Raw genomic sequence first — 72,089 nt, 5'->3', positions numbered from 1 at the left:
GGGGCAAAATTGAAGGAGGGGGCGTGAGTTCTTTCATTGTTGAGAAAAACAAGAAAAGTGGTTTATTTTTTCTCCTGAGAAAAAGTTTAGGAGGTTTAAATTCTTCCTTTTCCCTTTCCTCATGATAGTCAATAGGATTTCTTGAATTGGTTGGATGACTTTGCACTTAAGCCAAGATTGATTGCAATCTAGGGCTTTGTTTTTTGATATCTTATCCCAACGGAGGCATGTATAAACAGAAAAAATGACTAAATTGGGCAGCAATCTGACCTTTTAGAAGAGAGGCAGTTCAAAAACTACATCAACTTTTCTTTGAAGAAACAAGAATACTGTCATTTAACAGAATCTTACAGCTTAGTTCTTTTTCTTCCACATGGCCAAACTGTACACTTAAACTACTAAGAAATAGGAGTTTCCAGGGCTTTGAGCCTCCTTCTCACCCTCACCCCCTCCCAAATCCCGTCACCCTGAGTTCAGAAAGAAAAAAAGTGTTGCTATTCATGTGATAATTGTCAAAACCATGACAAGTGCCAAACAAGACAGTGCCAAGAAATCATTAGTTCAGTATACATCTCAGATTTCTGTAATGTTCAGCTAATGGGCTAGGTTTCATCAGATCTTTTTTTCTTGTAAATTCTTCTTGGTTTGCTTTTAGCCATCTTTTAAAAGAATTGTGTACTCCAGGTTTATAGTAACTCTTTATCAGTTAAAATTAAATTTCAAAAAACTAAAATGTGGTTTTTGACAGATTCTTACATTCCATTTTCATTACATACATTTTGAAATGACTAATTCAGAAAACTAAAATGCTATACTGAAAATTTTATCAGCCCTGTAATAGAGCTAAACATTGTAACTCAAGCACATAAAACAGAGAAGGGAGATAAAATAATCAACCTATCTTTAAATTTTAAAAGTTCTGATTCATGTAGAAAGAAAGATAACATACAGAAAAATCTAAGAACATTATTTTAATCATCCTGGTAAATGTCGATGCAAGTCTGTCTTTTACACAAAGAAATTATATCTAATGTGTTAAATGTATATAGTGTTATTGTGTCTTTTTAAATATTTCATAAAAATGTCACCATTGAAAGAGTAAATATTATAACGATAGTAACCAACCAGGACTTTGAAAAGCAATGAAAAAGGAAAAGTACAAATTTTGTTTGTAAACCTATTGACATAAATAGTCTAACCTGTCAAATATTACCTATTAGCTACTGTATGTTATGTATAGAACAGTCAAAACTGATAACATTTTGCTTTCAACAGTTTTGTGTTAGAATTCTGAAAACCTGAAATGTGTACTGCGGTGGGATAATAAAATATATATACATAGCATCCATTCCCTGGATATGTTTACTCAGGTAAGAATTCAAAAATGGAAAACTGTTTGGACTAAAGAACAGGGTTATTGCTTCTAAAAGGAAGTTCATGGGTTGTTTAATAGTATTTTAAATGTCTGCTAATGAGAGTCACAAGAAAGCACAGAAGAGTAGAGAATTGATTCCAGGGGCAATCATACAGTAGTCAAGAAGATTAACATGCCACTAGGGGACAGCAGAAAGTCACAGAATGAGGTAGTGCCAGAGAGACCAGAACAAAAGGCTTTTCTTTGTCGAGCATGAGAGAGAGACACTAAGATGTATTTCCAAACCAAAATTATTTTACGAGTGATGTATTTGTAAGTACATTTTTAAAAAGCAGTAAAAAAATATTTTCAAAGATTTATTTTTAGATTCCTAAGCTCTGTGTACCAGAATGTTATAAAATATACATAACTTTTATCTTGGCAAAATAAATTCAAATATGGACTATTTTACTTTCTGCTTTTTAGAGTGAAGAAAAGTTTCAAACATCAGAAAAAAATAGTGCATTGCAAAACACATTAGACTGAATCTATCAGTGACAAAATACAGCTGTGAAATATTGAGAATTTGTTCAACAGAGCTAGACATAAGCAGGGTCCATTCCTTCCACTTTCAAATAGGTGGAGTGACTGAAGAAATAAAAGTAACTAGAAAATTGATACAACTAAGTAATGTAGGAATCAAGTTGCTTACGCAGGCCCACAATATAATATATTTGTAATCTTTAAGTACAATTCTGATTATTGGTTGGAGTTGCAATCGTAGTTCAAGGGGACTGGAAATTTTAACCACTTTAATTATTTTAAAAGCTAATGCACATCCTTTAACAATCCAGCTTGCTGAAATGGTCATTTATGCTTCTATACTTATGTACCTAAGCATCATTTTAAAGGCAATAGGTTTTTCAATCCCAGGCAATTTACCTATAGTGCAACTTTCTCATCTAATGATAACCAATCTTAGACTTCAAGTTCCTTAAATTCATGGATCACATTCCTTTGTTTGATCTGCATAATACCTAGATTACTAAATACTCAGTTAATATCTTTCATGATAAGGATGTCGATTACTTTTGCAATCATTTTTCTGAGTTATGCCTACCATTACAGTACTGCTTCTTGAATTCTATACATTCTTTATTCTTGTTTTGTGTGGTGTATATATACCATTTACTTACCACACAATCACAGTTTTCCCCAGTGTCATAAATTAAAAGGTTGGAAAAGATTTGAGAAGTTATTTACTTCATTTTCCCTTTTTTTGTTTTTGTTTTTGTTTTTGTTTTTGCAAAACTGGGCAAAAATATGGCAAATCTGTTTGTTGGTCCTATTTTTAATATTTAAGAATGACAATACCTCTGAATTTTTTTTAAATTACTAGTGGCTGGTATATATTGTTCACATGAATATTTAGAATTCTTCTCCCACCACCAAAACAAAATTTTGATTAAAATTGTATATTTTTTCTAAATACCTGTCATACCCTCAATATTTTAATTGTTTTATCTTTACCTGTTTAACCCCCCCTTCTTTTTCCTGTAATGTCTTTTCCCTTCTGGTCAAGAATTCTAACTCTTACAAACTTCTAGAATTTAGTATTTCTTTCATCCCAGATGGGTTTTATCCCTAGATCACAATTATTCATTCTTTGTTTCCTTCTTTCTTTTTATTCTGCAATTTGGACTAGCTGACTCTATAAAATAATAATAATAATAATAATTCAACACATTCTAAAACTTGAACATCCTCTCCCTGTATTTCCACTGATGTAAAGATCTTCTTAACATCTTGCCTAAATCCCATCTACTGCATTTAAGACGCTGCTGTCTTGTACTGTCCTCAGAGGAAACAGAGTCCAGCTGTTCACCTCTACCTGCAGAGGACTGTGTTCCTTCACGAACTTGAAGACTGCTATTAATTCCCTCCAAGTCTTTTCTTCTCCAGACTAAACAAGACCAGCACCTCTACCCTTGTTTCACTGGGACTATTTCCCAAAACTTCATTTTTTTTTTTTTATTTGCTTCCTCTAGACCTACTCCAATTCTGCACATTTGGCATAAGTATTAGGATCCTAAAGGAAACAATAGGATAACTACGAACAGATTAAGAATGTATATAATATGGCTGGTTATTTATATTTCCTAAATTCTTCAGCAGCTATCTGTCAGTATTTTGTATTTGAACAACAGGGTTATGTTTCTAATGCATAACTAGCTTGTGATCCACTGTGGCCTTCTGTATCTTTTTTCTTCCTTATAATTGAACAAAACTTTCCTTCTTTATAATTAAAGGTATTTTTTCTCTTCACCAGTTAATTGCTTTTGCTTTCTCCCAATAACCCTCACTCTAATTTTTTTTTTTAACTTGCCCCTCTAACTATTCCTTTTTATTCTGGTTGTTCTCTCTGGCTTAAATTCAGACTACAATATCTTGGACAGTTATCAAAATCTCAACAATTTCTTTAAATGAAAAAATAATTGAAATCATTTTAGATCTATTTAATTTCCTCAAGCAGACTCTTAATAAATAAGATTACTGAGTTTTGAAGAAGGAAAAAATTAATGTTACACTAAAAACTAGATAAGTTTTTCTTTCAAACAGGAAGACTTAGTGAACATGGCACGTGCGAGAGAAAGAGAAGAGAGGCTGTTGGTATGTAGATGTAAGCATAAGTTAACTTCTAAAAAACTGGAAGCATTTGGCTTTCACCCTTTTCTTACCTCAGAAAGGGCCTGAGATTTATTATTTTCCTCACAACTGCACCTTCTGTCATGTCTAATGCTTTATCCGTCTACATAGAGAGACAGAGAAGATAGATATGAATAAAATTATATTTAATCTCTCTCATCCCTAATTCCTCCAGATTACGGTACTCTTTCGCCACATTCACCTTGCAGAGTAGGTTATTCTGCTTAGAAAGTATATTAGGTTTCTAGTCTGGAGAGAAAAAGCTATGGAAAAATTCTACAAATTCTGAGGAGTTCCATTATGGGCCACTGATGACCAAAATGACCAGTAATAACAATGAACAAAGGAGAGAGAAAAGCAAAAGTCACTACGTAATTCTGTTATTGCCTAAACATTACACTGTGAAAACAAAGGGGAAAAATTGTATAAGTTTAATAAAAAATTATGATTTAATAAACTGATTTTTAATATCAATCATCTAATATAAAAGAATAGTACTACTTTGTGCAAAATGGTAATCATTTATTATTCGTGCTATATCACAAATGTTTTGCAAAAGAGATCACAAGAAATATTATGAAACTGCTTACACTGTATTATTCGTGTATGTCCAAACTCATTTTTACCAAAAAAAAAAAAAAAAAAAAAAGAGGGGAGGGGAAAGGAGAGATGAAATAAAAAAAATTAAACCTTCAAAATTCTATTCTCACCCAGACATTGGCCTATAAAGAGCAGACACTCTTGCAAAGACAGTTCAGGACTCTATTGTTTCCAGCATCTGCACCCAAGTTGCTGAAATCGCAAAGAAAAGTCACCTCTATTTAACACATGTTTAGTGCATATGAGCCCGTCTACTGTTTCTTAAACCCTTTAGTTAACTTCATGAAGAAAATACTACCTTCCATTTCTGTTTATATAAATTCAATTTACAAAAAATAAAAAGAAAAATAAATAAAACTTTGGGATAGTATTATAGCTGTCACTTGGCACATGGTGAATTTAGCCAGACTGTTTCCTTAGGTAGGAATCTTATCTGAGGTCAGAAATGCAATCAAAAACTAAATACAAACAGAAACCAGTGAAAAATGAAATAATCCAAACGTAAAATGCTCTACTTAAATCATTAAGAGTTTTTGTCTGAGTACTTTTAAAATTATTATTTCTCTGGAAACAATTACAGCCTTAGAAAAAATGAAATGTAAAAATCTCCATAATGAATTCTATAGCATATATAAAAGTAAAAGAAATGTACAAGAACACTGTAGATTCACTTCAATGAAAGATATGGCATTCAGCTTCTAAACAGGTCATTTACATGTGGCATATGCAGAGGAAAGGATGAAACTGAGCCTCTGACTTATTGTCCCTTGAATGGACTGATCCCTTGGCTAGAAAACATCAGGAACCCTTTGCTATTTCTGTTTCTTTCCCTCTAACACTTTCTCTTCTGATCAGCTTTCTGGTTAGGATCCTTTTCTCTCTCATTCTCTACACTCTACCTTTTCTCTCTCTCTCTTTCTCTGGGTTCAGTGTCTCACTTTTCCAATGTAACAAATATATTTATTATGTTAAATTATATTTATATTTATCTTCATTATGTCGCTTCTTTATTTTCCCCTCTCTAAATCATTTCTATCTTTCTTTCCATCTATTTTCTCCTCAGGCCCTCTCTGTCCCCTCCAGCCTTTTCTCTTATATTGTCACCTCAGGGTGCTGCTGAGTTTACTGCTCTTTTTCCTGTCACTCTGTACAATCTTCAATAGCAAATCTCTTTCCACCTCTCTTTCCATGTGGTCTGTGTGTGTGTTTGAGGAGGATGACTTATGCATTGGGTCAGGGTTAGGGAAGAAAGGTATAATACCCCCAAAATGCAGAATATCTCGGGAAGAGTAGATCTTCCAAAATATTTTATTTCAATGTAGAATACACCAACAGATGCAAAAATTAAAAAGTAATACCCATAAAATATGATCCCTCTATATTTCAAACATACTGCCTTTATATCCTGCAGGTGTTCTTCAAGACCAAGTACAAGCACGTTCATTTAAAAGATCTCCTGCAATTTTATTTCTAGTTTTCTTTTCCCAAAAGGTTTTAAATGATTTCTTTAGTAAAATTTGCTAAAAGGACGACAGATGCATTTTTCTACTGAATCTAAATCCTTCAGTTTGGCTCCAAGAAAATGTATTTTAACAAGTCTGTTCTTAGTGGAGACAATTTAAGTAACCTATTGTGCATTTCATTTGTAAATAATTTATTATTGAATACAAATGGCCATACCTTCTAACATGTCAAAATCAACAGGAGGCAAGACTTGATGTAAGAGTTCACCATTAACCCAACTAAATTTTTGTCCAGATTGTATGAAAGGCATGGTTAATATTTAATTTAGTTTATAACACCGAAAATCTCTGGCATCAACCTCATTGCAATGATATACAAGGCTGAATTATGTCTTCTATTTTGGTGAAAAGAAAAATGTTTAAATTTTCCACCAATGAAGCAATCTGAGAAACTGGATAACATTTAATGTTTTTAAATCCAGCCTATAAAAGACATAGTGAGCATTAATATACATATTCACGAATGACCACAATACCACCTTCCCCCTCCACCAAAAATTCTCTGATGGGTTTTCAGTCTCTAGTTAGAGCTCCCTATTACATTCTAGGAGATTGGGGAACAATAGGTGGGTTTCATATAGCACCTGATTGATATTCCCAGGGTGTGAAAGCCTCTACTGGCAGATTAGGCTGATATTGCATATTCAAACACATACAATGATATATTTGTCATTGCTATTGACCTTTATCTCTCCAGTTTCCTGACAACCTTCTACAGTTATTGACATTACAAATACCAGCAACAACGTGCAGGGCAAAGTATAACCTTTCATTTACCTGCATGTCCCTCAAATGACTTGTGTAGGTAGTTTCAACAAAAGCAGCAAACAATGATACTGTTGATTTTTTTTCCCTTAACTTGCTAAAATGTTTTCCATTTTCCTCTTGTTCTCAGAAAATCATGCCAATAACTCTCTACAAAGGAAACGATTTCAAATGAATACAGGTAATTAGAAGTGTCAAGAAATCAGCAAAGTAGGGTGTCTGCCATCATTTCTGTGGAAAGAGTGCCAGATTCTCTTTCAAAAAAGTCTTTGTCATTTTTTAATAGAAGGTAATTAATGTAGACTACAGTAAAATGTGCAGGATCCCAGTCGCTTGTCTTTCTTGCCATAGAAATGGGACCATAAAGGTGTTTTGATATCTAGAAACAATCTTCTGAGGTTATTTAAAAATGACTTTTAATTACAAAAGTAGTCCTTTTAGTCTTTTTATTCTAAGAGAAAAAGGAATTAGAAAGGGCATATTTATTAGAAGACAAAGGAAAGAAAGTTTTATACAGAAAATTATCTGGAAAGTGAAACAACAGGATTTTTACAGCTGACAAGAATTAAGGATGCTATAAATTAGACTATATCTCAAATGTTTCTAACAGTAAGAGAAATAACACATAATGTCCCATTGAAAGTATACACACATTTCTGACACTTTGATTTTATGTGAGGTTTTTTTTTTTTTTTCTCTAAAGCCAAAACTGAATTGACTATTTGACAATATTAAAGCCACCCCTCCAAGAGATTAGTAACAACAAATGGCTCGTACATCTGTATTAAATGAGAGAATCTTTAGGGTCGTTCCCATTCTTTGGAGGATGAGGGTAAAATTTAAGCCAACTTTGAGGTTATTTGAAGGTCATGATTTCCTACTATGTGCTATACAAATGGAATAATCCTTCCAAGATTAAATTTTACATATAGTTACATATGAAATTATTCTCATCTCCTGATTCTCAAGAAACAGTATACTTTCTCTTTTAAAGTTTTATTAACTTAAAAAAAGAATGAAAAAAGTCCCCATGATAACAAACACATCTTAAAACCTTGAAGTCTGAAATTAAAATTATGAGGTTATTGATGAGTGTATGAGTCAATATTATTGACTCTAACATTGAAATGTTGATTAATTTGTGATCATGCTAAAAGTACACTTAGCACTGTAACCAGAGGGTGACCAAAGTATACCTCGGTACCACCTTCCAAATGTGAGACAAGACATGTTTATATTTTTAAATACATATATGCATATAAGTGCTCAGTAAGTATGATCATTACTATCTATTATTGTAAATAAGATGGACTGGAAAAAAATAGCCAAACTCTTCCAATCTTTTTCAGTGCAACAAGTAGAATAATATCCTGCTTTTTTCTTAATCCTCTATCCTGAGATTATCCTTCTTCATGGAACCCACACCACTCATCAAACAAACGAAAGAAAAACACTAAACTACAATTGATGTGATAATCATATGTTATGCCACTTACCAATATATGCTTCTGGGAATTAGAATTCAGTGCATTTTTATTTATGAACCAGTCAAATCAAATTTTCAGAATGAATGAATCTGGCCATTTTGGAAAAGACTATAATTCAAACAAGCATAATCTTTAAAGTCGGCATTAAATTAATATTTAAAAGGTGATGCAAAATATTACAGAATCATTTATAAGAGATACTTCCCAAAGGTGGGAGAAGTAGCAAAGTAGTAATTAAGAGTCTAGGAAAAGTGGTTTGGTTGATAGGGTCAGACCGATCAGGGCACAGGCAGAGTTTGTAGTGATAGACACAGGCTTACACCGTCACATGGGCAAAATGATCAGAGACTGTTTTAATTAACAAAGAGAAATAAATTGCAGTTCAGAATCTGAGCTGAACCCACAAAATTATGTAAGAAACACAGTCAAGAATACAGAACATAGAAAAAAGGATGGAGTAGGTAGAAAGGGTGTGAGGTCTCAGAAGCACATCAGTATCAGGGAAGAGAAAGCTGGACTTTCTCACGTCCCTGAATCCAGCTGATGGTGTTTTCTCGATTATTTGACTCTTGTTCTTTCAGCCACAGGACAGTGGGTGGTCAGGAAAGTCAGCAGTCTATTGCAGGATCCTTTCAAGCTGTGCTGCCTTGTCCTCCAAGTCACATAATCTCAGCTACAATCCCTGACTTAATGCTTTCTCAGAGCCCGTACCATAAAACCCTACCCAGAATCAAAGGAGGTTCAAATAGTCATTTGGCAGATCATATTCCAATTACAATGATACACAACTGGTCTGTATTTTGCCCTTTCCCCTCTTTTCTTACTTGTAAATGAACCATTCCATTAGGATGCATGGCATTACCGTCCTCCTGCAAATGACAATGTAGGTGCGTCATTTCTTCCATTATTGATTACAAAATTTTATTATGTATGGGCTTAAAAAGCAGATGTACCTATTATCAAAAATAAGAGCAGAACATTAACCATGCTCAAATTAAAGATTACTGGTTTCATCTTTCCTTATTCAAATGTATAATTCTAGACAGGGCTGGTATTCAGCCAGTAGGTAACAGAATGGCCATATTGATTATTAAAACAATGAAATACCGCCCTTCATAATCATTAACCACTAACCAATAACCAATGCTCTTACTCCCATCCCAGCACTGTTCGTGCTCCTACCACCCTGGTTCCTTATTTCCAAAATATGCCCACCCAAGCTAATTCAAGTAATGCCTTTTATAGCAACAAGTATAAGGCACACCTTCAGCAATATGACTGATATCTTTTCTCATTGGTTTGTGCCCATACCATACCAATTGTTAAATATTTTTATAATTACCCCTGATTCGAGCTCCATCTCCACCCAGTGGATTAATTTATTCAACCTCTTCAGAGTATATTTTATACTGGGGAGACTTATTTTACAAGAGCCACATTTATATTTTCAAGGCTAATATAGTTAATTGATAAAATCTACACTTAAATTTCTTAGATTGTATCTTCCACACTGTGAATACGCAAACATGTATTTCTCCAGTTATTTGAGCAGAATCAAAGATATCCTAAAAATTAGCTTTAAGATAGTTCAGATGCACTCCTGTAGCCCTTCTCTGTATAGAAGTAGGATGACACTATATTTGACTGAGAAATATATTAGGCTCATTAATTTTTCATAACAGATTACCGGTTTTGCCACCTGAAAATCTGAAATCTAAAATATACACCCTCACTTCAGTAAACAGCAATCTAAGTAGTATTGTGGACGAGGCAATCGACAACATATAACACCCATGTTTAAGGCACATGGAATTCAAATTTTAAATGAGTTCCATCCAACTTCTGCCAAAGCAGGGTCAAGACAAGCAGTATTTGAGAAAGTGTTTAAAAACATGTTGACTATCCATTTCCCTCAGATTCTCTACACTTTATTCCAGAATCTAATTTAAGCAATAGAAAATAATGAAGTTGGACTATATTAATTTGGCATTCTAAAAAATGCTTTCATTAAATTAGCAAGTGTTATTGGAATTCCATACAAGAGACGGTATTATGAAAAATGTTTTTTCATCTTCCCTAAATTAATTATCCAATGTGTTATTTAATCTCATTCCCAAATTTATATCTCCAATCTAGCCCAGCCTGAATTCAGTTTTCTAACAATCTCTTTGATATCTTCACTGCCTCAAAAGCACATGAAATTCAACATGCCTAAGACCCACATAATTATTTTCTCTCCAGATCTGATTGTGAGGGATTCTCTATATCAGCAGTTTCATTCATTCAGAAGAGGCAAGTTTCAAATTTAGGAAAAATCCTTGACCTGTCACTCTACTTCACCAACGTGATAAATCCATTATCAAGGCCAATTCATTTAAATCTTTAAGTATCTCTCATATCTCTCTACTTCTGATTGTTTCCACACTATCATCTTTTACTATATCTACCAGAATAGCCACCTAAATGGTCCTCTGCTTCTATTCTGAATACTCTCTATATTTGGTCTACATACTGCAAGAGTGTTGTTTTCCAAATACAAATCCGATGATGTTCTTCCTCTGCTTAGAAATCCTCAAAGATCCTCATGTCTTTCAGGCCAAAGAGCCCTTCCTAATGGGCCCAGTGTGCAAAGATCTCCTTTATCCCTTCATGCCAATCCCCCTCCTCTTACTCAACTCCAGACACATTGCTCAAGCTGCAGTTCCTCACTACTCCTTCCTGCCACAGAGCCTTGAACACATGACTCCCTTTATTCCGTCTCACCCCTTCCCTTAGATCAGTGCCTCTCAAACTTCGATGCTCAAAGGAGTTACCTAAGGAGTTTGTTAAAATGCAGATTCTGATTTAGTGGGTCTGAACTGGAGCCTGAGACAAGTGTCTCTGAGAAGCTCCCGGCTGGTGCCAGTACTGCTGGTCTATGGACAGCAATTGGAAAGAAAAAACCTAGATAACTTCTGCTTATTCTTAAGACCAACTCTAACATCACATCTTTGGGGGAAGCTCTCCTAAACTTGAAGTTTAGGTCACATTCTTTTCTAATGTGGCCTCATAAACTGTGCTTCTTTCTACATAGCAATGATCTCAATTTGTAATTACAAACTAATAAAAGGATTAATGGCTATTTCCTCCACTACTGCACTGTCCATATGAGCAGAAAACTATTTTGCTCACCATTGAGTCCCCAGTGACTAGCACTATATGAGGGCCATAAAAGGCATTCAATAAATAGTTGTTGAATGAAGGAAGGAAGGAGAGAAGGACAGATTCATGTTATAAATTGTTGGATTTTAGTATTAAAACAAAGTTTAAAGTTTGTCCCTACTGAAGAACATCTAAATATTTCTCTTTATTTAATCAGAGCCATATAACCCATCTCCTTTTTCTTTTTTGCCTTGTCCGTGGGAAGCTTTCCTAAATTTACTATTCTTTTGCAATAATCAGCTTAGCATAGGTTTATTAGTTTTTAATTGTAGTCATCTCACCTCCATTTTTCAATGTTTATGACCCCTTGTTTCATCTTACTTTTAACTGACTTATATGTTGATGTTTTATGGTAAGCTGCATCAAATCCTTTTTGGAAATGAAGAATTATTTCAAAAATTGTAAATGAGTAGATATACTTGGTACATTAGTAGTTATAGACTATAGATAAGGAACTTGGACTCTGCAGTCCCATAGTTGGTACCTGAATTCTGATTTCATGACTTAATAGCAGTGTGGCCTTGGATAAGTTATTTGCATGTTCTATTTTACAGAGTTGCAAGACTTAGATGAGATGACATGTTTTTAAAACAATACTGTACCAACACATTGTAAGCACTCAAAAATTTTTAACTATTTATTAGTCATTATTTCATTGCTGTTAAGAGACACAACTAGTAAATAAAAAATGTTCCCAAATTGAGTTACCACTAATTTTAGACCATGAGATAAGAGTACTGTGTAAGCTAAAACTTAAAACACTGTGCAGTTGGCCTAAAATTGAGGCCGATGTCAGTTAGAATCTAGAAAGGTAGTAATGATCCTAAGAAAAGACTTGAGGTCTCTATAAAATAGAATAATATTGCCTTATATTCAAATAATATTATACATAGTGTGATTAATTGATTTAAAGAAAGTCTTTCAGCCATCCAGTGATGAAAGTAAATGCTCTCAATGGAGAACCTAGAACTAATTCCTATTCTGTAAGATTTGATTTCTCAATGATAGCATGGTATTCAACATTAAACACCTAGATATTGAGAACAGCATTTTAAGTGGTGAAAATAAACTTTACAGCATAATATATGGAGTTGGACTAATGACATTGAATATACTTGTCCACAAACTGAAGATGTCATAAAAGGCTCATATGATATACACAACTGGATAGAAATGTTGCCCTCAAGGAAGTGTCTATTTAAAAAATTCAGTGTGTGCTGTATTCCCTATGTGTAAAAAGTACTTAAGCTTAACTGCAAGTTAAAAGTTAATTGATAATCAATATAAAATGTAACATCAGGGCAAAATTTAGCTTCTAAATGAATCTATAGAGAGGTCTTATTATCTTCCAACAGGGGCCAAGTGAGTACCACTGAGAATAGAAGGGACTTTGGACATGAGGTCAGCATTTTATAGAACCCCAGGTGAGGTTGCAAGTGGATTTCTTTTAAACTGCCCATTATAAGTCCAAGAGCAGCAGTTTAAAAGGATGAGAGAAAGAAAAGTAAGAAAATATATTTTTCCTATTAACAAATGTTAATTTAGTGCCAGTGCAGTCAGGTTTTTGTAACATTTTCATTTCAGTGATACCAGATGAAAAAGAAACAAGTTCTATACAGTCATATCTCAAAGTAGTCAAAATTTCTCTAGGGGTTTTAAGGGGCTTGTCTCACCATTTATTTTTTAGTTTAGCATCTGTAATTCATAAGTCTTCAAACAGTATGCAAAAGAAAGTTTTTAGGGAAGAGAAAATATTTATTTTAGTCTGAGAATGTATCAAACCCCAAACCTGAAATTTAAATTCATAGTAATTTATGCTCATAAATAAAGAAGTAATAAAGCTCCCTATAGAATGAAATCAACTGCGTTTCACTTACCTTCAATAAATGCAGGGCAGCTCAGAAGTGCTGAGCTGAGCTCAAGTGTTCTTTGTCATTATCCTTCCTTCTCCAGGTGAGCCTCTTCAGCAGACAAATGGTGGGATAAGCAGCACTTTCATTTCACACAGGGTTTTGAGATTTCCAGGTTGTGCATAGACCTGTTCTTGTAAAGTTCAATTCCATTCAAATCAGCAGAAAAGACAAGTTCTCTCTTGTGTGTGATGGAACTTTCAGAAACATGCATATTGCTTTTACAGACACATATATTACTTACTGCAAACCAGAATAATTCCATACAAAAGAAAATTTTCCCGCGAAAAGACAAAAAAAAAAAAATGGTTAATTTCTCGTTTAAAGGAAATGACATACCACCTCCAAAAAAAGTGCATAGCTGTGGAAAAAGAAAATGCAACGTTTTAAGGGCTGAAGTGTAAGAAAACCCTCTGTCATGAAGACATCCAAATATCTTTTGAACTATTTACACCACATGCGTTCCAATAAGACTCTTTTTCTGATTAAATAATGACGAGTAAGTGGAACCAAAGATGGCTTCAAAGACTTTTGAATCTTTACACAGCTTTTTGTAATTTTGCAAGTGTGAAATTTAGCTCTCATTATACAAATGTTCTAAAGCATAATTTTCTAGGTCTGTAAAATATCTCTGGAAACAAAACGCAGTGCCCATAGTAGCCACTCAAAAAATATAAACAAATAAATTGATAACAAATGAGTGCTTAGGAGAGCAATTCTTACAAAACACACATCTTTTTTAAAATTTTGAGCACAAATTTAATTACTTGAAAAGAGTAATTGTGAACTGATGGTGGACAATCACCTCTTAAACAAAATTAGTTGAGAGCTAACCAAATGCCTTATGTAGTGTGCAATGTAAGGTGCTGGCCAAGCACATGTGGAACACATGAGAGGGGAAATCACACAGCCGTTAAAATTCTGAATAGCTTGTAATGATGTGGGAAAATATTTACAATAAAATGTTAAGTGTAAAAAGCAGGAAAAACTGCATGTATAGTAAAATATAATGTTTTATTCTCATAGCAAACAATACTGGATTTAAATGTAGAAAAAATTTCATTAGTGGCTATCTCTGGGTAAAAGGATTATAAGTGTTTTGTTTCAACTTTGATGAACATGTTCCTTAATGAGCATTATGACTTTTAAATTTAGAATACAAAGATGCTCTTTAAATGGTAAATAAGGGTGCTGTAATGTTATAATACTCTTAAGATTTAAAATTCTTTGAAAGAAGATGTGACTATGTAAGCAGTGTGCTACTATATTAGCCTGCTTTTGTTGCTTATGTTTTTGTTCTTTATAAACCACCTGAAACTGGGTGGTTTATAAAGAAAACGAAATTTGTTGCTTACAGCTTCTAATGCTGGGAAGTCCAAAGTCCATCTAGTGGTGGCGACAGTGACCTAGGGGTCTCACATTGCAAGACAGTGGAAGCAGAGAGAGCAGAAAGAGAGCAAAAGGCAGACTTTGCTCTCCTTTTAAAGCCCTCAGAGCCACACCCCTGACCACCAATTTTAATTCATTCACAGTCCTACAATCCAATCACCTCTGTAAGGCTCCACCCTTCAATTACCATAAATGGATTTCCCACCCTCTTAACAGTTACAGTTGGGGCTAAGTTTCAAATACATAAAATTTGGTGGATACAATTCAAGCTTCAGTGAGTTTTGAGGGGACATAACTCAGTCCACTACAGCTACAAAACCCATGGATTCAACTGCACTACCCTAGACACCCAGAGAGCCCAAGAGTGGTACTGGTAACATCTGCATGAGATCACGATACTGAAATTGTCCAAATAAAAAGGAAGAAGTAGACCAAAAGAAGAATATGGTTGTTGAAATAAAATTAGGGAAAAAGCCAAAATGCCATGACTTTTTAGATACCATAAACTTTAGGTTTCTACTCCATTGCAATATTCTAAAGCCAGTCATCAAGATACTTCATTCTAATATATAAGATTATAATAGTGCAAGCCTTGGTATCATAGATTCTCAGGAATTGATGGGAACCTAAAAGGGCCATCTGGTACAGCACTTGATCCCTGCCTAGGTCTAGACAATCTTCTTGGAAACTTGCTTCCCTCTATGGCAGATTTGACAGCTAGAATGTATTTTCTCCCTCGGTATCCTTAGAAGAGCAATCACATTAGCTTAAGACAAAAAGGAACACAGTAGCCATGACTCTTTTGGTTGCAATAGGGGAGAAATTCAAACTGGCTTAACCAAAAAATAAAAGAAACGTACATGGAGAAGTCCAGAGGTAAAACTGACTCTGGTAAAACAAGCTCTTCACATGATAAAATGAAGATTTGAGTTCACTCCCCTTCTTGGCTCTGCCTCTTTCTGTTTGGGCTCCATCCTCAAGCAAACTATTCAGCTGTGGTGACAAGATGAGTGGAGCAGCTCCCAGACCCAAATTCTCTCCTCGCAGCAAACCTCTCAAAACACACAAACACCATCTATTTCCCAACAATTTTTTTAAAATAAAAATCCTGGGCTTCGCCATTATTGTCTTGAATAGAGCTCTGTAAATTACTTGAACCAATGTCTGTGGTCAAGGGCATTAAACCCATTGATTGATTCCTTTAGACCATGCCCTCTGAGGACTGAGCACAGGGTTAGTTCCAGACAAATAGGAAGTAAGAAACAGGGGTGGGGTTATCCTAAATAAATGGCAGAGGGGTTCCTAGACGGTGATGATGATGATAGACAGACGTACGTAGGTAATAGATAGATACATACTCATCTATTACAAGGTTTTGCATTTTTTGTTTTGGGTTGGTTTTTTGTTTGTTTGTTTGTTTGTTTTCCAGCTATGCTCTTCAAGGCCTTGACAGAAAAAAGGTATGGAGTAGGAATTGTACCAATGAAAATGTGAGGAAATAAATTCTTGCTCTGTGTGAGCATCATAGAGATTTACAGATTTGATAATAAAGAAACAGAAAAATGAGCATAATAGTGAACCGTGTCACAAAGATTATGGTGATATTAACAAACAATGAAACAGCATCAAAGATAAATTTTGTGATGACCCATGCCATCTGCTGCCTGGCATGGTCTAGCATGAAACTGAAAATTCTGTCACCAAACACCACACGCCTTCAGCCTTTCAACAAAAGCAGCATCCAGTCATTCAAGGTGATGGGCACAAAATGACTGGTCGGAAATGCACTTGCTTGAGGGACTGTCTTTGATACTCCCACACAGCTTGCGGTAGAAGTAAATGTGTTAGAAGTAGGTAAATGAATTTAAGAAGTGTACCATGGGGTGAAAGTGAGTGCTATCGTGTTGTGTGAAGACTGACTGAGACAGAACTTCTGCTGGAAGATGTTTCATAAAGCTGTGAAATAATAACTGAGATGAAAATGGTGGTGAGACAGCTAAAATTTAAGGAATAATGCTGAATGAAGACTCCACAACACATGCATGTTCATGCACCAACTGAAAGAAAAAAAAAATCTCCAAGATACAGAAATAGTTCAAAGAAAATATAAAAAAGATGATTCCAGAGAAGACAATAAGTAAAAGATATGCATCTTTTGAAGACAAAGTTATTCTTTTGCTCTACAGGATTAATGCAACTATGAAAGATGAAGATAATCCTGGGCGGAGCACTTTTGTCCTCTCAATAGGTGTTTATTGAGTAACTACTTTATGCCAGTTGCCTTACTCCATTCTTCCTAGAAACACAATAGATGAGCCAAATAGATATTATGTCTGTCACTGGTGTTTATTGAGTAACTACTTTATGCCAGTTGCCTTACTCCATTCTTCCTAGAAACACAATAGATGAGCCAAATAGATATTATGTCTGTCACTGGTGTTTATTGAGTAACTACTTTATGCCAGTTGCCTTACTCCATTCTTCCTAGAAACACAATAGATGAGCCAAATAGATATTATGTCTGTCACCAAAGAATATACAGTTTATAGAGACTGTATCTAAACTAGGATATCACAAAGACTTCCCTGAGAAAGTGTTATTTAAACCATGATGTTAAGAGTAAATAGGAGATAATTAGGCAAAGAGTGAGATGGAGAAAGGGAATTCTATGTTTGAGAATATCCTGAGGCAGGTGGAAAAATGGAACTTCTTAAATATAAAAAAGACAGCGTGTGCCATGAGTAGCAAGACCGAAGGCAAATGCTACAAGATGAGGCTAGAAGTGGGGTTGGTGCCAGATCACACAGAGCCTTGTAAACCCTGGTTAGGGCGTTGCTTTTCATCTCATGAGCAGTGAAAAGGTTCTGAGCAGAGTAGAGTCTTGAGAAGATGTGGGCTTCAAAAAGTCCATTCTGACTTTAATGTGGAAAAATAATTATTACATAAGATTTGGTGGTGGAAGCGTGGGCTGGCAGAGTATGTATTTATAAGAAGGTTGATGACAGAGAGGGGAAGAAGTGGGGGATCTGAGAAATCTTTAGGAGGGCTGATTGACAGAACTCAGGGATGAATCAGATATAAAGGGTGAGGGAAATTGAGGTGTCAAGGATGACCTCTGATTTTTATGCCCCCCGGTTACAGGTTCACTGAGATAGGGGACACTGGAGAGGGAACAGGTCCAGCGGGGAGACTGGATTCTGAATTACGTTGGATGCTTTCAGTTTGAAGTGCTTTTGATACAACCACTTGAGAAAGCAGAGTAAGTAGACAGTTTGGCATATGGATATTGAGCCTAGAAGACACGCTTGAGCAGGAAATACGAACATAGGAGACATTTGGTTATAAAAAGGCATTTAGTAACATGGGGGTGGACAAAATCACTCAGAAGGAACACGGAAAAAAAGAAGGATAATTGTAAAAGCCTTGAGGAACTGCAATACCTAATGCTAAGAAGAACATATGCTTAGACATGAGTCCAAGATACAATGTTCTGCGTAATAAAAGGAAAATCAGGACTGTGGGTTATACAAGTCAAGAAAGAAAAGAGAAAGCTGTAAGAAGGAAGAACTGATGGCCATGAAGTAACCTGCCATTACTGACAAACTTCTCCAAGTTCAAAGCAACTAACTCAAAAGAACCACCTCCCTCACCCAAACAACAACAAAATTATTGCTTCAAGCCACTAAAACATTATCTCTTTTCGTATTGAAACATAATTGATTGTACATATCTGTGGGATACAGCACTGAATATCAATATCTGTGTGCAAAATGTGATGCTCAAATCAGGATAATTACTATATTTATCATTATACAATGTATTCATTTTTGTGTTGCCCTTTACCTATTTCTCACTAACCCCCTCCCGCCTCCCTTTCCCTTCTAGTCATTTTCTTATTTTTAAGTAACAATACTGATTTATTCTTATACCCAAGGCAGACTATATTGCATAAAAGTTTCAACAGGACTGAGCTGTCCCGTTAGCTCAGCTGGTTACGGCACGATGCTGATAACATCAAAGTAAAGAGTTCGGATCCCCATACTGGCCAGCGACCAAAAAAAAAAAAAAAAAGAGAGAAAAGGTCAAATAGTACTGAAAAGAGGAACTTTATACTTTTGTCCCTTTCAAAGAAAGGCTTGATTTCTTGATTGTCTCTTTCAAAGAAATGGCTGCCACACAATTGGCCGCTGTGAAGTTGTTACTGCTTCTCCCTCAGGGATGAGAGGAAGTAGGAAAGGACTCTTCCCACAACACCAGGAAAATCAAGGTGTGGGGAAAATGCCCCCTCCCCAACCAGAGCTGCAGAGAGAGTTCTATTTACTAGAGCCTGGTGGGGAAGGGAAGTTAGTTCTTCTGTCACTGCTGCCCCTCATTGGTGGTAAGGAACTCAGGACAGAAACATTATGGGAAATGATCATTAAGCTGGACTGTATGTCAAATAGGTTTTATAGAGATCACCTGGGACTAAAACCACCATGCAAATTATTTTCTCGCTGGGAAAATGTGTTCTAAATTTGCCTTCACTTAGGGCAAAATTCTCCTGTAAGCTTCTGACCCTCTTTCTGGTTAGTGTCTTTGGGCCCAGGGCAGCCCACATGCTCCAGAAAACATAAAAGAGGAAGAGAAAGAACAATCTTGTTTGTCAACGTTTATGTTGCTGGGACCCCTGATCATGTTCCAGGAAGATAAAGGAGCAAAGAAAATGCAGAGTTTCAGGATTCACTTCTCACAGGATTCATATGGGGAATGAACACCATCAAAGCTCTAGTCCACGGAGATGATGTGGCCTTGATTTCAGATAGGTCTTAAGTGTTCCTAAGTTAATAAAAATGGCAGTCTTCTTGCATCAGGAACTTCCTTAACAGACATAGGCACTTAAATAACTGTAAGGTGTATGCTTCAAGGGTGGACCTAACCAAAGAAGACCGGAGTACACTTGAGATAAAGGGAAAGTATTTGCTTCGAGCCTTCTGTGGATTATAGGAACTCAAGGAGCTTTCCCTGGTGCTCCTAATACCAGGACCCTGCCTTGTTTGCTTGATGCTATCTTTGCTCTGTGAAAATCTCCTGCCAGAAATCACAACCCAAAGAGATTGTGATTCCTACACCTGGCCAGCTGTGTTGGACCACCACCGTGTCCACTACCAACTCCATCTCCATCCAATTTGGCTTTGTTTCACCTGAAACAGAGAACTGTCCTAGAATGCAATTTTGATGATGCTTCTACCTAGCATTCCTCCTTAGAATTCTCAAACCCCTCTGTAAATTCATAAGAGTCTTACATCAAAAAATTACAGAACATGAAGGGGGATTAAATATTATTTAATAATAAGCATTGTCCCAGAATTCATTTAACCTCTTATCCTTAATAGACAGATAGTCCTCTTATCCCCATTGCATGAGGACACTAATGCCCAGAGAGGTTAAGAAGCTTGCTGTGTTTCTGCCTGGATCTCATCGTAACTACCTTTCTGCTACTCTGTATTGCCAGCCTGGGCCTGTGACCACTACCGGACTTGATCACTTGCCCAGCTAGTCCTATGGCATCTGCCAGACTCAGTCTGCTTCTCTGGGAAGCCAGTCCTGGCCTCATGCAAGTCAATATTCATTAAACAGCCCACATTGCAATATAGTTATAAGTGCAGACTTCAAAATCTCATTGACAGAATTTGAATCCTGGCTCTGCTGCTTCACAGCTATGGCACCTTGTGTGTTTACTGAATATCTCAGCTTATTTCCTCGTCTGTAAAACAAGAGTACTCATCTTTACTTCATCAGCATGCGTAGAGGCTTTCCTGAGAGAATACATCTAAAATGATTTGTGCATAATAGCTGCTCAGTAAAAGAGGGTTTTTATTTTTTAGCACCTCTTCTGTATAGGGCAAGGTGCAAATGTTTATTACCCCTCATGCTGTGGCATAGCAGTAACAAACTTTTAAAACATTGCTCACATATAAACTGGAGACCAATTTCATACAAGCTTTCAGTACAGTCACACACACAAGCACACACACACCTTAAATTATAAAATGTTGCTTAAATCACATTTTTAAAATCTTGTGTTGCTAAACACCATTATTGCAAATAATTTGCTGAAAATTTACATTTTTGCAGTTACTTAATGGTTTATTATGGTAACATGTATACCCAACACTTATTTGTGTGTGGTTTCAAATGATATTAATGTACATTAATACTCTCAATTACAAGATCCCTGAGTCCATTTCCCATTCACTTTATACCAAGAGGTCCATGGCATGACTAAATTTAGACAATTTATGCCTGTTATCAAAAAATGACCTAGACCCAGCCAGTTGGTGCCATGGCCATGCCGTGAGTACCAGGGCTACAGATGTGAAATGGAAAAAGTTGCTCCAGTAAAGACCTGTAAGAATGAGTCCCACAGCAAGAACTTCTGGCTTCTGGATCTGAGTTCCTCACAGAGGTTTCTCTGAAAGAGTCTTTGTCCTTTCTGAAATACAGTCTTGATCTGAGCCTCCACAGTTCATTAGATGTCTTTTAATATCTTTAAACTTATTTGGGGATAGAGAACGACAGGCTCAGATCCAAGGTGCCTTTTTATTCAAAAGATTGCTCTATCCCTATGTAAATTTGAAAATACAGGTATAAAGATATGTAGGAAAAGAGTATTTCTTGATGCAGAGATCATTGTTACCCATTAAAATCCATTTAATTTTTCTTCAAGCATATAGCTAGACAATATTTCTCAGCCTTCCTTGAAGTAGGGTTTGATCTCATGACCAAGTTCTCACCAGTGGAATTTGAGCAGAAGTAATGAAGGCTTAGTCCTGTCCTTCATGCTATTTGCCTTTGCTGGCCAGTTTCAGATGACAGTGAGGACATTACAGATGATATAGCCACAAGTTAAAAGGAGCCTGGGTCCCTGAATGACCATGTGGAGAGGAGCTGTCCTGCTTCCCTGAACACCTACCCAGGTCTGACAAACTCCTGTAGTGTTCAGCTGTTACGTGCTTTTCTCTGTTGGTCACCACAGATGTCCTACCCTCTCTAATATACTGATCAGTTTCTCTTGAAAGCGTTGGAGCTCTAAATGCAATAGGCATGTTAGGGGAGAAATTATGCATCTTCCACACATACAGTGTCAAAGTCTCAGGCTCTGAGTCCAGCTAAAATGCCCTGTCCAAAAATCTATTTTAGACTCAGTCTTACAATTCCTTCATGAGATATAAGAAAATATAAGAGTTGCCTAAGATCACACATCTTGTACACAACAAAGTTAACATTTGAACCCCAGTTTTAGTCTTAGTTCAAGGCATCTCCCACCATACATCACCCAGAAGGACACATTCTCATACACATTCTTCTAAATTCTTTTGAAGTAACTTTTACCTATTTAGTAGACAGAAATATTAAGGGGAAGAAAGTTTAAGGAGCTACAGAGAACACACATAATAATGGATTTCAGAATAACTTTTTCCTAAAAATGTGATCGCTTACAAACAAATCCACTTATTTATAATGCATGAAATCTTATGGGGTTATCTCTTTATCTTAGTATCTTAACAGGAGTTTTATAGTACAGATACTTCATAGCTTTAATTATGTCTACATTTTTTAAAGTCTCCATAGTAAGTCTTAATGTAGATGCAACTCTGATTTTTAAAAAATAAATTTTTTCTTTCAAGTATCTACATTCTATGTACAAACCTTTGGGGGTTTAATTTCAGAAGAATTTTATGGTTGTAGAGACAACAATTTGTGAGATTTAATTTAATAACAGATACATTGCTATATAAATTTTAAAGCCAAATGTTGCGATATGTACAAAAAGATCCTGAGTGCTCTAAGGGAAGTCAGATTCTGCAACCTTGCAGCATCAATCATGATTCCATTGAGGACTTGACACTGCAATTAATGGCATAACTGGCACATATAGGTGCCTCTAATCATGTCCTGGACTGCATACCAAAATAATACCAGGCAAAGACTTTCATTTACACTGTGCAACTGAGGAGAAATTCTTCCCTCTGAGTACTCTGGACAAATTACTTCTGCCAACTCTGTATGTTTGACTTGGACAAGTGAGCACGTAGAAATGGTAGTGATCACTCGGGCAACACGCTGACTGAATCATGTGATGATCAGTTACAATGCCCAGTCGAGAATCCACCAGTTTACATCCTTTTTAGAATAATATTTCTTCCAGGGCTGGAAAGACTGCCTTTTAATCTATTAAATCAAATGGTCCTCCAGTGACTATAATATTCATGGAAAGAGAAGTTGACTACAGAGGCAACATTTTCCTTCCTCTCATCCCGATGACCAATCAGCCTGGAACAATAAACGTGACTCCAATATTAAACTGTTTTTGTATTTCTTTTCATTCCAAGACATCTGTATAATATTTGGACTTAACAATGTCCTGTATTATTTTAACTATAGCTGTACTACCATACGTTTTTGCATTAACACAACCATTTCTACACACCATATTAAATATGATTCATTTTAATGTTATATCAATATGTCTGACCTCATAATAGATACTGCTGTCATAGGTCTTTAAATGTTGAACAGGGTGTACAGGTCAATGGCATATTATTAATAGGAGTCACTTATGCTCATAAATTGTTTATTATTTTTTTGTTTTAAATGTTCTTGAAATAAGAACAAAAAATGAGATATTTTTACACATGCATTCACATGCATGTACTGTGGTGTTTACATAGATGTTAGAGAAAGGAAGGGAATGAAGAGAGAAAGAGACTGCATTTCTGTGGTCCAGCAAATTTTATTCAGAGCTATATATTCACTAAGGCAAGAGAAGTCTTTTTTTGCTGAGGGTAAAACTCACTAAAGTATACAGTTTTAATTGAATTTTAGAGGGATAAGCTATATAATTTTTGAATAATTAGAAGAAATTAACATCAAAATAAAGTAGGTGTGTGCAGAAGAAAAGATTGTATAAAGTTCAACCTAAAATTTACTGTGAAATGTAGTTCATTGATTAATGAATATTCTTTTAATACTTTAGAGTTAATACACTTCTTTGTGCATAAGATTTCCTCCCAAATATTTAAATGTAGCTTGTGTGTAATGACTGCACTTGCAAAGACAATATAGCTTTATGTGCTGCCCTCAAAATTATTTGGCTGCATTATAGGTAATTTTGAAAGCAACTTCATCTCGATCAGAATGAAAAGAACACAATGGCCTGGGCCAACTGCTCATAAATGTCAGATACACTTGTGCAAGCTGAGATTAGCATGTCCGTTAGGTCATGAGGGCATGGTCATTTCAATTCAAAACTCCCCAAATTCATTTACCTTTTATTTGTCATCTGTTATGACATTTGAAGCTCGATTTGTGTGCTTTTCTTAGAATGTCTTATCTAATTGTTTCTGTAATTCAGAGTTGCATTCTACATCTTATGATGAAAAAGGAAAGCATTTGCATTGGCTATCCATGTTCCCAAGTGCTTATTTCCAAATGGTATTTTCATAAGTGGAGTTTGAGGGTTTTCTGTAATGCAATTCAAAAGTGCTTCTCCAGAAAGGGATAGGTTCCTAAAGCAATGAATCAACATATATTAGATATGGAAGGACGAAAGAAAAAAAAAGCCAAACTTCTACTGGCATCCCACTATCCAGCCACAATATATCTGCTTTTCCCCCCTATCTTGACAGGGATTCACGGATGTCTTTTTAACATCCATAAAACAGAAATACTCAATAAGAAAACAAAGGAACATGTATATTGCCAGTAACAATTCAGGTAATGTACAACTCCTTCTATTAACACTGTTGTTTTTATCCATTTCCACATGCAAACTTCTTTCTGCTTATAAATCAGGAGACTAAAGGAGAATAAATACGCACGTATCATAGTGATCTAACACCCATCCCAAGCAAGCCTCATCCTGTGTCACTGCCTAAGTCATGCAAATTACACCAGAGCTGCCAGTTGACTAAGATTAATGACACTGCGCCAGCTTCTTTGTTTCTCTCTGCGGCCGTTTAGTGTGAAATACTATCCAAAAACATTATCTATCCTCGATTAATCCCACAAATTTGTTCACACGATGCACATTGTTTAGGGCAATTTACAACAGGAACATACTGAGCACAATTGCATTTAATTACTTGGGTTCTAATTACATTCATTAAAGGCTAATAAAATAAATGAAACAGCTTTAAAAGCTTCTGCAAAACACATGGGTCTTGTCTCCCAAGTGAAACATACAGTAGATGTTTGACGTGAAACACAGATTTGACCATATATGTGCGTTTATATATGTGTGTGTATATATATATATTCCATATGTTATATGAGGTAGATTTAAAATCATAAGCAATAAAACCTCAAATATTCTACTAATGCATTTATTTAATGAGTAGATGAGAGGTTTTAGGAACCTAGTACTACTTTTTATGTGGAGAATAAAGAGAAAAGGAAATTCGTTTTCAAAAATCACTTCTGAATCTTAATTGTTTCCACCTGCATGGCCTGGAAGCCCAACCTTCTCTTTTCAATGTCCACATTACAAAGGCCACTGACCAACAGAATAGGGATACATTCCATCCAAGCTGAGTTCTGCAGAATATTTCCATCAGGTTTAATCTCAAAACTCAGTCAGGACTTCTGACTTACTTACCTCTAACACTGGAAGCAGTTTGTTGAAATACTATGTACCTTATTGTATGGAAATTCCTGTTTTAGGGCACACTGGGCATTCTGAATAATTACCCTGTGAAGGTTTAAAAAATGAACTTGTTAATACCTGATTTTCCTAATATTTGCTTACATATTTAATGCACAGTATATTTGAAGACCATTTGAGAAAGCTAAAATGTAAAATATCATTGTTGTCAACTATGTCAGAGAAAAAACAATATTGGATACTCAGAATAAGGGCTATCATTTCATTAAGCTTTTCTCTCACTCAGATGGAGCTCTCAATAATCTACATCATACAAAGACAAATGTCAACCTAAATAATTGTTTTCTATACCTTTGAAGTCCATGCTATACCTTGCCAAGTCCATGGGTGATACTGTAGCATGACTTATAAAGCCATCTTTAGTGCTCAGCACTGGAAAATGGAGTAGCAGCACCTAAATCTAAATGTATGTGATTGGCATATCTCATCACAAATAGCATCCTGCTTCTGGAATGGATTTTGAGTATACTCTGAAAAAAATCAAGAACTTTAGTGATGATTTTGATAGACACCTGGATTTAGGATTTCAATTGGAATTCAAGATCTTTGCCAAAGAATAAAAATTTTTAAAAAATCATACATAAATGCATTGAAAATGTCCTATTATTGTCTTTTTAATATGGATACTCTTTGACCAAGCAAGTCCTCTTCTTCATATGTTTTGAGGAAATACTCTCACATATGCACAAAAGAGTTAGGAGGAAGTTATGATAGCATTGTTTTTAATAGTGAAAAAACTGGAAACATCAAAAATGCCTATCAGTAAAGGAATGGTTAATAAACTATAAGCATTTATATTCTGTAGACTATGCGGCAATTAAAAGAACAAGATAAATCCATATGTGCAATATGGAATGCTCCCAAAAACAAGTTGTGGGACAATATATACTATATTAATCAACAAGGCAAAATGGCATGTAGGGGTGTGTGTGGGGTATGCATGAGAAAGGGAAGGTGTGGAAGAATTAAAAAACTGATAGCAGTGATGACCTCTGAGGACAGCAGATATGAGTAGATAAGGGTGAGAAGAGAGACCTCAGGGCAGTAAAGGACTTCCACCTGTCCTCTATGGAATGCAGTATTAAGCAGATTTTTATGAGAAAAATATATTCATGTCTTCTATGCAACTTTTTGAAATTAATATATGTGAAAGTTAAATATTTAGAGCCATAATGACCATAATGAATGCATTAAACACTCCCCCTCACACACATACAAACAAATATCCCAAATATTTTCATCTGATAGCTCTTCAGAACATGATTTCAAAGAGGGTTTCTCAGGAAGTTTTAAAAAGGGGTGGAACTTTACAATCTAAAAGTTTTCTCACTTAGATACCCTCTCCCTGCTCCTACTTTACCATTTCATTTCCTCTCCTTATGTGTAAGTGCTGGCAATTTGATGGAGTTCCTTTCTCATAGCACAGTTGCACAGGGCACTTGGGAACAGGAATGCCGACTTGCTTCAGTGCCAACCACCCTTAGAATCCTATGAGTTTGGAGTTATATCCAACATGGTTGCAGATCTCCTCTCTGCAAGGCAATGGTGCAGGCACAACTGTTTGCTTTGGGAAAAGTTTTAAAAGAATGATGGTTTGCTATCAGTCACTTGTTAACATGAATGCTTTGACAGAATTTCAGCCTATTCTATAAAACTCAGAATCAGACTCGTTCAGAAAAGGAGTTGCAGAGGAAAAAAGATGGGTAAAATGAGAAGCAAAGAGAGAACTGTAAAGCCTTGGAAGTGTATTTTCTGATGCAAGCCTACTTTTCTCTTCACCACTTCTCAAGCACCACATGATCCCCAGCACTTGCAAGATTAAAGAAGTCTAAAAGTGGAAACCCGCCGTTTCATCACATGTTATCTCTGATAATGCCTACAAAACTCAGTCCTAATCCTTGGGCCTTGCATTCAAGACCCTTCTACTATCAGGTTTTGTGTCTCACCACTTACTTTATTCCATGTACCACATTTCAGACTTGGTGATGTCTTTTTGATGGTCTCCATTACTCTCCACCCAGTAGGATCCCTTAAGGTCTAAAATGTCATTTCCTCTGGCAATTTTCCTTTATAGCTGCACGATGCCTCTCCTGTTCAAAGTCATGTTTGCTATCACTGTACTTCTACTGCAGTTTATATGTGGCTCTGTGGCATCTGCCACATACACTCTTGTATTATAAATACTGACATCTGTCTCATATCCTAATGAAATGCAAGCTCCTTACAGGTTGGGACCCATACTGATGTTCCCATGAGATTGAGTGAAGTGCTCATCATGTAACTAGAAGAAATTTAAAAAACAACTAATAATTAACCAGATAATGCCCGAAGTGCCTGAATTGTTTAAATACTCGGTCAGCTCTTTGTAATTGCTCAACATGCAGTTGTCAGTACACAGAATGTGTCTAATGTCTAACAGAGTACCTGGCAGATAGTAGGTGCTCAATAAATATCTGTTGAATTCGTATAAATCACCCCAATCAGACTGGCTTTTATAAAAAAGACAGAGAATAACAAATGCTGCCAAGGATGTGGAGTAAAAGGAATCCTCCTGCACTGTTGGTGGAACTGTAAATTAGTACAGCCATTATGGAGAACAGTATGGAGGTTACTTAAACAACTACAGATAGAACTTCCATACAATCCAGCAATTCCACTACTGGGGTTATATCCAGAAGATTGGAAAACATCATGTCGAAGGGATACCTGCACTCCCATGTTTATTGCAGCTCTATTTACAATAGCCAGGCAATGGAACCAACCTAAATGTCCATCAATGGATGACTGGATAAGGAAATTGTGGAATATATACACAATTGAATACTACTCATCTATAAAAAAGAATGAAATTCTACCATTTGCAGCAACGTAGGTGAGACTGGAGAAAATTATTCTAAGTGAAACAACCCAGGTACAGAAAGAGAAATACATGTTCTCACTCATAACTGGGAGCTGAATCAATAAATAAACAAATGAACAATAAAGAGACAGACAGAAAGAAAGAAAGAAACAACAGTCATAGTAATACATTGAACTTTTAGAAAACTAGACGTGGAAAAGGGGAGGGGAGGGGGAGTGGGAGGGGGGCTAATGAGGAATTGGTCAACGAACACAAAGAATGATCGCATACTGCAATGATGAATAAGCTAACTATACTGATCTAACCACCACACATTGTACACAATTATTGAAAATCAATACTGTACCCAAATGTATGTCTAATAATAAATAAATAAATAAATAATAAACCAATTCAAAAAACAACAATAAGTAAATGAACAAACAGAAACAAATAAGTGATGTGATTTTTTTCTTTCTTTCATTTGTCTATCTCAGGAGGGGAAATGATTATTATAGTATCTCAGGAATAATGTCAAAAACCCCTTCATGACATTTTATAAAATACAGCAGTCTTCAGAATTATAGATTGAAATAATAATAATAGTGGTATACAAGGTCTATAATTCAATATACGGTTTTGATTAAGATTTTTAGGACTGATTCTTACATGCTGACAGTTTAAATTGGTTCTATTTTACAACGAAGGTTGTAGAACAATTACAAATATGTTTAAGGAAATCTGAATTAACAAATGAATATCTTTAGAATTCTGTCTTCATGTGTACTTGCAGAGATTTAAAGATAGGGTGTTTTTAATGCCAATTTAAGGCCAGAAGCATCCTGAGAGGTGATAGGCAGAAGAAATGCCTTTGAGGAGAGCAGGAGCTTCGGTGATTCTTTAGTCAGTACAGAAAACTCCCCTGTACTTCGACACCCTGGGAAGAAGACCACGGCGTCTTCGAAATGGCCAGGTGGCAGCATTTATCGTGTACACACAGATGCATTCCTTGATATGATTTCCAAGAGCTCCTATTCCTTTTAATAACAAAGATACACAACGAGGCAGGAAAACACACAAACGATATCAATACATTTGAATAGAATTCAGTGATTTCTTTCCTTTTCTCCTTTCTTTTGCTACCCACCTCTAGGAAACTAAGAGGAGCTGTTCTATGTAAGCACCAGAGAAATATATAACTACAAACTGAAAGCCCATGACCTCAGTCCTCAGCCACCCCTTGCCCCTCATTACTGCAGCAGTTGGTGTAGGGAAGGATTAAAGAGGGCTAGAAATCATTGGGTGAGCATACAAGGGCTCAGAAATTTGACCTTCGTTACTTAAAGAACGCAGTCTCCACTAAAAGCTGGTATATGAGGAGAATTAAAAACAGAACCAAGAAAGGTCAGGTGGAGTGCAGTTACACTAACAAAGATGAGGTTGAAATGGCAAAAAACAAAAAGTCTTCCAAAATATTCATTTTCTTCTATCAGGCATAAGTTGATATCACAAGGAGACATTTAGGCTTTTGCCACTAACCAAAAATACAAAAGAACCTCCATGCCAAAGGCAAGAGCTTAAAACTTAGAATTGCCAAGAGAGGACCTTAGAATGTAACCTCCCCAGCAGGAGACTTTCTTAGGACACTTTCTAATGAAATGGAATCAGATTGTGCCTCCCTCTGTATTTGATAGCTTTTATCATCTGGATCTATGAATTACCCAAGTTTAATGAGAACTACAAGAAGAGATTACAGAGGCACTGACTAGTAAAATACCTTTACAACTGTAAAACTTGTAGCAAGGCTCTCTCTTTTCTGGGAAGGCAACGTAAAGGGCAAGGGGCTAACGCCATAAAGCATATGACCATAGCAACGGCTGCAGTGGGGGCATGAACTCAGAAGCATTTAAGAAAACATACACTAAGAAGTGAATGATTCCCATCTGTCAGCAACAATGGGGCCACATTATTCATTGTTCTGGCAGTCCTGTGTTCCATGGTGTTGGGGGCAGGCCTCCTCTTTCAGAGGCTCCTGGTTACAGATGAGGAAACTGAGACATCTAATTGAACTCATCCTGCATGACTTCTTGCCCCAAAGAGGTAAACAGCCTGAGATCAGTAAATGTTTGCTGAGTTCTGAAAAAAAATAGTCTAATAGTCAAACCCCTTCTTTCTTGAGAACAACAATGATTACAAAGATATATTTTCATAGTGGTTTGTACTTTCCAAAACCATTTTATAAATTTTCAATAAAGCAAATAAATGGCTTTACTATCTTAGAAAAATGGCAAGATGTGTTTGTGTGTGTGTATCCTCATCTCTTTTTTTCCTTTTAAACAAATAGCAAATGTTCTGGAACAGTGCTGTCCGAGAGAAATATAATCTGTTATATAATTAAAATGTTTCCAGTAGCCATAGCAAGTAAAAACATATAGATAAAATTTACTTCAGTGATATATTTCATGTAACCCAATATATCAAAACTATTTGAAAATGCAACTAATATAAAAAATTATTGTAATATTTTACACCTTTTTTGGGTACTGAGTCTTTGAAATCCAGTGTGGGATTTATACTTAGAGCACATCTCAGTCAGGACTAGCCACCTGTCACATGCCCAACAGCCATGTGTGGCTAGTGGCAACACCCGTTTTGAATAACACAGCTCTAAGGCACCTTCATTCCCCTAATCTAGATGTTATGCTGCTCTAGTTGCTCTATTAGTATCCTAGACTTCGGGAATATCAAATATTGATTGACTTGAATTGTTTTCAAATACGCTGAGGATATCTAATAATGCATTTGGAAGATATTGACAAGTCCAGAGCATGAATATATTCGTGTGCGTTTATGATTACACTAGTGTATATGTGTCTGACACATATCATTATCAGCAAGCACCAATAGTGTGCCTATTCCGTGTAAAAAGCATTGTACCAAGCACTAAATCAATATTGAATCATTTTGGCCAAATATTTAATGCACAAGGCCATATATTTACTGCAATGCATAATCTTTCACCCGAAAATCTCATGTTGATTCTCAACTTTTCAACAGCTCTAAGTGTGGTGGATTCAGTATTAAACAAGGACAATGGAGCCCTTACTTTAAGTCTTGTCTCTGCTCTTTATAAGTGCCATGACTTTGTGCATGTCATTTCTCCATGCTAATATTTATTTTACTCATTGGTAAAATGAGATTAGATGACCTCTCAACAACTTCCCAGTTTGAACAAGCTATGACTTGATAATAAGGATTTACCTCCTTTAAGCCTCAAGGAGCACATTCCTCACTCTTTAGCAGTTGTCTACGTGTGTGATTTACAGAGTATTAATAGGGTTGCCAGAGTTAGCAAAACATACACACACACACAAAACTCCCAGTTAAATTTAAAATTCAGGTAAACAGAAAATAATAAAATATAAACATGTCTTATGCAATATTTGGTACACACCTATACTGAAAAATTATTCATTGTTCACCTACAATTCCAATTTAAATGCTATCTTGAACAAGTATTTTATCTGGCGACTCTAGGTACTAAGAAAGTCTCTGCCCCTCACCTCACAACAAGAGCTTAGAATTCTCATGCCGCAGCACAGTAGAAGGAGGTAAGTGCAAACTTTTGTCAGACCCCATAAGTTTGAACCCTGGCTCAGCACATTTTCACTCTGTGTGACCTAAGTTACTGAGCCTTGGTTTCCTCTTTTGTAATCTTGAAACTGACCAGTAAGGTAAGTACTTCTCCCTATTCTATAAATGGGGAAACTGATGGTCAGAGGAGTTGGACTAATCACTCTACGTTCAATTAGTAGAGCTGATGTTTCCCCGTGAGAGTAAATAAAATAATATATGTGTCAGGTACACAGTAAGCATTTGATAAATGGCATGTGTTAGCATTGTTATTGAGACTGTAGGAGTCGTGGGTGGGGTAGGTGGAAAGAGGACCCGTTGAATTAGAGTGCTCTTTTGCAAGAGACAGACATGAGAGAGACACCATAACAGTCTTGAGCAACTGAGGGAGGGGTGGTGAGCTGGAGGCAGGTAGGAAGGAGGCTTAGAAACTGAGATGAGAGGGCACGAAAACCTTTAGTACTTCACATTTTATCTAGTTCACTAAGCGTGCACGTGACATACAGTTACCGAGTGCCTTTGTATTTCCAAAACCCAATTTCAGGCACTGGATTTAGTTTATAATACTCTAAACAGGTTGCTTCCCAGCTATCTCAGAAAGAAAGATCTCTCTCTCCCCTCCCTCCCTCCCCCCCCCCCACAGTCATTTCATACTCATAGCACTAGGTAAAGCAATTTGAATTGAGATTTTCCCTCATTAGGGAAAGAGCAGACACTATACCCAGGATGAATTCCTCTCCTCATTCCTCCGACATTTCTATACAGTGCATACAAAATGCAATCGCAATGTACAGGGCAGCCTTGTTAGGAAAAGCAAGCCTCTCAGGGAAGCGTGGGGGTTTGAATGGAAGTGGGAAAGGGCCAGTCTTGGTTTTTACAGAATTATTAACTCAACTGAAAGCATCACTCCTCAGGTTTTCTTTTAGTGCCATTTCTAGAGCCAATTTTTTTCTCCAATTGATGGCTGCCACTAATCTGGCATGTTCCAAAGCTTGGAGGCCAGAAAGCTCTTCCCAGTTTTGCTGTATTGAGAAAGCTCTGTCTTTTCCAACTGAAACTGAGTAAAAATACAAGAAATCTTTCCTCACGATCCTAACTTCTTGGTTTCAGTGACGCCGACCTGCCTTCAGGCTTGGGCTCATGATGTTTCTCCAACCTTTGCTACCTGTTTCCTTTCTCCCTGCACATCTGTCTCTGCTGTTTGCTTCAATACTCTGAGTCCCACTTCCTGCATGAAGCCTTCGCTGAGCTCTGCTGGCCCTTCCTATTGGTTTGATTGGCTTTCACATTGCCTTGTGTAGTGTGTGCACGTCCAATTATAGTGTAAACACTTTGAGGACAGAAACAAGGTCTTATAGCTCTCTGTCTCCTCATGCTGAATGGGACAATACCTTTTATTTGTTCAATAAACATCATTTTTGAGGGGATAGTAATGTAACCCATTAGACACTTTTTAAAAAATAATTTATGATTTTTTCCTCATTAAGGTTAATCTAACCTGCTGAAACCAGTGAAAATTGTCAAATTTGTAAAACCTGGTCTATGAAGCATACTAAGACATTAGTGGGTGATGGGCAAAAAGGAAAAAACAGGGACAGGTGGATACTGAAGTAAGAAAGCTGTCCAAAGAGTAGAGCAGGCCACTACTACCCGGCAGTACAGATTAACATCTGCATTCACGGGAGTTCATCTGCTCAATGAGGACTGCTGCTGGAGTCCTTCATGATCTCAAACTTAGTGTGTGAGTGCCACAGTTCTGGGTTTCAGTCCATTTGAGGATAAGGACCCTATTTAGGAGCAAGAGGTACATAAGACAAGTTCTAGCCCCTGAGAAAGTTGGCTGGCACAAGATAGGCAAAGTATCTGCCAGTGGCTTGGGATCTAGGGCAGAAAGCCAGTGCCTACAATATCTTGGAATGCATATCTTAACACCCAAGAATATGCCCATTTGCCCTCACTGACCTGGCACAGAAAGATGAAGAAAAGGAAGCCTTCAAGATAGGGGATATTTGAGTACCAGAACCAACAATAGAACAGCAGGTTTTAGAGATCTTACAAAAGCAAGACTAATTCTCGATGCTACCCCCTGATGAGGCAAAAATCTTCTAATGTTCTCAGTGTCAAGATCTGAGCCTTCCCGAGGGTTGCGGAGGACTGAGATTGCAGACGAAAGGCCTTAGCACTTAAATATATCTAAAGACCTAACAGGACTGAGGAAAGTAAAGACTGATAATTTATCTATTGAGCAGTTTAATTGATTAATATCATCAGTAGCTATATAGTTTTATATCATATATATCTGAATCTTCTCAGTAATGGTTAAATGCCCTTATTTTTAAAAATATTCAAGCTAATAATTGTTTTAATATTAATGAAGAAACACATACACACATAAAACACACAAACACACAAACACATCTCCAACCTATAGTTTGAAAAGCAGGCCTAATGAAAGAGTTCAGAACGGGTGTTCTTCATGGGTATAGAGAAAGAATATTAATACTTCTCTTATGTATGATGCTGTAACCTAGTTTGCTTTAGAAATATGGTGAGTGTCATGTAGGACTCACCTACTCAATACCTGCCACACCACTCAGCCATCCATTTGGAGCCTTGAAGTATGGTAGATAGAATGACAAAGGTATGGAAAATGACCAGGGACAGAGTTCTAGAAGACCCTACATACAAAGGTAGAGAAGAGGAATGAGAGTCAATAGAGTAAATAGAGTAGCAAAGATCAGGCCAAAGATGCAGAGGAGCCAGAAGAGAAAGGTATCATGGAAGTTCAAGAAAGAGAGAATTTCAAAAGTTTGCTGTAGTCAGTGGTGGCAAATGTTGAGGGGCCTAGATGTTTCTTACTTGACTCTAACACCTATTTTTTAAGTAGGTTCACACAACATCCTAACTTTGGCTTCCATAGTCACCAGCTTTAGCAAAGGCTGGAAAAGGATTAAACACAGTTTGAGCTGAAAATCCACAGAAACAGCTAGAACTTTTCTTCTATATGCATTGCAAAGCACGAGACTCAGGGGTAATTGCAGAATGTACAAAATTGCTACCTTCCAAATTCAAAAGCTGAGCAATGTTTGTTTTAATAGGATATAAAGTACTAGAGTAAAAATAAGTCAATGGGAAGATAAATAAAAACCAAGAGATTCCTGGATATCATTTGAAGGCATTTGAAAAGAGCCTGTTTAAAATTTTTTTGATTTGCACATAAATCTGTGGTGGCAAATAATTGCTTATTCCATTGCCAAAGTTCTGCTTTGGGGTTCTTAAAAATTCTCCTAACTGTATGGTGACATAGCCTTTAAAGTTTATAATTTTATTTATTTTTCACCTGTATGTTGGAAAAATGTGTTAGATTCAAGCAATAAATTATTTCTCTAAAAATTCATTTTAAATATTAGGATTTGGGGAGAATGTCTTATGAAAACACTTCGAACATCAATATTCTTTCATTATTGTTCTAATATTTTGTCTTAAAAATATCTTAAATTTGTAACCAATAAACTGAAAATGGGGGGGGGTTGTACAAATTTCCTTTAAAAACATAGAATAGGCAAACCATTCTGATATTTTTCTGTTTATTCAATTTATTATTGTCTTCATCTTTCCATGCATGCTATATGGTAGCATAGGACTTTTCCAACATTTTTAATTCCATTAATTTAAAATATAAAGCCCTATGCCTGTGATATATTACTAATGCTAATAGATAAGATCACCCAATTATAAACTTCAGTTTACTCTTATTAATGTAGCAAATGAAGTCATGGAAGTGAGTGAGATCTCATTTTGGATAAGGTTCCATTTCTTGTTAAATGTTGTTACTTCAGAGTTGGGCATATATCATCATTGATATAACAATAACAGATGTCTTATTTGTGGATTCCTCTCCTGTCTGCCTCACAGCAATGATTTTACTACTTGTGAAGGATTACAAAAAATTACTGGAGGATTTACAAGAGGTCTCTGCAGTATTTATCTACAAGCCAAGTATAATATTGTTTTTCCAAACCCATCAACCAACACAACTTAATCCTGACTCAAAAGAGCTGCATTATTCTTTCCTTAGTCAGCCTTTGTGATTAAGGCTTCAGAACCCTTTTCATCAATAAAAGTTAGATTAGTCACAATAGCAGATGTTAGGTGGGGGTACAGAGAAGATTCCATCCTTCTATTCTCCTGGAAACATCAAATACCATCTTTTTCAAGAGGTGCTAGCACAAGGTTTTGTAGTGTGTACCTACTGAGCTTGTTCCTTTTTAAAATTGTAGCTATATTTTTGATCACAGCTGTCCTCAAAGGATTTGAAACTTGCTTGTTTCAGATTTAATTGAAGTTTTTGTTGTTGTTTCTTATGAATTGGTTGAGAATAAAGGCAACAGAAATTTTGAAATGTTCAGGACATTCCAGTCACTTCCCCTGTTAATTGCCTACTTAAAAGAAAAACAAGGAAATGAGGCTTTATACATCATAGTCCTGGGCACAGTCACCAGGACTGTGTCCTCAAGTACCATCAGTGGCATAGCTCTACAAAGAAATGTCAGAGTCTAAATATGCAACTGAGGGGGTGTTAATAATTCCTAGGAGACGATTTATGGCCTTTCTTAATATTTCAGGAATTGTTCATAAGACCTCATTTAACATTCCCAATGACATATTAGGGCAGTAGGCTAGCATTGTCTTCTTCCAGGGTGGATACAGACGTTGACATTTTTATTTTTCCCCCCAGTTGAGCATTGGGAACCTGTGGTATACCTAATTTTACTCTATGTTGTTTTCAGCAGCATATCAGTTAGGGTTTAATCAAGGAAGCACACTTTAGATCTTTCACACAGAGGCAATTCAACACAAGGATGGAAACACTGGTAGCAGTGATGGAAGAGCTGAGAAGCCAGACAAGGAATGGTGAAGCAACCCAGAAATTAGCAACAGCAGGAAGCACTACCACATTTAAGGGACAAGAGGATGAAGTGCTGTACCTAGAGCTAAAACCCCAGCAGAGGACGACCCAGTGGGACTTTGGACCATGAAGGAGCTAAAGCCACAGAAGGAAGAAAGGAAGGAAGGTAGCCACTGCCAGAGAGGCAGCTTCCCCAGCCTAAGGAGACTCTAGGCTTATGGCAAGTGACACTGCCCCTTGTCAAACACCCATTGGCTCAGACTCCATTTCCACCAACATTATTTCAGCAATACCTTCCCCACAAGATTAACCAATGTATTATCAGTGTCTCCACTCTATTATTACTGTTCGTTTGTGTCTACTATGGCAGTGTACAGTTGCACTGAGGAGACTTCCAGGGAGATCCAACTTAGCTCAGATACCTAATATTGTTTTTATTTGGGCTCTGATGGCAAATCTTATGAGCTCTTTTTATTGTTTGTGTTTGCTTTGTTCTGTTTTTGTAGAATATTGAATTTTTTAGGAGAGTATATTCACATTGTAGAAGGAGCACTCATACATAAAATATCATTTGGTGTGGCCACATAGCACTGTGAGGAAATATCGATATGGATCATTCATTCATTCCTGCAGCATTTATTAAATGTCTTTGTACTTGGCAAATTCAAATGTGAACCAGATGTTGGGAGAGTTTTCTCCCCAAAGATTTTACAACCAGACCTGTTAACAGATAATTAGAAATAAAACAATAAATGTTATAATAGAAGTATTATCAGAACGATGAGAAAGTCCAGAGCAGGATAAGAATAATTTTGCCTGTAGGTGTCAGGAAAGACTTCAAGAGGAGGAGATATTAGCATAACTTTAAAAGGGAAGAGTTTGTCAAGTGGTGAAGAAGAAAAGAAGAATCCAAGCAGTAGAAAAACATGTGCAAAGGCATTAATTAATAATTAATTAATATGTTCGATATGAGTACATAAGAATGGAGCCAGAGAGGAGAGTCTACACAGAAAATAACAAGAACTGTAACTAGGGAAGTAAATTGATGCCCAGTTGCAAAAGCCTTGTAGGCCCAGCTCAGAAGTGTAGAGTTCATCCCGTGAGCAACTGGACTCCGGCTGAGGTCTTGAAGGAGAAAAGTAACACAATGAAAACTGTTGTCAGAAAGATCATTCTAGTGCCTATGTGAAGAACGGACTTGAGGGGAGGAAGACAGATGCCAAGGAGATCAGTTAGGAAGCTGTATTAATACTCCAAACAAATGACGAGGGTTGAAGCCAGTGGCCGTGAGGATGATAAAAACGGACTTAAGCCAGACAACACTTCTGAGGGAGAACTGACAGGTCTGATGATCAACTGGACATGGAAAATAAGGGACATAAGTCAAGGATGACTTCAAGAGTTCTAGCTGAGGCAACAGGGTGTATTGAAATGCCATTAGCTGAGGTACAGAATTCCAGAAGGAAATGCAGGTTTGAGGGTGAAGATAATGGGTTTAGCACCTCTATTTTCAAAATGTAGAGGTTATTAAGAAGTGGATGTGGGGTTTTCATTTCTGTAAGACAGTTCTATCCCTTGGGGGGAAATCCATTGTTGAAAGATATTTAACCACTAGTTTGCATATTATAGCCAAATCATAGGTGACTGTTCATGGGTTTTATTTAGCCATGTTTGTAAAGAGATCAAGTTAAAATATGCACTCTCAACTTTTTAAAATATTATTAAAAGCGGCAATGTATTTCTAACCCCAAAAGCTTCTGTATAGTTTGGCAAGCACACAATATGGAGATTGGGAAAGGAACAGTAAAATCCAGGGTGGGAGTGCTGCATGTTACAGCTGAGGACAGATGCTTTCATGGAAATGCTCACAGTGTACATAAAGAAGGCATTGCACATCCTTGAATTAATAGGAATATATATTCTAATTAATTGACAGCAAGAGCTGTTGATAGAATGAAAGAATAGATCTCTAGCTCCCTAAGCAAGCACCCAGACACAGTCAAATAAATTGCCGAGACTCTGTCTTAATATAACATATGATGCAGTCTTGCAATAATCAACTTATATTTTCCTGTCCTCCATCTATTATTTTGGATTTGAGGTTCTTTTTTACACTTAAATTTAGCATGCATAAAAGAGAAAATCTAAAGATGAAAATTAGAACAAAGAGAAAAATAAAAATTCAGAAAGAACACTTTAATTCATACAAAATTGGCACCGCATTGTCATTTAAGGAGTCTGTGTCTTTTGTAAAAATGAAAGTTATACCAAGGACACTCCTTCTTATGGTGCTTTCCCCAGAAGAAGTGATGGCTTATACTAGCCCATCAACATTTTCTTGTAATGTCCTTGTGACCGAAACATATTGTCATAAAGAGGACTAGGAATAGAAATATAATTTTCGCTGTATGAAGTTAACACACCACATTGCCTTATTAGTAGTATCTTTAAAAAACAAACAAATCCTAGATAAGCCACTTTTGACAATTCATTCACATGCATGTCAAATCTCTAGAAGGTGTCTAAACAAGCCAAGAGGAAAAGTCAGAGAGAAGGGGTTTCCTGAAACCAGAGCACTGACCCAGGCTCTTGATTTTCATTTATAACACTGTCTCATGAAGTAAAGGCTTTCTTCGGGCCGTTTGCTAAAAACAGTGCTAAAAATGATGCTGTGTGTTTGTATGGTACTGATTTTTATAGCATGGACATATTTTAAGCAAGACTATTCATACAAACCCTTTATTTTAATATGCAATTGATTAGTTGTATTGCACATAAAAAGAAAATAATTGTAAATTGCCCAAGTAGTCTATAAATATTCCCCTCAGGAGTGCCAAAATTGCAAGCCCAATACTACAATACTGATAGAAACTTGCATAAATTTCTGTAAATTAAAATTTATGTCCTAATGATGCCTCTACCAAACCAATATTATCATTACCGTTTATTGAGCAATTTACTTGGTGCCAGGCTCTGAGTTTAGGGGAAGAACATAAAGATAAATAAGGTTCAATCTCTGCTCACTAAAATTAGTAGTTTAGAAGAGAAGTTAAAAGTATTAACAGCTATCTATAACAACAATGATAAGTGCTGTTAAATATAAAGGATGGCACATCTGTATACACATGAAAAGCTCTCAGTACAGTGTCTGGACCACAGGAAGCATTCAGTACATAGTAACTATTACTTTTAGGAAAGACTTCACATAAATAGGAGTTTAATAAAGAAATAGTGTTGAGCACTGACTATTGTGCAGTTCACAGTTTCCACCAGGGATCAGCCAGGAGTTCTCACAGTGCATCCTCTTTAGTTGGGGTCCAAGGTGTAGGTAGGGGCAGGCCATGCTGGTAAGAAACAAATGTGCAAATAAAATGATGCAGAGTGAGAGAAATCAAGAAACCCCACAGGAATGAAACTGGGTCAGGAGCTGAGAAAATCTTCAGGTAAAATAAGCAAGTAACAAAATTCACTGGCAGGATGAAGAATGTGCCAGTATGGATGTCTTTCTCAAGAGATACAGGAATGGCCCATGCAACTGCTACCTGACACTAAGGGGGTGGGGGGGCGTGTGGAAAGAAGGCAAGGCATTCAGAACATTTGCCATCAGGATGGAGTGGTACTTATTGAAGCAAGGCATTACCCTTCTCACAACTTACCGGAATGCATGTTTTAACCCAAGAGAAGAATTGCTCATAAATCTCTTGAATTCATAAGCATTTCACTCCTGTTATGGGAACTGGGAACTTGGCATCTTTGCACTTTGGAAGACTCAAGCCACTTCTTAAGATTCTGCTTGCAAATTTTAGTTCACTACACAACAAAAAACACCAAATTCCCCAGAATCCAAAACAGAGATTTCCTGCTGCGATGCAACTAATCATCCATTAACTTCATCCTGTTGTAGGTTTTCTAAAATTGCATAAAGGATCATTGTTTGGTAGAGAATACTGGCAAAACAGAAAAGCTTTGAGAGCTTGGGCCCAAGGAAGAAACACCTAGGGAGTACTCTATGCTCTTTTAATGCTTTGCAAAAATTTCATAATGTGGTGTACATAGAAATGAATTTAAAATGTGAGTCAAACAGTAGGAGGGCACTGTTGACAGCTGGATCTATTGGAAAGCTTCTCACTTATGAAAAATGCTGCAAGGGAAATTGTGACTTCTCTGCTTGGCGTTCACTTTAATTCAGTAATACCTTCCGTTAAAGATGTAAAATAGCAAGAATATGGTCAATGAAGTGCATTTTTATTTGTTTACGACTTGGGAGTTTTTGCCTTGTGTAAAGGCTAAAAGGCCTAAAGGTAAAGGAATCTTTTGTCTTAAAGGGAAAAACGTTGAGGAAGAAAATAAAGGTTGGGTTAGGTGTTCAGCAAGATTCAGAGTCACTCTCAGGGGAAATGTCCTTTATTTGGGTAGACTCTTAAACTTACTCAGGCCACCAGGGTACCAGTTGGTACATGGCAGTTGTAATTCACTAAATGGAGCCCTAGTGACCTGGAAGAATCAATGCTACCAAAGAGACAGACTCACCTACAGGGAGCAAATTAGGTACTAGCAGAATGTCTGATTATTTTGCCATTTATATTTATAGAGTCAGTGAGTCAACAAGTATTTATTGAGCCCCCCCAATGTTGCACTGCTCTCTAATAAATGTGTGGGTACTTATTAGAGGTTAGACACAATCTCTTGCCCTCAAGGAAATTTACAATCTAATTGAGGTGATAACTATCCTTTAACATGGACCCTTACTAACACATACAACAAAAGGGAAATTAGGAAGTTTGGGTTGGAGATTTTCTTGACACATTGGAAAATGAGGTATTAATGAATCAGGACAAACCTTCTGGAAGTTGAACTTTGAGGGGGATTTTTGTTTCTCGCTTGGTTTGGTTTGTTTGGTTTTTTGTCTTTATTTTTTGTTTTGTTTTATTTTTAAAGGCAGAGATATGTATGACAACAGGAAGAACTGAATTATTTGAAACCTTCAGAAAAGCCTCAGTTAGAAATTTTTGAGATTAAACAAAGGACAAAAATAGTATTAGAATAAGATGAATCTTGTCTTGCTTGGCAGGCTAGAACATAACAACACAGCCTGGTTATATAAGAGAGAGAATAGACTTTTTGGGTAAGAATGGCTGGTAGGGAAGTTTTAAAAGAAAAAGGTTAATACCTAGGAAAGGAGTCACTGAAGGTTATCAGTAACAGAAATACAGGACCTGAGTAAATAAGGAATGAATGATACTTTTTAGTAAGTGTAGTAGGATTTTGAGTAAGTAAGGTGAGTTTGGGGACTAAGAAGTCAGGAAAAAAAAAAAAGCGGGGAGGGGGGTACAATCATCTTGCAACCAGATGCATATAAAAGCTCTCTGGTGGGGCTAGAGAAGAGCAGACGGTGAGGAATAAAATTACCCATAGGAGGATCTTTTGAAGGGGCAAAAATGTAGCTAATGAGCTCAGTGTGAGTCATATTGAATTTGATCATGACAACAGGAAATCTAGTGAATGCAATATTGAAGGCTAGGAGAAATCTGGGCCCAAAAAGAGAAATTTGTTTAAGAGGAGAATGAATATGGGAGTTTAATCTATGGAAGGAATTGTGAGATTAGATGATAACTCAATCCAAGAGGATGCCCAACATGAAGGAAATGATGGTGAGGGGGGATGAAATGCACTTGCATTTGAGATCTTCTTGTGAAGATCTTCTGTGAAAATAAATAATTTCACTATGCTTGTTTCATATTCACTGGGCTTAAGAAGTTTTGTCCAGGTTCCTGATTGGAGTGGGAGAGAAGGAAAGCTTTAACCAGGGGTAATAAAAGATTTCGGGGGTGGAGGGGATTTTTTTTCCTCTGGGATTCATGAGTTTAGCCCTGTTGTAGCATTTTAAAGGCGACAATGAAACAGCTGAACAAATTTTTTAAAAGTAAAGTAAAATTTTACATATAACTAGTACTACATTTAGCTTTTCAATGAACAGAAAGAAGACTTAGGGACACTTACCAAATGATGCTGAAGCCCTTCTTACCACCTGCAGCCTTCCAGGCTAAGCAGGGCCCCTTGCTACCTTCAATACTACTGTCTTATCCATAATGCAGTCCGACACTGGACCCCATACTTCTGGCAGAGTGGTATTACAGACATCAAGCAACTCAAATCCTAGTTCTGCTACATATGACCTTAAGTCTCAAATCTCTTTAAGCATTCATTTCAACTGTAAAATGGAGTTTGATAATAGGTTGTATCTCAGAGGGATGTTGTGAATATTAAACAAGATAATGCATATCACATGTCTGGCATATAGTAAGTACTCAATAAATGTTAGCTATTACTCTAATTACATTGGTACATAAGTATATATACAAATGCATATTAAGTATGCCATCACTTATAACTATTCATTTCTTTGTGTTTTCCATAAATATCTTCTTCCAAGTCCATGTCCCATTTTAGAATCTATAGTAAATTCCATATTTTCAAGAACACACACCCCACTCTGATAACTTCCTTAAGATTTTCTCCAAAATTTTTATTGTGCCTTTTAAAACTACATTAATTTTCACTCACTTCAATTCAATATAGTTAAATTTTAAAGGACCAGCTATTTAAAATCAGAAGATGTAGGTTATAAGCTTTAGCTGAACAACTTGGACAAGTTTCTTAACCTCTTTGAATCTAAGTTTTCTGTTTTTATAAATAGAAATAACAGCAATAAATCTAAATGCATCATCAGCATTGCAGTTATTATTAAAAACAATTCATATAACATATGGAAAACTCCAAAGAGCAGCAGCAATGTTAAAATTCTTGTTATAAACCATTCTTAGTGGTTTTATGCTCATTTTTGAGTATAGACATCATTGCAGCTAGAACAGAGCATACTGTTAGCACTTAAATGCTTTCTATGTGTCTGAACTAAAGAGATGGTTGGCAGACACAGAAAGGATACAGACACTGAGCAATAGAGCTGAACTCCATTCAATAGTCTTCCATAGTATTCCACAGCCTACCTTAACCATAGAAAAAGTAGACCATAGATTCCAATCTGCCCTAACCCACCAATATGATCTAATTGAAAAGACCAACAGGATGATCTTTTCAAGTAGGATGCTATTAAGGGTAAGTAAGTGACCACATGCTGGGAAGACTGACTAGCAAGTGGTACTGACTCCTTCCCACATGTTAAATGATTGTTGATAGCAACAATGGAGTCTGAAGTTTTTGAACCAAGGAATTATTTGACTTCTTGATTCAAACTTGCCACCTCATCCTTAGTTCCAACACAGTGGTTGCCCCTTCATGAATGGCTTTTCACAACCCTTAATTCAGGCATACTTACACAGAACTATATGACTGACATATAATCTTCAGAGCATGGAATTTCTGAATTAGCACATCATGTCATGCATGGCTCTTAAGGGCTTAAACTAGCCTTCGGGGTCTGAACGGCAAAAATGGAACTCTAGAGTTGAATATATAGAAGCACGAGCTGAAATCAAGGAAGCAGTATTTGAGCAGTATCTCAAGTCCTGGCAGAGACAACTTCTCCCCCAAACTGGCCTTTTATTTAAAAGCCTCCAACTCTGTTCCAGCTTTTGTGTGCTTTAAAACTCTTCTGGTTCACGTTCCAATCCCCTCTCAGTGAACTCTAGCTCTGAATCTCTTTCTCTTTGTCATATATTTCCTTTATGGGTAATCAAATCAATTGAACTGCTATAATTGACATGTAAGAAAGGGCTTTAAAAAGCAAGAAATGACATCTTCAAGGATAATAATAGGAACAAGCATAAAGCCAAACCATCTTATTCTTATCTTGAAACCAAACTCAGCTCCATTTAAAAAAATGACAGTCATGCGCCCAAAGGTAAGTCACAGCAATTTAAATAAATACCTAATTACCTCAAAGCACGCCATTCATCACGCCCAATAACATTTTTTAAAATCAGCTTTCTTTATTTCTCTCTGAATAAACTGTACCTCAACTCTTTCTCCTTCGTCTCTCTAAACATCACGATACTCTGCCCCCAAACCAGCTCAGGTTAGGATGTTGGCTCTTGCCCTTTTTCTCCACTTTTCCCTTCCAAACAAGGCCTATTCCTTCTCCAACTACTGGTTCTCTCTCTCCTTTTCTAAGTGAATTAACGTTTTCGTTCTGTTTTCTCCAGCTCTCTTTTTAGCCCATTAATACCACAATAATCACAGACAAGTAGGAGAAAGGGTAAGGGAGAGGTAAAGGTTGTGAACATGCAGATTTAATAGGTTTGCCTGTCATAAAAATTAACATTTTAAACTTAAAACATTCCCTGAGTTTTAAACACTGTCTGAACTTGATAGCACATAAGTAATGAGCAAAAACATTTGAAACCCTCCTAAATATTTTGTACACCTGGATATGCCCCCCAGGAAATTCCTAGCAGTGACTGCTGCTGCTTTAATTTTCCCCAAGGATGGCAGACAATAGTGAAGAATTCCTATCAGTCCTCTCCCATGAATTCAGTTTCAAAGCTGTTAGCACAACACTGGTATTTCAACATTCCTTCAGACTTACCATCTTTACGTTCATTTTAAATTAAGAAGTCTGAAGCAGATCTTATCAAAACCATGATATTGTTAAGAGCACTTCAAGGTCCTTTTAAAAACAAGAATTACTTACATCAACCTACTTTATTGCTTCATTTTCTGACTCTAAAGGACACAAAGTATACTAAAGCAATTTAACATGGCCGTAACCTACAATTTTAACTTACCCTGAGGGGCCGTTTCACCTCCTGTTTTACTTTTCCAGGCCAAATCAATAGAAGGAAGAATCAAGTCGAGACACATGTCATAAGTGTATTAAAGGTCAACGAGGTTTAAACAAATCGCGCTTCACTCATAAATAACTAACTCACAATTTGTGCCAAGGTACAGGGTAAAATGCTATTCACCTGAAATATCTTTAAAATTTATTCTACCTATTGCTGGCACCTGAGGGAACTCTAAACATATGCTTGGGTCTGAAAGTCAGCTATCAACAAAAACTTTCTCTCAAGAAAGTGAGAGGTAATAATTCAGCAAGGAGCATGCACAGTCTGCCTTGTTCATCCCCAAAGAGAAAAGTGGACCCTTGGTGTTCACAGACTTCACAGTTAAAGGATTGACTAGTTGCAAACAATCCTAAAGATCTGCGCCATCATGCAGTTTGTGACGTTGCTGAGGCATGAGTTTACATTTCAGGTGCTATAAAATCGGGGTATGGAAATGGACACAACTCCTGTTAAAAGATCCTCAGCAGCTGCGCAGCATCCAACTGTGCCCACAACTACCTGTCCTCTACTTAATACACACAGGTGACAACTGTCATTAAGGCTCTAAAAGGGTCCTTAAATTCGTTAGACATAATTCACGCATTTGGGGAAATTTGAAGCTATGGTAGTATTTGTACATTTGAAAAATCACAAAGGGACGCATTGCTGGAAAGGGATGTAAGGGGAAGTTAATCAGGGAGCTCCCGGGAGGTTTTCTTGTCTTACACGGTACAGGCGTGAGGAGATGACTCAGTGGTACTGCCCTTCCCCCTCTTCTTATCCTGAATAATAACCAGACGTCTGTATCTATGACAGCCATCTTACAAATGTGAAGTGACAGGTGGGAAGATAAAAATCTAATACCCTAAGTATGGTGGAGAGGAAATAGAAACAGCTTGGGCCCTTTATGAAACTGTTAAGCTGTTAAGTCTATTTCTAGATGTGTTGTTTTGTGAGCTAATTGAATGTCCCTTTTGGTGGAAAGCTGAAGGCACTCCTGATTGAGACTATGGTGAATAACAATGTCCCTCCTCTCAAGAATTTATTATTTGATTCAGGGAAATAAGACAAAAACCCAAATACCATTAATGACACATAGAAAAGTATATAAGCCATGTGAAAAGTGAAAACAAAGTATACAAGGAAGTTCTACAGTCAGGAGGCACCTTGTCCAGCTGGAGTAGATAGAGTGGGAAACCAAAGGCCAGGTGAGAACATGGGAGAGAACCAGTTGGGACAGGAAGGAGATCTCAGAGATCTGCATTTGTCTTCTGGCTCCACCACTTACAGTCGGTGCAATCTTGAACATGTGGTTTGAACTCCATAGACCTTCAATTCCTTAGAAGAGTTTCAATGGCCATTAGCTAAACTTTGGTTGAAGAAACTAGAGCAAAGTAAGCGGCTATGAATTAGTAGCTATTATTTTGGGAGAAATAGTATAGTATACCATAATCTGTCTTAACCAGAAAAATTAGACCATCAATTGTAATTTGCACTGACTCACCAATATGATCCACCTGAAATAAGACTTATTATACCAGTCAATGAAAACAGGCAGTGCCTGCTTAACAACTGCAGTGAACAAAAAAGGAAATGGCATCAACAGCCTGCCTATCTTACTCTTTCACTCTTGATCCCAGGAACAGATAAACCCACGGTCTAGAAATATCTTCCTCTGATGGAATGGATATTACTGCTCCTCCAAGTAAAAAATTAGAATATATATTTTTTCCAGGCACAATGTCAAGAAGCTCTGCCTCATTTAATTCTCACCTTAAATTCAAAAACTATGTATTATTATCCACATTTTATAGATGAGAAAGCTGAAATTCCCATAAATTAAATAATGGCTTAAAATTAGACATCAAGTTGGATAGAAGATGAAATTCATACTTTATCTGATTTTAAATCCTTCCCTCTTACCATTACATGCTACTGCTCCCAATTAGAATCCAATTCATTCTCTTCTTCATGTACCAAACTGGTTTGAGTGTTTAGGCATACAGCAAGAATACGTTTTTTCTCTCCTCTCTTCAAACATTGCAACCACCAGAGTTGGTTGTTTATGCTTACATTCATGGATGTGGTATTGTCCAAGAGATCAGAACTGACATTTATTGGGCACCTATTATGTGCTTCTAATGGTGCTGAACACATTAGAATACATTTATTCCTCACAACAGTGTGAGAGGTAGATATTAAGGCTCCCATTTACTCCAAGAAACTGAGAACTCAAGAGGCTAAACACAGAATTTCTTGCATAAGGTGATAGGTAGTAAGAGGCAGAGCCAGAATTCAAATTCAGATCTGTCTAAATCCAAAGTTCAAGTCTTTATTCTATACCAGTTTCCCCCTTCCAACACCCTTCTACCCTTCCACTCTCCACCTCCCCTTTCCCACTCCCCAGATCATTTGTAGCCTTAAAAATAGTAGTCTGCATTCCTAATACTGTGGGATGCAGAAAAAACTTCATTTACAAAGATTTGCCTTTACTTGATCCTTCCAGTAGCTCCCTAGAAGACTGGCTCAAAAGACATGTTTTATCTTGCCTAACTTGGAACTTGCCCAACACTAAAGCTTCTATCCTGGAGGCATTTGCTGAAAACATTTACAAGCAATGGACAAGAGTTTGGGCAATGGGTCAAAGAAGAAATCACAAGAAAAATTAGAAGGTGGCAGACTAGAGCTTCCCAATGCATGATCCTCCCACAGAAAAGGACCAAAGCAAAAAATGGACATCTAAGTACAAGGGAGAACATGGTGGAAGAGTGTGGGAGGGCAGCAGGAGCATGGTGACAACTATGTGGAGCACAAAAAACAAGCAGGGTAGTGTAGAAGGGAAAGAGGCACACAGCTTTAGCCATCATCACATCTCCAACACCAGGATCATCCAGGAGGTATTCTCCCTTGTGGTGGAAAGAAGCTGCTCAGCCATGAGCACTTCCAAGCAGTAAAACTCCTCCTGCTCCTTCCTCAACCTGCTTCCATAACCACTGCTTCCCAGAACCATGGCCCTTCTCCCACAGAAGAATTCATCCTGTGTAGGACACCCCACCATATGGCCCACACTGCCCAAGTGGCCCGTTCCAGCCTCTGGCATAGCACCAGCTGCATGTGCAGCTCCAGCCTTCCAGCCACATGTGATCCCAACTGCACACATTATCCCAACAACCCGGCCACCCACACGGCCCCACCCACCTGCGTGGGCACAGCTCTCTAGCCACTAACATGGCCCCAGATGCCCTAGCTGCACACATGGCCCCTCCCGGCCACATGGGCCCTGCAGTCTAGCCACCCATGCAGCCTCACCTGCCCTCATGGGCACTGCTGTCCAGCTACCTTTGTGGCCCCAGTCACCACAGCTACCCATGCAACCCACCCACACACATGGGCCCAGCTATCCAGCCATGTGCACTGTCCCAGCCACCCTGGCTGCCCACATTGCCCCACCTGCCCACACAGGCCCAACCACTCATGCAGCCCTAGCCACAACATAGCCACCAGTGCCTCCCAGAACTCCAGAGGCTACCCAGAACTACCAAGTCTACCCACAACAACTGAGTTAACCCAGAACTACTGAGACTACTGGTTCTATACAGAACCAAAATGAAAACATCCCATTCAATGGGAAATATATAACAAGTATACAGGAGGGAGTCTCTGTTCTCAAAAGCCACCCTAGAGTAATAGAAGAATCAACCACTCTACCAGATGAGTATAAATCAACATAGGGATACTAGAAATATCAAAAAAAAAAAAAAGAAAGAAAGAAAGAAAGAAAGAAAGAAAATATGATATCACCAAAGGAATACTATAATTCTCAAATACCAAACCCCAAACAATAGGAAACCCTTGAAATATCTGAAAAGGTATTCTGAGAAACAAAAATCTTAAAGAAATTCAGTGAAATACAAGAACACTCAGTTAGACAACACAATGAAATGAGAAAAACAATCAAAGACATTAAGGAAGAAACTTACAAAGAGATAAATACCATAAAAAATAATATGGCAGAACTTCTGGAACTGAAAGATTCATTCAGTGAAATAAAAACTACAATTGAGAGTATAAACAGCAGGCTAGAAGAAAAGAGGAATAAAGAATTTCTGATCTCAAATACAGTCTTTTTGAAATAACCCAAATGGACAGAAGAAAAAAGAATTTTCAAAAATGAAGAAAATTGAAGAGACTTAGCAGACAACCTTAAGTGCACAAATGTCTGAATCATGGGTGTTCCAAAAGCAAAAGAGAAAGGAAAAGGCACTGGAAACATATTCAGTAAAATAATAGTGAAAAAATTCCCAGGTATTGGTTGAGATACGGACCTCCAGAACCAAGAGGCTCAAAGATCCCTAAGCATATTCTATACAAAAAGTTCCTCTCCAAGACACACTGTAGTCAAACTCTCAAAAGTCAAAGACAAAGAGATGCTAAAAACAGCAAGAGAAAAGCATCAAGTTACCTATAAGGTAGTCCTCATCAGATGAACAGCAGACTTCTCAACAGAAACCCTATATGCCAGAAGAGAATGGGATGATATATTCAGAGTACTAAAAGAAAAAACTGCTATCCATGAATACTACACCCAGAAAGGCTATCCTTCAGAAATGAAGGAGAAATAGTGTATTTCCTAGACAAACTAAAACTGTGGGAGTTCACCACCACATGACCAGCTCTACAAGAAATCCATAAAGGAGTCCTTCACCCGGAACCCCCAAAATGATATTTATCACCATTAATACATGAGGAAGAACATACACCACTGGTAAAGGTGATATACAAACAAAAAAGAGAAAGAAACTATACCATACCACCTCAAAAAACCAATGAACACTGAACACTAACAACAAAAGAAGAAAAGAAAAAAATATATTTAAATCAGCCATACAGGAAGTAATTAAATGTCAGGAGTAAGACAATACTTTTCAACAAAAAACCTACATGTTAATGGATTAAATATCCCACTCAAAAGACACAGACTGATTACATTAAAAAGTTGACCCAAATATATGCTGTCTACGGGAGACTCACATTGCCTGTAAAAACACACAGATTAATAGCAAAGTAATGAAAAAAGATATAGCATGAAAATGGAAACCAAAAATGAGGAGGAGCAGCTATAGCTATCCTTATATTGAATAAAAGAGACTTTAAACCAAAAATCATACAAATAGACAAACAAATGCCATTATATAATGACAAAGGGATCTATATAGCAAGAAGACATAATCATAAATATATATGCACCAAATGCCAGAGCACTCAGATATATAAAACAAACACTATTAGACCTAAAGAAAGAGATAGGCCCTAATACTGTAATAGTTGGGTAACCGAACACCCCTCTACCAGCATTGGGCAGAGCACCTAAGCAACAAATCAACAGAGAAAGATAGGAATTTTACTATGCTTTAGACCAGTTGGACTTGGCAGACTTCTACAGAACATCTCTTCCAACAACCACAGAATATACATTCTTCTCATCAGCACATGGAACAGTCTCCTTGATAGACCACATGTTAGAAGTCAGAAATCAAGTCTCAAAACATTTTCAAAAACTTACACCATTTCAAGTATCTTTTCAGACCAAAATAGATTAAAACCAGAAATCAATAACAAGTGAAATTCTGAAAAATACACAAACACATGGAAATTAAACAACATGGTCCTCAACAAAATATGGATCCAAGAAGAAATTAAACAGGAAATCCAAAATGTTTTTGAAACTAATAAAATAAAGACACATCATACCAAAACATTTAAGATACTGCAAAAAGTAGTACTAAGAGAGAACGTTACTGCAATAAACACTAACATCGAAGAACAGAAAGATTTCAAATGAATAACCTAATGCTACACCTCAAAGACTAGAAAAACAAGAACAATCCAATCCCAAAATTACTAGATGGAAAGAAATAATTAAGATCAGAGTAGAACTAAATGAAATAGAGGCCCCCCGAATAGTACAAAAGATCAATAAAATAAAAAGTTGTGGCTTCTTTTGAGAAGATCAATAAAATTGATAAACCATTAGCTAGGCTAACAAAAACAAGAAGAGAGAAGACCCAAAAATTAAAAATCACAAATAAAAAAGGAGACATTACAACTGATACCACAGAAACACAAAAAATCATCAGAAACTTTTATAAACAACTTTATGCCAACAAATTCAAAAACATGGAGGAAATGGATAAATTTCTGGGCACATACAAACTACCAAGACTGGGAGAAAATACAAAACCTGAATAGACCAATAACAAGCAATGAGATTAAAGCAATAATCAATACTCTCCCAACAAAGAAAATCCCCAGACCAGGTGGTTTTACTGCTGAATTCTACCAAATCTTTAAAGAGGAATTAATATCAGTTCTCTTCAAACTATTCCAAAAAATTGATACAGAGGCCATTCTCCCCAACTCATTCTATGAGGCCAGCATAACTCTGATAGCAACACCAGACAAAGATACAACAACAACAAAAAATTACAGGCCAAAATTTGTGATGAATATAGACACAAAAATCCTCAATAAAATATTAGCAAACAGAATTCAGCAACACATCAAAAAAAGTATACAGCATGAACAAGTGGGATTCATCCAAGGGATGCAAGGATGGTTCAATATATGCAAGTCAATAAATGTGATACATCACATCAACAAAATCAAGGACAAAAACCATATGATTATCTCAATAGATACAGAAAAAGCACTTGACAAAATTAAGCATCCTTCATGATAGAGACTCTTAGCACATTAGGTAAAGAAGGAAATTATCCTACCATCATAGAAGCAATAGACAACAAACTGACTTCCAATATCATTGTGAATGGGGGACAGCTAAAAGCTTTTCTCTTAAGAACAGGAACAAGACAAGGATGGATGCTCACTCTCATTACTCCTATTTAACTTAATATTGGAAGTAATAGCCAGAGCAATAAGGCAAGAAAAAGAAATAAAGGGCATCAAGATTGGAAAAGATGATGTCAACCTGTCATTGTTTGCAGATGACACAGTCCTATATACAGAAAAACCTAAATACTCTACAAAAAAACTCCTGGAACTAATAAATGATTTCAGTAATGTTTCAGGATACAAAACCAACATGTAAACATCAGTAGCATTTTTATACTCCAATAACCAACTAGCAGGAAAAGAACTGAAGAAAGCAAGCCGATTTACAATAGTCATTGAAAAAATTAAATACCTTGGAATAAATTTAACCAAGCAGGTGAAAGATCTCTACAGTGAGACCTACAAATTACTTCTGAAGGTAATTAAAGAGGCCACAAAAAGATGAAAAGACATTTCAAGCTCTTAGATATGAAGAACTGTGAAAATGCCCATACAACCCAAAGCGATCTACAGGTTCAATGCAATTGCCTTCAAAATACCAATGACATTCTTCACAGAAATAGAAAAAAATGATCCTAACATTCATATGTAACAACAAAAGACCTCAAATAGCCAAAGCAATTCTGAACAACAAAAAAATGTAGGCAGAGGCATTATACTACCTGACCTCAAAATATGCTACAAAGTTACAGTAACCAAAACAGCATGGTACTGACATAAAAACAGACAGTCAGACCAATGAAACAAAACAGAGAACCCAGAAATCAATCCACATACTTACAGCCAACTGAACTTTGACAAAGGCACCAAGAACATACACTGTGGAAAAGACTACCTCTTCAATAAGTGGTGCTGGGAAAACTGGACATCCACATGTCGAAGAATAAAACTAGACACATACCCCTCATCACATACTGAAATCAACTCTAAATGGATTAAAGACTTAAATATAAGACCTGAAACTACAAAACTCCTAAAAGAAAACATAGGGGAAACACTTCAGGTAGTAGGACTGCACAAAGACTTCCTAAATAAGATTCTAAAAGCACAGGCAACAAAAGAAAAGATAAACAAGTGGGATTATATCAAACTAAAAAGCTTCTGCACAGCAAAAGAAACAATTAACTGAGTGAAAAGACAACCTACAGAATGTTAAAAAATATTTGCACACTGTGCATATGACAAGTTATTAATATCCAGAATATGCAAAGAACTCAAACAACTTAACAGCAAATAAATAAAAAAATAAATAAAGTAAACCAATTAAGAAATGGACAAAGGGGCTGTATAGGTATTTCTCAAACGAAGATATATAAATGGCTAGCAGGTATATGAAAAAAAGCTTAACATAACTAAGCATCAGAAAAATGCAAATCAAAACCACACTGAAATATCATCTCACCTCAGCTAGACTGGGTATCATCTAAAACACAGAGAATAAGAAATGCTGGTAAGGATGCAGAGAAAGGGGAAACCTCCTACACTGTTGATGGGACTGTAAATTAGTGCAGCCATTATGGAAAACAGTATGGAGTTTCCTCAAACAACTACAGATAGAATTACCATATGATCCAGCAATCCCACTGCTGGGTATGTACCCAAAGGAATGGAAAGCATCATGTCAAAGGATACCTGCACTCCCATGTTTATCACAGTTCTACGTACAGTAGCCAAGAGTTGGAACCAACCTAAATGCCCATCAGCAGATGATCAGATAAGGAAAATGTGGTATTTATACTCAATGGAATACTGCTATGCCATTAAAAAAAAAAAAAAGAAATTCTGCCATTCCCAACAACATAGATGAGCTTGCTTAGAGAAAATTATGTTAAGTGAAATAAGCTGGGCACAGAAAGAGAAGTACAACACGTCCTCACTCATAAGTAGGAGCTAAAAAAAAAATAAACAAATAAATAAGAAAAGAAAGAAAATTGAAAAAGAGAGAGAGAGAGAGAAGCAATGACCACTATAATAATACATTGAACATTCAAAAGGAGAGAAGGAAACCGAGGTTGCCAGATATGGGAATGGGGAAGGGAAAGTTAGTGATAAATTGGTATAGGACCACAAATATGATTACATTGTGCAATGTTGAATATGCTAATTATCTTGATTTGAGCATCATATTGCACACAAGAATGGATATTCAACACGGAACTTCACAGATATGCACAATCAAGTTTGAAAAAAAATAAAGGAAGAAAGATTAGAATAGGTTTGAGATGAATGAAAACAAAAACATAACATACCAAAACTTATAGGATGAAGCCAAAGCAGTGTTCACAGGGCATTTGTAACTATAAAAAACTACATTATAAAATGATAAGTATCTTAAGTCAATAATCTAACTTTCTCTCAGCCGCCAAGTCTCCAACACCAGGATTGGTGCAGGAAGAATTTCCCCGGCAGCAAAAAGGTAGGCAGAGGACCTACATCAACCTCAGTTCTTACTACATAGGCCCACAGATCATTTGGAAGGACAAGCCCAGAGCCAGATGTGGACAGAGCACTACAAACCTAGCACTCTTGAATATTAGTGCGGATGGTGTACTTCCTACCCTCCACCCACAGTACCCAATCTGATACAGATCAGTGCCACCATGTAACAAGAACTGGTATAGAAGGGCACCCTGCCATGGAGCCAGAGCCTTAAGGCTCTTCCCCCACATCCAGTGCACTCCTGAGAGAGGCTGCAATGCCCTAATCCCAGCAGCTGGAAGCCTAGGCTTACAGCAGCTATGAATGTTGTGCAGTCTTGGAAGCTAATTCTGTGATGCTGAACTGATGCTCCCCCATGTCCCTGGCCAGAGATCTGACAGGCAGATGCTCCTCTTGTGGATCACATCCCATGTCCCCATCTCCACCCCCAGCCCTGCCACCTAACTGAGTTGTGTATGCTTGAGCCCCCAAGTGAGGAAAACAGCTCATGGGACACTACTATAACAAATATACATTCAGACCAGTGGAAATAAAGTGCATCCACCCCTCTCAGAAAAGTGGCTCCACCCTGAACGGTCCCACACAGCTACTTTGCCAACAGACGCAGAAGGAAATCCACCAACCCCTTTACTGCAGCACTGCCTAATGGCCCTCCACACCACCCACAAGCAGCTAAACCAGCACAGTGGCCCCACTCAAACCCCATAGTTGGCTGTACCTGGAGCCCCCACTGTGGGCTGAGAGCTCATCCTGTGGCCCTACCCACTTCCTGAGAAGTGCCTCAGCAGCTCTGTCCTTAGCAGTCCAGCACTTGAACTGTAAAGGAATGCATGAACTAGCAGCTGCTGCCATTGCCACCTCCCTGACCCCAGAGCACACCACTGCAGTAGCCCTTCTCCCTGTGCAGCAGTCAATCTACTCCCCACCAACACCAAGTCTGAGCACCACAAGCTCTATGTCACCCAGATCCAGGTGTTCTTGTGTTTTACCAGGCAGGAGGAAAGAAGAAAGAGAGAGAAGCAAGGACCCAGGAGATGCCTCTGCCTGCAGGAAAGAGGAAAGTGAAACCTCACCCAGGGCCATTGATTCAAGCTGAGTACCTTCAGCACACCCTAGTGCACTTATCAGGGAAATAGGACACTAGCCAGGGTGCCAGCAAGTCTGCCCAGGGACAACAGACAATATAAGACACAAGTACAGGAGGGAGTCTCTCTCCTCGAAAGCCACTGCAAAGTAATAGAAGAAACAACTAGTCCACCAGATGACAGATATCAACAAAGGAATACAAGAAATACAGGGGGTGGGGGGAAGAAAATATGACACCACAAAAGGAATACAACAACTCTCAAGTACCATACCACAAACAGCAAGATACTTTTGAAATAACTGAAAAGGAATTCCATACAAGAAGACTCAGACAAATGATACAAGAAAATGAGAAAAACAATTTATGATATTAAAGAGGAACTTTATAAAGAGATAAACATCATTTAGAAGAACGTAGCAGAACTCACGGAATGAAGGATTCATTTAACAAAATAAAAAACACAAGCGAGAGCCTAAGCAGCATGATAGAGGAAGCAGAAGAAATAATTCCTAGTCTCAAAGATAGTTTTTCTGAAATTACCATGGTGGACAAAAAAAAAGAAAAAAAGAATTTTAAAAAATGAAGAAAATCTGCAAGAAGAAAGCTTAAGTGCACAAACATTCTCATCAAGGATGTTCCAAAAGTGGAGGATAAGAAAAAAGACATTGAAAATCTACTCAATGAAATGATAGCAGAAAACTTCCGAAATATTGAGAAAGATACAGATTCCCTGGTCCAAGAGGCTCAAAGATCCACAAACAGATTTAATACAAAAAGATCCTCTCTGAGGCACATTGTAGTCAAACTATCAAAAGTCAAAGACAAAGAGAGACCCTAAAAGCAGCAATAGAAAAGCAGCAAGGCACCTACAAGGAGGCCCCCATCAGACTAACAGCAGATTTCTCAGCCAGAAGAGAATGGGATGATATCTTCGAAGTACTGAGAGAAAAAGCCTGACATCAAGAATACTATACCTAGCAAAGCTATCCTTCAGATGAAGAAGAAAATAGTGTATTTCCCAGATAAACAAAAACAAAAAACACCACATGACCAGCCCTACAAGAAATCCTTGTGGGACTCCTGCATCTATAATAAAAAAAAAAAAAAATGATAATCACCACCATGAATACATGAGATAGAACAAAGCCAACTGATAGAACAGATTTGTAATTGAGATAGAGAAAATGTGATGGTTGAATGGTATTTTGAATTTAATAAAAACACTGAATTGTAGTTTTTGTGACTTGTGAATTTTATGTTATATGAATTATATCTCAATTAGAAAAAGAGCACATAGATAGCAAGAGTATGTAGCATAACTAGAAGGTAAACTCAGGTCTTGCTAATGTGGAGCCTGGGCTCTCAATGGTGGTCTGCTGGAGCTGAATTCACCTTACTTGCAAACTGATTGTGTGCATCTCTTCCCGACTTCAAGTTCAGTGATTTCATGTTGGCAGCTTGAAATTGGCCATGATAGGAATATTATATATTTACACTATGGAAACTGGAAACACTACAAGTCAGGGTTGTTGTTTTTACCAGATAGTCAGTTTACCAGTTCTCAAACACTGGACTGCTCTGCCTCTGTAGGCTCCAATACGATGGCTTATTTAACTAGCACGCAATTAACACATTCAGAAAGTCTTCCATTTTAAGTCTAGAAAAAATTCATATATACCAATTGACCGTCCTGTCTTCGTTCTCTCTAACCCCTACTCTTCCCAGCCTCTGGTAACCACTATTCTACTCTTTACTTCTATGAGATTAAGGTTTTTAGATTTTGCAAATGAGTAAGATCATGCAATATTTGTCTTTCTGTGCCTGGCTTATTTCACTATATCCTATAAATATGTAAAATTATTATGTGTCAATTAAAAAATGAATAACTATTTTAAAAATCTGTTTAAATTTTTGGGCTATATTTTGACCTACCATATTCTGATACAAATGGCTTTTGTAATTTTGAATCTGTAAGATGTTCTGTTCCAAAATTGATATGTCATGGCAGGACATTTTTTAGACGGGTATAGATGATGATTATAAAGCCAGTTATAATCAGACTTGAATATGAGAAACTACTAGTCATCAACATAGCTATGTACGTTTTACCACTCTCTGGAATAGCTATTAGCTAGAAACCTGGAAAACTGATTTACAAATGACTTAAACATTTTAAATATATAATTTTTATCTGGAGTATTTTTCTTTTACAAGGTAGAATGTGAAGAAGGAGGTACTACAGCTACTTATAATCAGCAACGGATCCTAAGTGAAATTATTTATGACATGTGACATGACTTATGAGAGGATCAATTTCTTTGAAAGGGAAGTCACCCAAGAGATATGCAGGAATGAAAATATCAAGGGTTTTTTTTCCTCCTCTTTTTATTAAGCATGAGCAAACTAATTGCTATTTAATTTTTCTAAATCTAGTGTCTTCCTGAGTTGAAAAGTTCTACCTGGAGGTAGAAAGTGTTTATGACCATCTTGTAAATCGACTTTTAAAAATTAATTCATGCACATTGAGTCAGTAAGAGTTTTTCACTTGCAGAAAAAAAAAATCAGGTTTGTTAGTGGGTTTTTCAAAGGTTCAAGTACCTGTGTATGTTCTAAAATGAAGGTTGAGAAATATTTCTTCCAACATCTGAATCCTAAATCAAGTCTAACTGATAAAATATGCTAACATTCCTTAGAAAGATAAAATACAACAGTTCTGGGAAAAGCAGTGATTATTCTGTAGATATTTCCACTAAGAATGTTAGTAGGTTTGTTTGTAAATTTTAACTAACTCTAATCATATCTTGATTAATATTTTTGCCCAATGAGAAAAATAGTTATGTGTAGAAAAGGCAATGTAGTTTTGTGGGTAAGCATGTAGGTTTGAAGCCAAACTACCTAGTTCAAATCTCACTTAACCAACTGTTTGATGTAGGACAAGTTAATAATCTTCTCTCAGCCTGTTTCTTCTGTCAAATTTTCCAGTGATAAGAAAGCACTTAGCATAGCACCTAGTTGACAACATGCTTTGTATGTGTTACCTGTATTATTAAATGGCTACATTAAATCAAAGAATGATACTTTTGTAGGCCATTTTGTAGCAATTCATTATAAATATATGTATTATAAAGTATAATTTCTGTATAATAAACAACTTATGATAAAGAAATAGTAAGACAATAATATTTGAGCATGTAGGCATATTTCAGTTACTAGTGGAAATATCTTCTGTATCCTGACTTTAATCTTCATTATAATCTATGAAGTAGATACTATTATTATCTAATTTAATGGCTGGAGCTGTACACTGTGGCACAGGGAATTTAAGTAATTTACCGAAGCATATGCAGCTCTTTAATGGTAGGGTCAAGATGTGAATGGATACAAGATTTAAAGTAGACCCAGCATCTATGCTCTTAACCATTATGTGAGTATTGCATTGATCTTCTTGATGCAGCTTAAATGGCCTCAAAAGATCTAATTTCTGCCCATACCAAAAAAAAAAAATAATAATAATAATAAATAAAAAAAGAAAAGAAAATGAGACAGGTAAAATACAATAGATTTAGTCACCTCAATCCTCTTTGGAAGCAACTGAGAAATAAATTGCACATATATATATGCAGACCATGTTAAAATGTCATCCTCCCCTCTGGCAGTAGAAAAGACAATTTTGTAAGATATCACTACCGTGATAAGAGACAGATTCAATTGGCCACATAGGAAAATTTATCTCATTGTCATACAGTGTATGTACTACCTAAAGACCTAAAACAAATGGATGTCCATGGTGCTGCAGGGGAAAGGAGTGCTCTGGAGAGAGGTCAACCAGCTCTTGAAAAAAGGGTCAGAGCAGTAGGACCTTTAGTGTATCCCTGGCTCAAGGACTGGTTTTGGAGCTGAGAATGTAATTTTAACAGGAATCCAAATTGATAAGGCTCAGAGAGACTTATTCATCTTAATCAAAATTAGAAGTTCACAGGCAAGGAAACAAACATGACTGGAATTCTCATGTCAGCTCATTAATTCATTTTCTTCTTTGTAGGCAAGGCATGGAAGTCAAATTAATATCCGAAGTTTGCTTACTGAGTAAAAATCAAAACATTCCTGACTACAACAGTTTTAAACTGTTACCTCTCTCTCAAGCTTTTATCTTTCTTTTGTTCTACAATTTCAGGCAGACTGAACCTCCTATTTCACAGAGATAGTAAAACCATCTGCTGGAACATCTCTCAACTACTCTGTCTTCAAACCTGACAAGATGTTGTCAAATCTTCAACTTTTCAAAAAAAATATAAAGTATTTCCCATATGGTAGATACTGAGGTATAGAGAAGCTACAGGCTTTGTCCTCAAAGATCTAACAGTTTACAGAGAAGGACAAAAATGTTAACAGATGCAAAGTAATGGTGGCATGCTAATGATGTGTACAGGGTGTTATGGGGAGAGACAGAAGACTCACCTAATTTTTACATCCTACATTGACATTTGAGGAAAAGATGGTCCCTTCGATGAAAAGCTTATTCTCTCATCTTTCCTTCTCCATGAACTTGTCTATCTGTTATGGACTGAATGTTTGTGTCCCCCAAATTCATATGTTCAAATCCTAACCCCCAATGTGATGGTATTAGGAAGTGAGGTTTTTATTCAGTTCGTAAGGGTGGAGCCCTCATGAATGGAATTAGTGCGTTGGTAAGAAAAGACACAAGACCTTGCTTATTCTCTCTGCTCTCTGCCATGTGAGGATACAACGAGAAGACAGCCTTCTGCAAACCGGGAAGCGTTCCTTCAGCAGACACTGGATCTGCTGACACTTCGATCTTGGACTTCCCAGCTTCCGGAACTGTGAAAAGTAAATGATTCCTGTTGAAGCTGCCCATTCTATGGTAATTCGTTATAGTAGCCCTGGCCAACTAATACACCACTCATTTCCTCTCTGTCCCGTACCTTTGATCTCACTTTCTCCACTGATTCTTTCTTAGTAGCCTTTAGACAAGCACATTTCACCAACATACTAAAAAACCTTTTCTACACTACTTTCCATCACAGTACCACCCTGTCTTGCTCCTCCCCCCCCCCCCCCAGGCTTTTGTCTATACATACATCTACTTTTTTCAACTCCCATTCCTGCCTGAGCACATTGCAGTCATGACTCTTGGCCTGCCATTATCATTATACCACAACTACTCTTGTTAAAAGTCACCAATGACATCCTAAGCACCAACACCAAGGGTCTACTTTAACTCCCATTCTGGCAGATTTCCATGTAGCATCTGAAACTGTTGACTCCTCTTAGAACACTTTCCTTCGTTGGCTCTGTCCCCCTGCTTTCTCTTGAACTAATTTCTCTGCAAATGTCTTGAGTAAGGAATTTAAATTCATTTTTGGTTTCCTACATGGACTCTGCTTGCTTTCCTTGGGTGATTTTGTTCTCAAGGACTTCAGGTACCATCTGTATGTATCAGAGTCCCAACAGAAAACAGATGGTACTCTCAAATGGGATAGTTGGAGATTTTAATAAAGGCACTATTTACAATTCATAAGGAAAATAAAAAAGAAATAGTTAGTACCCCAGGCCTTATTGCCCCAAAGCCTGAAAGGACAGGGGAGGAAGCCATCTGCAAAATCTAAAGAGTGGTTGCCTAGAAACTGTCACTGGGCAAGAGCTGTGGCCTTTGAAGAGGAGTGAAGCTAGCCTATGGTGTTCTGAAAGAGAGGGAGTCCTGAAATAAATATCCAAAACTCACTCTCTTCTCTCCCTTTGGCTGGTGCCTCCCGTTGCCTCAACCTAACTGGAAGCCAACATACAGTGATGGAATCAAAATAGGTAAGGATCCCAGGGCACGGAGAAGGTTGGAAAGCAAATGTAGTGGGACAAACAGAAAATGTCCAACCAGGTGCTCCATCTGTAGTTCTGACTGCTCTTCTGAAATAGTGGCCAATATTTTTGTTTCATCTTCAATCTATTTGTATTATACTTAGGTTCCTTAAAATTAATTTTCCCAATTCTTTGTTTCCTATATAATTTTTCTTAGTGATACTACTATTTCTTTTCCCTCAGCCAAAGACCACAGAATATCCTTGACTATTCCTTTTCCTTTTGCTTTTCCATTGAAGTCTGGCAAGTATTTCTGAGAAATGTTTTTTGAATTCCAGGTTCTCCTTTCCAATCCCATTGCTTTACTCAACAGCCTCGCTGGACTTCAGCAGCAATTTTTCAACTCAATTCCTCATAACTATTCTTTTCACCACTCTTTTATAACCTTGGTGCTGCTATGAGTTGTATTCCTAAAACACAGATCTAGTTATGGCATTCCTTTGTGTAAAACCTCTAATAGATTTTTCTTGCCTTGGCATAAAATCTAAACTTCACACATGACCTACAAGGCACTAACTTATGCCTTTAGCATCATGCACTTGTTTATTCAACAAATATGTCTTGAAGACTAACTATGTGCCTGGTAAGATACTAGACGCTAAGTAAGGAACACAAACAAGAGACTGAGCACACACTCTAGCTCTTAGACTGCAATGAAAGTAATACATGAATAAAAAACCAAAACAAACTGACAATCACAAAGTAATAGAGAAAAGTTAACTAATGGTGGGGATTGAGGTGTGAGAGAGTCACAGCAAAGAGAATATTGTTAAAACTGAAACTTGGAAAATGAGTAGATGTTATCAGAAGGACTAAGGGCATCTCAACAAAGGAAAATGCATGTTTCCATGTAAAGCAGCATAAAATAACAAGGTGGATCCAGTGAACTAAAAATAAAGGGTTAAAATGATGGTTTCAAGAATTGTGTATATAAAATGTGTGCTTTCACTGTGTGTAAATTATCAGTTTTTTAATTAAAGGACAATTTTCAGGGATGATGAAAGATTTCTATCATTATTGAGGTGTACATATTCTTCAAAAATTATCAAACTGTACACTTAAAATCTGTACTTTTTATAGTATGTACATTACATCTCGATTTTGAAAAAGGATGACCTGGAAGTCAAAAAGACTTAGTCCTTCCCTGTCCCTTGTTTGTTGTATAAAGTTGAACAGGTTACTTGTTTTTTCTAATTTTTCTGATCTGAAATGATAATACCTCTCTCATAAGACTACAAAGGACTCTTTCTGGTGCTTAGTATGTAGTAGGTAATTAATGAATGAGATCTGTCCACTGGTACTTGAATGTATGTAGGTTTATCAGGATATACAGAAAGAAACGAAGCCTGAAAAGTAGACAAGGACATCTCAAGATGACTTATGTTTGTGCTTTTATTAAAATCACATTGGTTCCACTGTGAAGGACTAGTGTAGAGACAGACTATAGTAGTAATATTATTAGAGGGCTAATAGAAAAAAGAAAGAAAGGGCCAAAATAGTGACAGTAGCACATTTCTTGGATTGACCACTAGGATTTGGTGATTGGCTGTGGAAGAAGGGATGGATAGTAGTGTCATTTTTCAAGAAAGGAAAAGACATGAAGGGGTATAAACTTGAGCTCAGTTTTGAAAAAGTTGTATTGAGAAACTCTTTCCTCTCAATCAAAGACCAAGGAATATCCTCGACTCTTCCTTCTCTTTTTAGCTTTTCCATTGAGGTCTGGCAAGTATTTCTTACAAATGTGTTTTGAATTCTGGGCTCTCCTTTCCAATCCCATTCCTTTAATCAATAATCAATTAAACAAAAAAAAAAGTTGTATTGAAAGCTTTCAGCGTTCTGAGATGGATGTGTGTGGTACATAAGTGGATACATGGCTCTGGATCCATAAGTTCAGATAAGATTTTTTACTATACATTGAGCTAACAGCAAGATTGAAATAAGAGTTACTCTCCAAGAGAGAAGCAAAATGAGATTAGTTACTTGTGGAGATAATGAAATCTGAGAGAGTACTGGTGATTGTAAATTTGGAGAATTATATGAATAGCTAAAATCTAATTCAGGTCATCTGGGAATAAATTTAAGTGTCTTTGAGGAAGCAAATAGGAATTTTGACTGCAACCTAGAACGTTTACATCTAGTTACTTTTGCTGTCTGTCTTCAAAAATAAGGAAAGTCTGCATAGTACCTATAAATTTGACTCCATTAAATATTGGGATCATCCAACTAATTCTTCCACTTGAGTCCTTTTGACTTCAAAGTCTAGTCTCATAAACATTAGATTAGACTGCCTTCTTAGGAGATAATTTTTGATGCATTGATGATGAACGCTTGAGAAACACTCCTAGCTAATAAGGGGACTAGGTGTGACCTCTAGTTCTCTATGAATGTTTTTAAGGATAGGAGACCATGCTAGTCTAGGTCCTCTGAGAAGCAGATGCTAAGACAGAATTCAACATGTAAGAGATTTCTTGGGAGTGAACATCTGTGAAGGAACTAGAAGAGAGGGTGGAAGTAGGCTGGAACCTCTGTGAAAGAGAAAGGGAAGTCAAGAAGGCAGGAAGAAGTAAGTAAAGAAGGAATAAAAGGAGGGAGGAAGAAAGGAAGGAAGGAAAAAGGAAGGAATTAGACTGTAGCGCAGTTCTAGGAAAGGTAGGGATGTGTTTAAAGGGATTATTTGACAATATTTTCTGTTTCTATCATGTAGTTGAGATCTTTATGGTGTTTATTATTCCAGAAAAAGTGAATTACAATTACAGAGTGGGTAGCATAATTATAAATTAATAAAATATTTCATATAGTTATGAAGAAAATCATTAGGTACTTGGATGAGACAGAAAGCATCTATGTTCCATGTTGGGGGAGGTAGATGGAGAGAGTTTGAAAGTTTTGCCCCAGTTATGCCATGGATCTCAGTTAGGCAATGCAAGCCCATCTTTGATATACTGAGCAAATCAGCATGTGAATCAAATGTCTATAAATCATATATGACTAAGGGGAGTTTGCCACATGATTTAAGAACATTGTGTTTTCATTCATTTTACAAAGTAAAATAGGTTTTTAAAAATGCTCTATTTGAAAATAACTTCTAACTTACCAAAATGCTACCAAATAAGAATACAACAAAATAAAAATAGTGCAAAAATGCCCATATACCTTTTATCTAGATTCACCAATTGTTGACATTTTACTACATTTGATTTATCGTTTACTCTCTCACTATCCTTGATTCATTTTTTTTTTTTTCTGGACCATTTAGGGTATATACATCATGGTTCTTTAGCTATAAATTCTTTGGTATGTATTTCCTAGTAATAGGGAGATGATTTACATAATACAAGGGGTCTTCAAAAAGTTATTATCTTTTCATTTCATTTTCCCGTGAACTTTTTGAAGTATCCTGGTATATATGCATTTAACATAATATTTTATAATCTAGTTTCTCATTTGTGTTCCAATTTTGTCAGTTCATCCAATAATGTTCTTTCTAGCACTTTTCCCTTTCCAGTCCAGGTTTCAGTCTAAGGCCAGGCGTTGTATTTCGTTGTCATGTCTCTTTAGCCTGCTTTAAACCGAAACATGAAATAACCTTTTGATAAAGTAAATCTAATTTATTGAAGAATGTAAACGTTGAGGGCAGGGACTTCGTAACTCCTGTCTATTGCTTATGCATATGGTCTAGAACATTGCCTGGTACATGGTAGCACTTGGTAAATATACGATGAATGAATGAATGAACGAACTAACGAATGAGTTTTTGTGGATGTCCATATTTTTTTGAGGAGTTGGCATAAGTGAATTACATTGGTCTTTGTATCTTATGAGCACCTTGTTATGTTTTTTAAATTCCTGTTTATACAAATAATTTAAGTGTTGTTTTGTAAAACTAGATTTGTTTGTGCTCATACGTGTGCATGCATGGGAGTATGTGTAGAGCTTAAGTGTTCCTCAAGCCCTCACCTCTCTTACTGCTTGCCCACACCATTACCTTAAATCTCTTCTCACTCTTATATCAACATAAACTTTTAAGTGTTGTTTAAAAGTGAAATAGAAACCCAAGATCTTCTAGCATGAGGACTGGCATCTAGTATGACTTTCCTCTAGGCAATGCAAAACATCTGCTCCCTGCATCAAGGGCTGTAATGAGTCTGAATGGTCAGATATAACCAGTAGTCATGCTAAAAAAAACACATGCTGGTTACTCTGTCAGCATGTTGACTGACAAAATGTGCAAGTGGTAGGAGGCTCACTGACATGGTTTCAAGTCATAGGTCTGTGAATGGAACTTCCGGAAAAGCTGTCCACCAGTCACAGAAATCTCTACCTTGTTCCAGAGGCCCATTACATCATTCTCACATTGTCTGAATTGCAGCTCAGTGACGGAACTAAAGGATGACCCAGGATCTCATTTCAAGGACTGGCTTGTGAGAGTCCATTTCCTAACTTCAGAAACCTACTACTCTCCACTTAATATGAAACTAGGGTCAAAATTACCTTGCTCATAGTGTAATATAAATTGAACAGAGCTGGACTCATTTTATATACAGTTCAGTTTTATCTATGTTAAGAAAAAACTTTGTGGATCAATGACTGGAAGAAATAATGCCAATGAGCTTACAGTGGTGGCTTCCAAGTGATGGGACTATGAATGATCTACGTTCTACATAAAACATATTTCTTTGATGATCACAAGAAAAGAACAAAGTAAAATAAAAAAGGATGTATTTTATAGCCTCACATTTACAAGTGAAATCTAAAGAAACTGGTTGAAGTTCTAAGCCAATTTGGACCTCAGTTTCCCCATATGCCAAGTGGGTACAATAATGCCAGTTATAAATTCTGTGATGGCAGTACATTAGATAACTATATAATATGCTTTCATTTTCTCAAAAGAAACGAGCCTGTTATTATTATTATAATCTCTATACTTATCTTGGAAGGCACTCCTTCCCTTAACTCTCTATCAATCATGGAGACGGAAAGGGTTATAAATCCTGACTGGCATCTTGCCTACTCTTTTGAAAGTCTAACCCAGTGGGATGGCATAAGAGGGTAATTTTTTAAATGAAGAGACGTAGAACTAATCTCCATCTGACATGTGCTTCCAACTCTAGCTTATGTTGAAAGAAGTGCTTATTAAGGCCAGACTTGATTCCCTGCCTCTTTCTCCTCTTCACTCCCTCCCTCCCCATTAGAAACCCTCTACTCCACCGGCATAGCTCCTTTCAATTCCTGAATTTATAAATGTGAGAAAACCCTCAGAACATGATGTATTCTTGCAGAATGGTCTTTGGGACAAGAAGAGTGATTGACAACTGCTGAAATTACATCTGAGGTTTAGTCCTACAGGAAAAGGGGATACAAATTGCCTGCAAATTATCCACAAGTCCCCGATGAGCCCGAGGAGAAAATCTGAGGCTTCAGTCTTTCTTCAACAAACATGCTTATGTATCTCCCTTTGCTATATAACACACAAACACCTGAAAGAAATTGTCCCTGTTAAACACTACTTTTGTTCCTTATCCTTGTCAAATGTGGTGATAGTAAATATGTAAATGCCAATTAATAGCCTTGATCGTGCACCAATAGTATTCTGAGTGTGATTCAGAATAGAAAAGGTATATAAGCTCTGAATGATAGGTTTATATCTAAGGAAGAAATTAGATCTCATGCTATAAAAACACATGGTGTTAACTTCATTGGCTTCATAATTAAATAGCCTGTAAGGATTTGCACTGTTGACCATAATAAATATGCATCACTTGAGAAGAACTAAATACAATAGAGTAATAATAATGATGTTTGATGCTTAGACATCTAGAAGGAACAGGTTATACTCCTCTTCTAAGTCAGAGCACATAAAAAGTGTGGTGTCCTAGAGTATGGAATTAGTGCTTGGCCTTTGCACGTACCTGGCTTACAATCTTGACTTTCTAAGATATACTGCTACTCAAAATGGGGTCAGCAAACCAGCACCAGTCCTCAAGCTTTTTGTTACATGCCTTGATGTGGTAAGTACAGAAATTGTGAATAAGCATTTAGAATCTTCTATATTGATTTGACAGAGTAATTGTATGTCTACTGAATCTCATAATAACAAATTGGGGACGTGAGTTTTATATGTCTTCGTCTTTTAAAAAAATTATTTTTTGAGTAATTCATTTTTTATCTTATTTTACCAATTTTTCCATGACAAATTGGGGGAAAACTTGGCCCTCAACACAGATTGTTTGAAGTGCCCCCAAAACATTAGTTCATAGAATTTTGTATAACAAAGACTCTGAATTATGTGTAACACATGGAACACAGTTTCTCTTTGTAATGGGTCTTTGGTGAATGGCCCCATCAACACGTCACCTCCCTCTGGAATCAGGCCACCTGGTTTCACAGGACCAGGAGCTTATTTACCATCGGTTTGCATTAAGGGACCAACATTTGGCTTTTGGTCTTCCCTTACTTTTCAGTGTAACTATTTTGCCATCATGGTGTAGAAAGTCCCACCTTATGTTTCCTTTGTTTTCCTCAAGTCATTAAATTGAGTAATTGCTGCAGTCCTCAACAGCAATTATTCTGATCTTTATTGTTTACTAGGAGATTATATTATTTTAGGACCAAGATAAAACGACTTGTCACTCAAGGATGGCAAGTAGAGAGACATAAACTTCAGTTTCAAAAGATGCATTGCTTAAGGTATGTTTCAAAGTGCAAGAGAAAAATATGAAATTTCTTCTAGTCAAAGTGGCCAAACAATTTTTTTTAAAGTGTCTTTTGGCTAAATGTCAAATCAAAGTTCTCTGCCCCTTCAACTCGCATCCTAGTGCCCACAGATGGTAGCTGGCTATTTCAGAGAATAAATGGTTAATTGAGGATAATTCAGCCAAGAGTTTTCTAAGTCCTTTTTGAATTACAACACAGTGCAATAGACAACAGGAGGCTTTACAGTCAGACTAACTTGGGTTCAAATCATGGTTTTGCAACTTAGTAGCTGGACTCATCTGGTAAGTCTTTCTCTTTGTGTGTTTCAGTTTCCTAATCTTAAATAAGGTTTACTGCATAGGGTAATTGTGAAGATTAAGTGATATAAGGCATAACAGAATAATGTTTGTGCAGAATAGGTGTTCATATAATATTAGCTTTCTTCTTTTTCTTTGTTCAGTTAGTAATCTTTAATTTTTTTCTTTAAAATAATCAATGCGATAATCTTAACAGAGACTCCATAAATAGAATCAGATTTTACAATAAAATTCAAATGTCAGTATTTACTTCTAAAAACATGCATTCGCAGACTCAGTAAACAGACTGTTTGAAAATGTGGCTGACGCTTTCCAAGGTCAAGAATCCTCAGCTCCTTTTGCTCTGCTTAGAACTCTTTGCTCCAGCCAGAATAACGTTCCCATGCATGTGACTTAGTTCATTCTTATTTTTAGTCCTTTGCGTAAGTACCCTTCTTGAAATGAACTTCTGATGTCTCTCTGCCAAATCCCACACTCCTTTACAATTACTCAACATTCACATTGTCCAGGAATTGGCAGAAAGAAATCTAGATGAGTGCATCACCCCAGTTCATCTTTTCAGGGCTGTCGGTTCTTCTAAGGAGCTCTTCTACCCCTCACTTTGACAATTTTCTTGCTATGATTTCCTGCATCTTTTTTATGTTTTTACATTCATTCTCCCTATTAGATGAGACTCTAACGTTCCATTTCCTGAGGTTACCTTGAGGATATTCAGGATCAGAGAGATTGCCAGTTATTCAAGGCCACACATTTTATGGCTGATTTTAAACAGGTAGCCAGTTCTTTGGGTATTTAGTTTGGTGTTTTCATTTCACAACCTTACTTCATTTAGTGAGGAAATGGTATTGCTGGCTGACTGGCTGAGAACTTCAGGCATGGAGAGGCAACTCTAGAAAAAGTAATAGCAGATGAGGGGCATAGGGTAAGATGAGAGATGAGAGGAGGATGAAGGAAGGTAGGGAAGGTAGGAAGGATGCCTTGGAGGAATAATTGGCTTACTACAACCAGTTCATGTTACAAGAAAAGAAAAACCAACTATACAACAGCAACAACAAAATATTTCTGATTTGCTTCTATTTTATGCTTAATAAACAACACTACTGTCAACTGCCAGTGAAAACAGCACCATAGTTGTGCTTTTCTTCTGGCACTAACTCTAAACAATCTACTAGATTTGGGTCAAAATTGTAAACTGCCAGCATGTTAAAAATAAAAACAGAAAAACAAACCTGGCATTTTCCTTAAGGGTTGTGAGTGTGAATACAGGACAAGAGCCAGAGAGAAGAGCTGCTATAAAAATAACTAGTGCAAACATCCTTTAACTGATGTTTTCTATAAAAATCTGATGGCTGTGAATTGGAAAGAGTGAAGTTGGGAAGGGGAACGGAATGGGGATCAAGTGGTGTCTGCTTATCGTCAGCTAGCTTTCATGTAAAAGTCATGGCAGGGTCAGCAACAAGCAAGCCAGGTGGCAACTCCAGGCCATGCTGCCATAAATAAATAGTTATGTACTAATGTCACACAACCAGAGCTAGATGCAAAGCATATGGGAGAAAACATTCTGATGTAAATACTCAGAAATAACTGGTTGTCGAATTCAGGATCCACTGTTGGTACTGGACTTTTAAGACACTTGAGAAAATAAAGTGGTGAAGTATTTTAAAAATCCAGGCTAAAAGATTCTTTGAGAGTATTCCCTTTTAAAAAATGGTTAATCTTTGGCTTAAGAGAGTGTGATTGTTTGATGTAGTAATAAGTATTATGAAGAGTTGGCAAGAGCACACAGTCTGGAACCAAATTTCAGGAGTTTAAACCTTACCCCTGCTACTTGTTCTCATGACCTCTGGGAAGTTCCTTAACCTTTTCATGCCTCAGTTTACTCACTCTATACAAAAGGGAGGAGGATGATGATAACTGCAATAGTACCTGTCTCGCAGGAAGTTATGAAGATGAGTCTGTAAAACAATACCTAGTAAACATGCTGTTAATTTTCATCAAGTAGTCTTAGTTAGGCTATTTATTTTACATAGACTATCTGCTGGGCATTATACGAAATAATCGTTTACTTGTACTATCCTATTTAATCTTTAAGACAGTCTCATTAATTAAAAATCAGTTTTACAGACAAAGGAACTGAGGTTTCAGTGGATTAAGGAATTTATCCAGGAGGCATATCTAAGCTAAACTTCTAACCCAGGTTTTATCACAGATGAAAAATTTTTAACCACTGATACGCTCTCCAAAATCTAAGCACGTTTTCCTTCATTTGCTTAAAATGTTAAAATTTGAAGTAAAGAAATATAACACATGGCCTTCTAAGAGCCAAATATTTTTAGAAAGGGATTAAAGGAGGGGCCGATATCCCAATAAATTGGTTTAGGAGAGCTGAGATCCATTTACAGCACGTGCAGATAACAAGATTAATTAATCCATTGATTCATTTCTTCAAACATTTACGGAGAATTTATTATTTTAAACAGCTAGGGTTACAAAGAGGAGGAAGGCACGATTTCAGTCCTTGAGCAGCTAACTGTAGGCAGTGAAAGTGAAATTTTTTACAGATGTTTGATGTCGGATTTTACTTTAAGTCTGTATCTCAGTAAGGACAAAGCCACCTTCCACGCTAGCGGCAGAAGGTGCAGGAATTCCTCAACACAAGCCAAGCGGTATATTTACAGCGATCCTAGAGGGTTTTACTGCTTGGCTCCTGCTTGCAGAGTGGAGAGAGACTTTGCTAGAGTGAAGACGTTTCTTTGCAGGCCAGCATCTGCTTGCAACCGGCGCGTTTGGAAGCGTATTTAAATCGCGCGCCCTGGCAATGGCTTTCGGGGGCTCTAGCTGAAGGATCGCGTGGCACCCGTGAGACCTGAGGATTGGTCTGTGTGCCAGGCCTCCCTGGCTTTTAGCACCTGGGAAAGTGTGAACTCCACGAGCATCCCTCGTCGATCCCAGGTGTGCCCTGCCGAGGATACCCGCCGGCTGAGACTCCGGCGCTGCGTCCTCAACTAGGGCCGCCGCTACTTCCT

This window comes from Cynocephalus volans, chromosome 3 (genome assembly GCF_027409185.1).
Source record: "Cynocephalus volans isolate mCynVol1 chromosome 3, mCynVol1.pri, whole genome shotgun sequence".
Lineage (NCBI taxonomy): Eukaryota > Metazoa > Chordata > Mammalia > Dermoptera > Cynocephalidae > Cynocephalus > Cynocephalus volans.
Note: the sequence above shows the minus strand (reverse complement) of the source record.